This window comes from Castor canadensis, chromosome 8, assembly GCF_047511655.1.
Source record: "Castor canadensis chromosome 8, mCasCan1.hap1v2, whole genome shotgun sequence".
Taxonomy (NCBI): Eukaryota; Metazoa; Chordata; class Mammalia; order Rodentia; family Castoridae; genus Castor; species Castor canadensis.
In genome coordinates, this window is record NC_133393.1 from 108,457,408 (window position 1) to 108,529,496 (window position 72,089).

The window sequence follows — 72,089 nt, forward strand, 5'->3', positions numbered from 1 at the left end:
CCTCTTGTCTGATCTAAGAGTGTAAGCTCTATTTAAAATTATTATTTGTGGCTGCTTCTTTATGATCAGTTAATATTGTTAAAGAAAATCTGTAGGAAGACATGTAGAGATTGAATCATTTACCCATACAATGTAGTGAGTTTGTTCTAAAGACAATTGTCTTTGTGATTTGAGGTGCCTTGCAGAGGCCAAGGAAAAGGTGATTTCCGGAGCCCTAAAGCAACCAGTACCTTTGGATCCAGAAGGGAACGTGCCCTGGGCTAGAAAAACAGAAGGGCAAAGACAGGGCACATGTTCTTTAAATCAGGTTGGCCTACCAGTGGGCAAACTATGTGAGATTTGTGATATTTTTATCTTTAATGCACGGAAAGGAACTGTGGTACATGACACCATGGGAGTGTGTTGGTGTTACTCATTAACACACATGCAAATGAATATGTATGCATTCATGCACGCATAAACCATGTATTCATATACTGCTGTGGCTTACATGGACTTTTTGTTATTAGCAAGTAGGAAAGAGAGTTTAACAAGGGAACCTGACATAGGAAAAATGAAGAGCTGATGGCCATGCTGTCCCTCAGAGGGAAGCAGGAACTGGAAATTGCTTGTCATTGAAAATCCATGACGCATCAGTGAAAAACTTTCTCCTTATATGGAATCAGCAAAAACTGAAAGCTGGGTGTCTAATAAATTATTTTATAACTCACAATTATGACTTATCTAAGTGGATTACAACCAAAAGTGATACTGAGATTACTATATTAGACATATCAGAAAATATGCTTTTCATGAAGTTTGAATGAATGAATGAATGAATGAAAATAACCATGAAACCAGGAAAAGGACCACCAGTCTTTCTAGAAATTTTTCCAATCAAAAATATTCACAGTTGCTAAGTTTTGCTACATTATTATTACTGAAGGTTATTAAAGAACTGTACATGTTGATATATGACTTTCTACTATTTTACATTTCTCCAAATTATAAAACCAAATGTGAACAAATACTTTTTCCTGGTTCCACATTTTGGTTGTGACTGATAAACTCTATGTCCTTAAAACATTGGTCCCTGTTTTTAAAGTCTTAGCAGCCACAATTCAGAGAAATTAATTTAAACAATCATGTTAAGATGTTTGTTAATACCAGCCAGGTGTATGTTCTCTAATTCCTAGAGCTCTTCGGATGTTTCATCTTAGAAAATTACAAGGTAAGCTTCATAACACAATGGGCTCTTTATAGAACCAGGGTGTAAGTATTGTCACACAACCTATTTTCAATTTTGTTTTGGTTTCCCCGGCACCGTAACTGTTTTGACCTGAATACTTTTTTAACGGGAACAGAAAATGCTAGGGTACTCACTGTGGGGAAATTTTTTCTGAATATGATGTCCAAACTCTGACTCTAACTGAAGTTATGACTACAAAGCATCTACATGTTCCCATAACGTGTGGCATTTAGGCTAGCTTTTATTTTCTTCTTGAAATTATGAAACTGAGTTTTTTTTAGCTTAACTTAAAGAAATAACTTGCAGCAAACATGGGAAACCTTTAATATTGAGCCTATATTCATTCAGGGACCAACCTTGCCTATCTTTCCTTTCATCAGTAATTCTCGTGGCTCCACATTTCCTCACTCATACCTGATAACATCTCCAATTCATGGTTACGCTAATATGGTTTGCATGTATCAGATAATTGATTCCACCTTCTACAATCGCTGAGTCACAACACTGTAGTCAGAATGTTTTTTTTTTCCTTTACCACATAACGGAAATAGACAAATCATTTCAGCACCCCTACCCAAAACTGTCTCTGTGTGAGCTGAATGTAGGTCACAAAAGACAGATCTATGATGAGAGATGCCAGAATTTCAGGCTTGTCTCCTGCTGGCTCTCTGAACTTGTTCCTATTGTTTTAATAAAAATTTGTTAGCATAATAAAACCAATGTTTTAGACTGAACATTTGAATAGCATATATAAAATACCTTTTTAGACTTTATGCTATTTAATCTTAAAACCAAATGGGCGAGCTAACTACTATCTTTATGCAAGATGAGGGACTCAAACTTAATTTGAACAAGCTTGTTTGAGGTAGAGTTGGGATTGGACCACAGATTATCATAACCCCAAAGCCAATGGTTCCCAAACTATCAGATTTATCTGGAAGACTATATAGATTCCAGGTCCATCTCTGGACATTCTCATGGGTCTATCATGGGTTGTCTCCCTCTATAAGTCCATTATGTGTGGCTTATTTATATTTTCTAGGTGGGTATCAGCCACAAAAGGAAACTAAGCCAAACTATGTTTTTAAACCAAGAAAGACATGAATGGTCTAACAAATCTTTAGCCACTTATCCTGAGCTGCCTCTTACCACCTTTCTAAAGTACATTATCTTTTCCATCAGGCAAATGATACAGAAAGATTAGGAGAGTGATGAAGTCCTGCAGTAGTAAATTTGTAAACTGCCTCTGGGGTGTAGGGGAGGAAAGCCCTAATTTATAATGCTTTCTGATTTCACTGGGACAAATACTCCTGCTGTGGCCAGTTTCAAACGATTGATGCTTTAACAACCTTACAAAATTTCTGGATGTTTAATGATAGGCCCCTGAGCGAGATCCAGCATACTACTAGGCATAGAATATAGAGGGAAGGGAAATGAACAATTTATCAGTATAATCTAAATCATTGTGTGATCTGAATTTGTGTGAACTCTTCAAACATGACTCTTCCCATTGGCCTCAGGCTTTGACTTTCAAAGACAATTCAGTGTTCCCCAAATCCAAATTTCTCAGTTTCCCAGGAAATGCTCTGATAGGGATCTGAGGCATGATGGAAGCTTTGGATGTGACTAGTGGCTGAGCCCTTGGTGAGACAAATGGATGCCAACTTTAGGATGACTGCTCTTTCATACTAACCTGCTGCGTGGCAGGGCTAGTAGGATGGGGGAGCTGTCCCTGCCTGAAAGCACCAAGGTGGGAATGAAACAGGACATGGGGCTTAAGGAAGCTTTGATCTGAGTCTGAGAGCAAACAGCTGGGTCTTTTTCTGTGCCTTCACTCACCACAGGAAAAAAAGACATGCTTAGATTAGTGGTCAGTCAGCCCTACCATGAAAGTCCATTGGCACAGAACCAGAGACCAGTGGCCTGCTTTCAATCCACAAGGTAAGCAGGAAAGACAAGCCGTGACCGGGCAAAGGGCGGCACAATTCTAGCTGTCCAATGGCAGAGACTGCTCCTTGGTCTGGAGTAGCCTTTACAGCATAATGGCTGTGGGAAACAATGATTATGGCAGTTTAACAAATACTGAGCTCCAAGTACCAAAAGCATAGTCCAATACCAAACATAAATGGTTCTAAGATCACCTACCATTTTAGATTGTTTTTATTTCTTTGGTAAACTTCTAGAAGTCAAGATAAACATTTTTGGCTGTTTATTATATGCACATTCAACTACAACAAAGGTACATAATCTATCCTTTAGTTTCTTGGGTGGCCAACTTCAATACTGCTCTATAAAAGGACAAATTTGCTTTGCACATCAACTCACTTTCATTCTGGTGGAATCCATTTGTGCAATGATTCAGGGCCCACATTCTCTGTTTTCCTGACTAGAAAGGAAAGGTAGATATTTATCTTCCAAGAAGGCAAAAAAGATTACCTCCCAAATGAATCAACCAAAGAGTCAAAGAGAACTGAATCACAGTAATCTTAAATTTTAGCATAAATACTTCAAAGGAGGTAGTGTGGGTAGAGTATGAAGACCTAGATTTTTTTCACTAGTTGAGATCTTGGGGAAGTCATCTGTTTTCTTATCTATAAAATAAAAGTAATTATGATTAATTTCTTGTACCAAACTTCATGTTCTCAAAATCATCCTTCAAGCGTTAAGTTGGAAATCAAACTTCTATAAAGATCCAGAGATGAAACCAAAAATTAACTTGCAAAACATCTCATGTACGTATATATATTTGTGCATTTCTATTTGAGTTTTCAACCACGGAAACAGAACATCAGTATCTCGAGTGAAGATGGAGGTGAAGAGGGGAGTAGTATGTTCATTTTAGAAAAATCTTCCACTGTGATTATGAGGTTCATTCCCGAGCCTGGTTTGCAAGATACTAACTTAGACAAAAATATCAAGCCACCAGTTTATAATATTGATTTGGGTGCACTCTAACTGTATACATACACTCAAAGTAGAAGTTAAATTAAAGGTGAATAAAGATCAAATTCACTATACTGTTATCTAAGAAGAAATGAAAGCCTATGTCTACACCAAGGACTTACACACAAATACAAATAGATTTATTCATTCTAGTCCCAAATAGCAAACAACCCAAAAGTCTACCAAGGGGTAGAACATGTACACCAAAACATGAATCTCAAAAATATTATGCTAAGAGAAAGCCAGACATAAAAGATGAGTTTTATATAAAAATTTTCCAAACTAAAATTACTGACAGAAAGCAGCTTAGTGGCTGCCTTTGGGACCAGGGGTAGAAGGACAGACTGACTGCAAAGGGAAAATGAGGAAACTTGTAGGGTGATGTGGTACTGGCTTCAGAGGTGTATAAGATGTATACATCTGTCCAAACTCATTGAGCTATACTTTATTTCAACTTACTGTACATAAAAGATGCATTAATAAAATTGATCAAAATTGAACTAGCAATCCCAGCTCCTAAATACTAACAAATGGCATGGGACAATTCTCATGCAATTAAGAAAAACCTTACCCATAAACTCAAATTCATTTCCTTCCAGTTGCTCTTCTAGTGCAAAAGATGGAACAGTAAGGATTCATCAACACTATTGATCTTGCCCCTCAGCCACTGAGTGGTTTTTAAGAAAGAGGTGGTTGGTATAATATTTCAGAGCTAAATTGTCAAAGAGCAGGGTCATGACATTGGCCTATGAGATCCATACCCTAATCTAACTGACACCTGGTAAATCAAGTTCATGCGGCCTGATTCACCATATTGGGTATTCCCAAACATTACAGTCTGTACTGTACCAGAGATCAGTAGTCAGCCATTGAAAATGGTCCTAACAGTTTAGTTGGTTAACCAACTTCTGAAGAGAAAGAAAACAATTCATACTTCTAAGCTTATGGTCAAAGGACAGCAAGTTCTAAACTTGTTTTGTAATTAATATGTCTCACACATTTGTATAGAAGTCAATTTGTGTTCTAAAACCAAGTTATTCCTTAATTCCAAACTTTTATTTCCATGTGTACTGCGTAGTAAGATTTTTTATGACCAAGTTACTTTAAAAGGTAAGAGGACAATGTGGGTAAATAGTTGTACACCTACATTCTTTACAACCTCAAAACAAACTATTTAACAAACTATTTTATTGTGAACCAATGCTTTGAAAGGCACTTTTGACAAAATTAGGCACTTTGGAATGGGTCACTCACTTGTTTTCTAACCATAGGTATCAATATTCTGTATATTTTATCTTAAGTACTACAGTTAGCTTTTCATGACTGTGACAAAATACCTGAGAAAACCAACTTGAAAATTTTATTTTGGCTTATAATTTTAGAAGTTGGTTGGCTAGCTCCATTGCTTTGGGCCCATGATAAGGCAGAACAGTATGGCAGGGAGCTCATGCTGAGCTAAGCTGCTCATACCATGGTGGCCAGGAAAACAGATAGAGTGAATGACTGCCAGGAGCCCTGAACAAAATCTACCCTTCAAAAGCACACCCCCAGTGACCTACTTCCTCCAATTAGGCCCCGCCTCCTACAGTTTCCACTGTAGGAGTGCCATCAGCTGGGATCCAAGCTTTCAAAACATGAGCTTTGGTGGACATTTAAGATCCAGATCATAATAAGTACTTTCTATCTGTCATCACAAAGATTTTATGTAATGTTTTATAAAATCTGTAATTTTTAGAAATTTAAATTTATCATGATTAGTAAGATGAACTGTAAGACAACAGAACATTTCCTATGAGTAAAGAAATACAATCAACAAGTTTGTGTTGAATTCTAAAAACTTAGTCTGCTTTGAAAATTCTGTATTTGTGCCAAAATGTTATAGACTAAGCTTCATTGCATTTTGATAGCTGCAAAAGAAGTATAATTTTTGATTAGGCAGTTATCAGTGGAATGATCCTAAAAGATATTTATTCCGTGTAATAACTTTCTGGAGAAGCCAAACACACTTGATCAATTTTTATTTCAAAATGTCTACAAAGTTTTAATTCTCCATTATATAAATTCTTTTTCAAAATCCAGACATTATTCAAATGTAAGCCAAAGTTATACAAATAGAAGACACACAAAGACCAAAAATATACATATTCTCTCAGCAAATTTTGTTACATAAATAAGAAAAATATATACAACTGGTATCTTCAAAGTACAATTATCTTAAATAACACTGCAACCACGTATAGAAGGTACTAAAATAAACACTAAAGCAAAAGGTAAAAGTAACAACAAATTCATGACATCTACAATTACAAAGATACATAGGACCAGTATTGGGGGAATATATACTCCACACTTAGATCTTAATTTTCACCTCACTTTATCTTTTTTAGAATAGTCTCTGGATGAAGGAAATTCACAACTGTACCAGCTATTCCTGATACCTAATACAAAAGATAGAACATGTGAGGAACTATTTCATCTATTCCTTTGTATTTTGGGATAAATGTAAAAGCATTCTTTAAAAGTTAAATTTGTATAACCCTGTGTTAACATTTTCCAGGTAAAATGAACTATTGAAAAACCAAATAATTTAAGTTGGAAATGTCAGAAGAAAAATTCAAACACTCAAAATAGCTTAACATGGTGAGCAATAAAGAAAACTTATGCCAATGCTTCCTTGGATAAAAACAATTCAACTAGGTTTATGTTTTGCCCCAGAAACTCTCATTCCTTTTCTGAGCTCGTGCCAGAGTTTGAAAAGCCCGGAGACTAGAAGCCGCAGAGCGAGCAGAAATCTCAGACAATCTGTCCTCATCTGCAACAAAAGAATACCAACACTGGATTCAGTGCAAAAAATATCTACTAAATAAGCATTATTTTTAGTATAACATTAACAGACAGTCAAAGTCATCAAGTCTTGTAATATCAATGATGGGCTGCCAGAAAATGTAATCTATTAGATGTAAGGTTTTCATGATAGATCATGGTAATTTTCCAAGTTTATCATATATAGATATCAAACGCTTTAATGTTAAATGAGCACTTTTTTCCCTTCCTGAAATCCCATAATGTCATTAACTAAACACAGCTTATGATTTCAGTATTTCTTGGAAACAATTCATCATGATACTGTCTTGTCCTAGTTTCAAAAGCACAGTTATTTGGGGCACAAAGCTTTCTAAACTTTTTAAAAACAAAATGCTGCACCGTAACATGGTACTTACATCACAATTATAAAATAATCTCATTAAATGTAGAAATAAGGTTGACTATAACATTCTACCCCTTCATTATTACTGAAATTTCCCATTCTGAGGATGCAAATCTATTATAAGGTTATTTACAAATATTGTTCTTCCATTAAAAAGAAATCAGGACTGGATTCACAATTGCCAAATTATTTTGCATTTCAAAATGTAACAAATTAATTTCTAGCTCACCAAATATTAAGAAAAAGTTCCAAACTTGCTAAAGAGGAAGAAAATCTAATGTATGTAAATTTATATAAAATATTAAGTTCAAATTTATTTTCCAATGCAAAATTAATAAATTCAGTAATTGCATACTCCTTAGGATGAATCAATAGGGTAATTTTGATTGTTCACATCAAGAATTCTAAATTCCTCCTGCCACTATTAGAAGCAAATGAATTTGCTAAGAAGAAAATGCACAGGAGAAAAAAGTCCATTTTCCCTAATTACATATTTTTTCAAAACTGAAAACTGGTAAGAATTATAGAGACATTTGAAAAAAATATGAATGTAATTTTAGGCTAAATTCCTGAGCCTGAGGAAGACAAATGGAAACCCAGACTGTAATGGCCTCTGCTGTGAGGCAAGACACAGTCTCTTCTTTGTCTGTTTGCCCTAAAAATGATTCTTCCCCACATGGGTCCCAGGTTATTCATTTGTAAAATGGGAATAATTTTACACCATCAGAAAGTTTCAAGAATCTAATAAAAAAAATCTGTAGGAGTATTTTAGAAAGTGCTAATCAAATGTAAAATTAAACTTAACAAACTATCATGTAATAGAACCTCATATTTTCATCATGTTCTCTAACTATCGAAATACCTTCATCATTAAAGGCTTCACGCTGAGGCAACTGGAAATTATTCATCTTTGCCTTTCCCACTGAGAAAAAAAAAAAAAGAAGAAGAAATTATCCTTTAGAGACACCAAGAGCACATATTAATGGTGAAACTGAACTGCCGTTAAGATGGCATTGGGAGGTAGGACTTTTGAGAGGTCATGAGGGTTCTGTCCTCAAGAAATGACTAATGCCATTAGCCCAGGAATGAATTTGCTCCTTGTCCTCCTTCGCCTTCTCTTTGCCCTTCTGCAGCCAAGAGGGCCTTCACCAAATGCAAGCCCCTCTATCTTGCATTTCCCAGCCTCCAGAAACATGAGTCAATAAATTTCTGTTCATTATAAATTACCCCATCCTCAAGTCTTCTGGCATAGCAGCACAAAACATACACTTATTGTAAACTCTTAATGACAGTGCACAATCATAAATTTAATTAACTAATTTTATATATTGGTATAAATTGCTATCAAAGGGCCACGTGTTAGTTTGTAAGGTACTGAGCAAGTACATAAACTACAAATAACCTCCTAAAATTCATTTCAATGAAATTGATTTAAATTTACAGAAAAATAGTAGGTTTCTGTTGAGAGGTGACTTATTAAAAACACATTTAAAAAATGACATAAGCCTTAAGGACAAAGAAAATGGAAGACAAGAAAACAGCAACCAAACCTTAGAAAGTGGAAGAAAAATGGAAGAGGAGTAATTCTACCCAAGCAAGCTGAATTCTCAAGTCAGCAGAGGAGAGAAATTAAAAAGCGACCGATTTGGTCCCATAATGGCATGAGATGTGGAATGCTTTGTTCCACTGAAAGTTATAGTGAAGATAAGATGAACCAGGTGACTGCTTGGAAATCATTTTAGAAAACAGACACCAGATTCTTCTTAAAATTCACACAGCTGGGTAAGTGCCTCTCTCTCTCCCAAAAGAACTACTGTGACTGAAAGACACCAGGTTCACCTGAGAGCAAGAGGACCATATTCAAAACAGGGGGATTTTATCTACTCATATGTATACCTATAGATATATGTGTGTAATGTGTATAGATATATACATATATAATTTATGTCTTCAAAGAGACAAAACACCTACATGAAATAAGAATTGGATGCTATATGAAGTGTATATACAGCATTCTAAAAAAGTATAGAAATTTTTTAAAACCAAGAGGTAAAAGATAAAAATTAGCAACACTCAAATTAAAATACAAAGACAGAGATGGAAAATAGAAAAAAAGAAAATCCCAATAGGGACATCTGAATAATAGAAGTGCCAGAAAGAGAAGAAGAAATGAAGACCATTTTTTTTTTCTGTGTGTGGTACTGGGGTTTGAACTCAGGGCCTGCATTCTTAGCCACCCAACCAGCCCTTCTTTTGTGATGGGTTTTTTCGAGATAGGGTCTCACGAACTATTTGCCTGAGCTGGCTTCAAACTATGATCCTCCTGATCTCTGCCTCCTGAGTAGCTAGGATGAGCTACTCAGGAATGAGCCACTGGCTCTTGGCAAGAAGAAATTATTATTTAAGAAAATTTCCCAGAAATAAGAATTTTCCAGCCTGAAAAGTCTACAGAGTATCATTAAAATGGGGAGACACCTGCTTCCAGATACCTCATCATAAAGTTATCAGCGCACTGGGTGTGAATAAAAGATCGCAAAAGCTATCAGAAAGAAACACCACATACAAAAGATGAATAAAAACTGTATGACGCTTCTCAAAAGTAATAGTGGAAGTCAGAAAATATCAGAGCAATGCCTAATAAAATCAAAGGAAAATCATTTCAGGTCTTAAATTTTAAACCTAGAAATGCTGGGCATTATCCAAAGACATTTTTGATTGTCATGCCTGGAAAAGAGACAATGCTACAGCATCTAGTGGGTTCCCTACATGTCCATAAGAACCTGAGAGACACCTCACACTTTATAAAAGGAAACTTGGTTGCTGCAGCACCTGATCCAGTGTCCCAAAGAGAACTCTGTCCTGCTTAAAGAAATCCATAACATTAACTTAAAAAAAATAATAATAATAATAATTTATTAACATGGAGTACATCTTTATAGCATTTTACCTAGCAGTGTAACATGTTCGTTTTAAAAGACAAAAAATTAAACCAAAATAATTACCATTATGCTGAAATTCTGGATGCATCAGAGATCCCTGAATTCGACGAGAAGGATGCCAGTAGGACTGGGCATCTGGTGGAGAAGGTGACTGTGCAGGGGTATGTGTTGGCTGTTCTGGAATTTTCGAAACTGGAAGAGTTTCCTCAGCAAACTTGGGGTTATTGACTTCAGAATCTTCCCGCAAAGGTAGAGGATCAATTGTTTTTATACCAGCAGTGGGAGAAGTCAGTATAGCACGACTTCCTTTCTAAATGACAAAAAAAAGAATACCTATGTATGTAGATAAATAACAAAACCAAACATCCAACTACAAAACAGCCAGGAAAGTAATAAGGGAAAATTTATGTAACCTCCATGGGGGGAAATTTTATGCACATAACCAATACAGTTAAACAGATTCAGCTATATATAAACAAATGCATATTATTTTTAATGATAAACTTAGGGAAAACAGACAATTATATATGACTGACAATGAATTATTGTCATGCTACATATTTCTTTAAAAATAGTAAGAAAAAGATAAACCTAATTAAAAAGCAGAAAAGATATGAATAAGAAAATATGATAACACATGCGACCCCACTAGTATTCAAAACTTACAGAGTAAAAGCATCGAGGTACTAAGTTTTAACTTAACAAATTGTAAAAACTGATTATAAAATAATACCCAGTGCTGGCGCTCTCCTTAGACTTACTGGGAGTGTAATCTTTCTAGGAGACTGGCAAAACATAGCAAAAACCTTAAAATGTGTCCTTTCACCTTGCAATAATACTTAGGGAGTAGTTACACAATTTTTTTCAAAATAGAAAAATTAAGAAATAACAATACAAATCTGAAAAAAAATAGGTTTCAATAAGAATTGTTAAAAATTACAGTAAACTATAGATTGCATATAAAGTTTTATTAAAAAGACAAGTGATACTTGATATAGAAATATGTTCACAATGTAGGACAAAATAAGAAAAAATAGATTATGAAACCTTACATATAGTACAATACATGTTAGGAAAAACGCCACTCGCAAAGAAAGCTCACAGGAAAAGTCTCACGTCCAAGAGCAAGGTTTAATGACAGGCTCAAGCTGTCAGGCTGGCCGGGGAAAGATGGCTCAGCGCTGACTCTGGGGCTAGGCATGGCTTTTACAGAAGAGGGAGCTTGAGGAAGTTAGGGCATGTGCGGGAGTCTCCGTTAGGGGTGGAGCTGCCTGGGGGTGGCTCCAGTTCTCAAAAAGTGAGTCCTGAGGATAAAATGGCCGCTGATTCACAAAATGGTGACATTATTATTCTATCAATACACATTAACATATATCTACATGTAAATACCTCAAAAATTTAACAGTGGATATCCTTAGACAGTAGGTATGAGACCATTAGTTTTCTATGGTTAATATTTTCTGTTTTCCACAGTGACAATGTATCATTATCCTAAAAGTTTCTGACTATTTTACTTATCAAAAGAATGTAAACTAAATAAAGTCAAATACCACTCAAAACTTTTCTGATCATTCATTGTAATTGATGCCTTCAAATATTATCTGAGTCTATCTATGCATCATTCAAACGTTGCTTTCTAGCCTGAAGTATCATTTTCTGCAATTAAAAAGATGATTGCTTCAAAGTGGAAATGGCTTAGGGTCTCAACAAAAAAAAATACATATTTTAAATCAAGATCTAGGTAAAAACCACAGGATCTCCCACTTGCTTCCCCTGCCTCCCCCAACTTTTTTTTTTTTTTTTTTTTTTTTTGCAGTACTATAGTTTGAATTCAGGGCCTAAACATTGAGCCACTCCCCCAGCCCTTTTTTGTGGTAGGTTTTTTCGAAATAGGGCCTCACAAATTATTTGCCCAGGCTGGCTTTAAGCTGTGACCCTCCTGATCTCTGCCTCTTGAGTAGCTAGGATTACAGGTGTGAGCTACTGACATCCATCTTCCCTTTTTAAGCACCATTATAATACTAATAACTAATAGGAAATTGTTGGGGGTTTTCTTCTTCTTTTTCTACATATATGAGCAGAGTTTGACATGTCTGTCAACTTGGTTTTACTGTTGTAAAAGAAAAAAAGACTTGAATTAAACCTGCAAAATATTTTTACCTCATGGAGTTGGTTCCCAGGTTCAACATAACTGCTTATATGGTGTTTTCCAGCCCTGCACCTCCTTATTTGTCCTTATTGCTTCCATTCAGCCCTGCATACAGCAGCATGAACACATTCATCTGGTAAGTTGGATCCTATTTCCTTTGCTGCTTCAGATCTCCAAGGGCCACCCAATGCCATTAGAATAACATCCAAACTCCTCACCCCACCTCCCTTTCCAACCTCATTTCCTCCTCTATCCTCTTCTCCCTATAGGCTCCAGCCACAAGCCTTTTCACTTTCTAAAACTTGGCCCCTGGCAAGAACACTTGAACTTGCAGTTCTTTCTACTTGGAAAACAGATTTCTACTGGCCCACTTCCCTATTAGTCAGTTCTGAGCTTAAGTGTTACTACCTCCCTCAGGGGTGCCTATCCTGATGGCCCAAACTACAATAGCCTCACCCATTCCTCGGAGGTTATTTGAAGCTTTATAATTCACAGCACTTCCTACTACCTGAAATTACCCTGTTTTGTTTTGTTTTTGTGTTCTCTCTATGCAGCCCAGGCTGGCCTGGGCCAGAATAATCTTTAAAAAATTATTTGTCTATATCTTCCAATGAAAATAGAAACTCCATGAAGAGACTAATTTTGTCTTGATTACCAATGAATCCCCAGATCCTAGAACAGTGTCTAGCATTAGTTATGGAATAGAATGACTGAAAATGAAACTCCTGGTACTCCCTTCCAAAGAGGGGTTTTGTCCAGAGGTTTTTAGTGTAATGGCATCTCCTTCAACCCTGTTGGAAATCCAGAAACTTAGAAGTCATCCATGATCTTTCATTCTCCCATTGTCCAACCCAGCACTAAGGCTAGACACTGTTCCTCTTAAACAATTCTTCAGTTAACATCCACTTTCTATGTATGACCACCTTCCTTAGTCCAAGTTACCAACACCTCCCTTCCTTTTAAGGAAGTTTATTTTTACTTCCCATGATATTACACAGAACTTGCAAAATATAAGTCAATCACAATGTTCCCATATTTAAAATATTTCAGTGGTTTCCCACTGCTCTGAATAATATAATATTAAGAATATTATATATATAATAAAAATTCTCAATGTTGCTATCCTTTCTAGCCTCATGTTGCACCATGCTCCCTGCCACAACCTGCTCTGGGGTCTTTGTTTCTCAAAACTCCATGTTCTTTTTCTCTACAGGATCTTGGTACATGCCATGTTCCTACTCTCTACCCTTTTTACCTGCTCAAAACTTCCATTTCCACTTTATCTCAGGTGAATTATGACTTCTTCTAAAACATCCTTGACTTTCAAGAAGCTTCCTGACCTTCATGATTAGACCAATTCCTGCCAGAATAGCAAGTACTTCAACTTTGAAACCTTCATTAAATTCTTTTTGTATGATTAATTTGTGTCTCCCCACAAGACTGTCTTTTTATTCAGCATCTAGCCTGTGCATAAGTGGACAAGAAGCACCTGCTAGAAGAAGTCAGCTAATCCACACGTGGGTTTTTATTATCATTTATAATATCTGAAAATGATGACCAAACCAATACAAAAAGAACTCTAAAGTTTTGTGAACAATGGTAATTAGGGATTAACATTGTGGGACAGAGCAACTGGAGTCAAATTCTACTTCACAATGTAGCAGTCATGTGACATAATTTTCATCATCAAAATGAGCACACTACTACTATACTTACCTCCTAGTCATTCTAAAAATCAAACAAATCAATACTTATATGGTAGAAGTTATCCAATTTGCTGCTGCCCCACAATACTTCTAGAATTCAAGGTATATGATTAAAAGTTAATAGTGAAAAAATTCCTGGGTATCATGATGATATATTCTAATTCCTACAGTAAAAAGATTAAAGAATGCTACTAATCAAGGGTAATTAAATAATGAGAATAATTTATTGGAAACTAAAAGACTTATGGGTTTAATTTTATATATCACAATAGCTCTTACAAAAGAATAAAGGAGAAAAAACTGATTGTGAAAATCAAGTTTAATGACTCCTCTGTCTACTCGAGGGGTAAACAATTAGAAATAATCAAATATCGTTTCTGGAACAGCCTCTGGTAATGCTGGTGGTAGAAAAATTTCCATGGAGGGATTTCTACTCACATTGTTAATAAGAAAACTGCTTATTTCAGAAAAGTTTAAAATTAAAAGTTACAATTGTATCATGCTTCCCATGAGGTGGAGACTGGCATTCAAATGTTAAAGGACAACATTAGGCTATTTATGTTATTCGAGAAATTAATTCCACAATAAATGAATGCAAATATGGATAAGGGGCACACACTGTGGCTGAGTCAGGCTTGTGTCCAGCGACTTAAAGTCTACGCCTAGCCAGGCGCCAGTGGCTCACACCTGCAATCCTAGCTACTTTGGAGGCAGAAATCAGAACAACTGGAGTTTGAAGCCAGCCCCAGCAAATAGTTCGTGAGACCCTATCTCAAAAAAACCCTTCACAGAAATAGGGCTGGTGGAGTGGCTCGAGGTGAAGACCCTAAGTTCAAGCCCCAGTACTGCAAAGAAAAGGTTCATGTCTTCCAGGTGGCACCCTGGACTCATACAGAGAGGGCAGAACTGCCTATAAGGGGCAACTGATTCCTAACATTCTATTCTGATCAATATTCTGACCATATTTATGCTGTCATATTTCCTTAGCAAACCAATGCATACATAAGCAACAGGAAATAGCTTAGATATTCTGTCACTCAAATAACATCTGTTCAACATATATTTAATGAACATCTGCTATGACCTGTGCTCTGCTCTAAGCAGGGGAGTCACATCTCTCAACCTCTGAAAACTCTATCACTATGGAATTGATGAACAGTCATTAGCAAAATCCTGTAGATTTTCAACCTCTTCTCTGAATGTTCTCTATTATACTTAGCCACACACTTCCATGGCATTACTGGTAACTGCAACCTCTACATAATCTTAATTCTTGGCCAGCATCTGCTAACTATATTCATTTAGTAATTTATTTATTTAGTGCACTACTAGGAGTCAAAGTCAGGACCTCATATATGCTAGGCAAGTGCTCCACCACTGAGCTACACCCCCAGTCCTATACCTTCTAATTTCAAAACTAATCCCCACAGGTTCCCCAATTCTAACAAATCTTTACGTCTATGAGGAACTTTCACACACGGAACCTGTTCAATTACACTGTACACTGTATCTTACCACCTCAATTCCTATTGTCCCTCCCTAATCAACTCAACTTCCACACCCAATCACTCTATCACTTCTCTGCATATACCTTAACTTCCTTCCTTGCCTTCTTTCTCACTTTGTCTTACTATCTTGAAAACATTACAAATCCGTCTCTTGGGCTGGCAGAGTGGCTCAAGCAGTAAGAGCACCTGCCTAGCAAGCATCAGTCCCTGAGTTCAAATCTCAGTGCTGCCAAAAAAAAATATCAAACTCTCTACTTCTGCTGCACCTCTTCAATCAAATATGCCAGGATAAAGACATACAACACATTCCATTTGTTTTTGATCAAATTTGTGACCACTAATCTAAGTGGCCCCTTAACATTGCTCTACAATATTCCTCATTTCCCTAGCTTACTATCTCTCACTCTCTGTGCTGTCTCCTCTTTCCTCAAACTTCTAACATTTTCTTCCACAGCCTCATTCTCAGCATGGATATTTTTCATACATCATCAAGATGCGGTCAAAAGAAGCTTTCCAAAAGCTCCTCCTTTTATACCTTCCCATCTTCATCATGAGTGTCTATGAGCTCTATATTCCCTTTTGTCAGAATGAAGGGAATGTCAGAGTACCTGAGACCAACCCTTCCAGTCTCTACTGGATCTGAAGTCCTTCCTCCTATTCAATATCTTTTCGATAATTTTCCCCTCACTCCTACATTATCAATTCTCTTCTCTCTTCAAGATTATTCTTATAAAAATATAAACATGCTGTTATCTTTCATCTTGATTTCACTTCCTACCACTACCACCTTATTACTCTTCTTCCCTTCTTGGAAAAAGTTCTGGAAAGAACCACCTGTGATGGCTATGTCCTATCCCTCACCTTTCTCTTTTATCACTTGCATTTAGGATTTTGCATGGTTATCATTGACCTCCAAGTTGCTAAATCCAACAGTCAAGTCTCATACTTTACTGACTTATCAGTAGCATTAACACTTCCCCTTGACATCTCTTGGATGCCACAGTCTACTGTTTGTCACCACCTCACTGGCTATTCCTTTTCTATCCTTTTCTGATTAATCTTCAACTTCCTAATATCAAAAACTCAGAGCTCAGCTATGTCTACACCTACTCTTCTGTCTATATCTACTTCCTTGATGATTTCCTCTAAGACTTGAAATACATGTTCCACTTCAAAAAAAAAAAAAACACACACTGCAGCCCAACTCCAAGTTTATATAATCACTCTAAGCACAACTCTCCATTAAACAGGTCTACTTAGAGAACTCGTAAATTTCTCAAATTCAGCATATTCCAAACAGAACTCTTGATCTTTCCTGACAAATCTTTTCCTCACACTGGCTTCCCTAGCTCTGTTAAATGGCAACTCCATTCTTATTGCTCAGGCTAAAAATCTTGAATCATCCTTGATTCTTCTCTTTCTCCCACTCTACATCTTATTCATAAGTAAGTCTTGTCAGGTAGTCCTTCAATTATATCTAGAACTGGACTTCATCAAATGACCTTCACCATCTACCACTGTGAACCAAACTACCATCACCTCTTGCCTGGACACGGTAGTTGACACAACTGGTTTCAACACTGAGTTTGTTCCCCAACTGTCTACTCTCAATGCAGTAGTTAAAATGACTAGAAAAACCTATGTCAAATTATTTCATTCCTCTATCCTTCCAATGAGAATAATATTCAAAGTCTTTGCTATGACTTAAAAAGCCCTACACAGAGGATTCCAAGATGGCGGCTAGAGGAGGAAGCAGAAAGTGAGCCTCCTACAGTGAAATCTTGGAGAGACGCTGGAGACACACTTTGCAGGCAAAACCACTGAGAAGAGGCAAAACTTTGACCCCTCCACACCTCCAGCCGGTGCAGAGAATCTCCACTTCACATTAAGCAGAGAAACAAGGAGGGCCCCCCGGGGCCACCAGTCGCCCCCACCCAGACGACTTGGGAACACGCAGACAAGGTGAGCTTTGCGGTACCGTGGTACTCCCACGACAAGCCTGGGCCAGAGCAGCATAGCCCCTGGACAGACCGACCCCCACCCGGGGAAAAAAGAGAAACTGGGTAATAAGCAATAAGAACAATAAAGACACGTGGGAAAGAGGGTGGGGCGCACAGAGCAAAGATTGGGGGAAGGGAATCCTTCCCAGAACTGTAAATAAACAAGCCGGGTGGGCAGGAGAGGCCCCGGCAGGAGCGGGGACACACGCCCAGCAACCAGGAGCGGGAAAGCTTGTGAGAGTGGCGGAGAGAGGAAAACTCTACAGGAGAGGAGGGAAGACCCACTTCCCACGTGAGCTATAAACAAACATGGCGGCTGGCAGGATCAGCAGCACCACACAGTAATCAGGAGCAGGAAAGCCTGTAAAAGTGGTGGTGGGAAGAAAACTGCACATGACGGGGGGAAGACCCACTTCCCACATGAACTGTAAATAAACATGCAGGCCTGAGAATGCAGGTGCAGTGTCACCTTTCCCAGTGCTTGGAAAGGAGAAAGCTTGTAGCAGAGGCTCACAGGAAAACTCTGAGTAAACAACGCCTGCAGGGCCAGGTGAGTGCTAAGCTCACCCCAGAGATCTGCATAAAAAACACCTCCAGCAACAGCAGGCTGACAGCAGCAGGCAGGCAAGCCACAGCTGCAGATACCATTCTCAGAACTGTCTCCAGACTCTTTTTTTTGTTTTTTTTTCCTGTTGTTCTTTTTCTCCCTACCTTTGATGAGAGAACAACCGAATTACACCTGAATGCTGAAAAACTTACTGAAACTGTATTGCATTTGAACTTGGGACACTTGGTGGGGTTTTTGTGTGTGTGTGTGTGTGTGTGTGTGTGTGTAGTTTTGTTCTACTTTATGCGTCCCCTTTAATGAGACAACTACAGAACAACATCTGAGGCACCATCTCCAGGATTGGAGACTGAGACAGACACCCAAATTATTAAGACTGAAACTTCACTGCATTTGAACTTGGAGGTTTTTTGGTTTTTTGGTTTTTTTTTTTTTAATTTTTCTATTTTTCATTTTATTTTATTTTATTTTTAAATACAGATATTTCTTTCATTTACCTATTTTTTATTTTTATTCTTATCTTTTTTTTCCTCTCTCTGTCTCTCTAAGGCCTGTTCAGCTCACTGTCAATTAGTACACTAACGCTCCCTGTTTATACCTTTGAAACTTTCTTGTCTGATTCCTTGTTCTGTTTTCTCCTTCTTGTCTGTTTATTTGCTTTTCCCTTTCCTTTAACTTCTTGCTTTCCATCTCCGCTCACCCTTCCATTCTAAATATTACCATTGTTATTATTACAAGCTAGAAAATACTTAATTGCACACAGAACAGGGACAGTAACAACACCAAAGACAATGACGGGAAGACAGAAAAAACAGGGAAACCAGTTTCCCCACAGCAAAAAATTAGTACAGGAACCAGAGGGGAATGAAGAAAACAGATACTCAGATCGAGACTCCAACAAAATGAAGATAAATTATGCCAAAGGACCCAATGAAGCCCACAAGAATAATTTAAAAGACATACTACAGGTATTCAATGAGAATTTTATAGAAATGATACTGGATAGGGTCAACCAAAATGTACAGGAGACACTCAAGAAATTCCAAGACAACAAAAATAGAATTTGAAAAAGCAAAAGAAGAAATAAAGGAAACCATAGAAGCACTGTATAAACACCAAAGTGAAAGAGAGAACACGATGAATAAACGGATAAATGAACTCAGGACAAAAATAGACAACATTAAAGAGGAAAACACTCAGGATATGGAAAACCTCAGAAAAAAGAAAAAGAAAAAAGAAAACCTCAGAAAACAGAACTGCAAAACAAAACGGAAGGCCAATCCAGCAGAATAGAACAAACAGAAGACAGAATCTCAGAACTTGAAGATGAAATGGTAATTAAAGGAAAAACCAAAGAAATATTAATTAAACAACTCAAGACCTGTGAAAAGAAAATACAAGAACTCACCGACTCCATCAAAAGAACAAACTTGAGAATCATGGGCATTGAAGAAGGAGAAGAGGTGCAAGCAAAGGGAATGCGTAATATACTCAAAAAAATAATAACGGAAAATTTCCCAAATCTAGAGAAAGAGATTCCCATACAGAAGCAAGAGGCCTCCAGGACACCAAACAGACCAGATCAAAATAGAACTACCCCATGACATATCATCATTAAAACAACAAGTTCAGAAACTAGGGAAAGAATATTGAAGGCTGTAAGAGAGAAAAAACAAGTAACATACAAAGGCAAACCCATCAAACTCACAGCAGACTTCTCAACAGAAACATTAAAAGCAAGAAGAGCGTGGGGTGAGATCTTCCGGGCACTGAATGAAAATAACTTCAACCCCAGGATACTCTACCCAGCAAAACTATCATTCAAAATAGATGGAGCAATAAAAGTCTTCCATGATAAGCAGAAACTAAAACAATATGTGACCACAAAGTCCCCACTCCAAAAGATTCTTCAAGGGATTCTGCACACAGAAAGTGAAACCCAACTTAACCATGAAAAGACAGGCAACACCAAACTACAGGAAAAGAAAAAGCAAGACAGTAGAGAGTAACCTCAACTTAGGAACACACAATCAAACCTTCAAACAACTAAGACAACTAAATGACAGGAATCACCACATACCTATCAGTACTAACACTTAATGTTAACGGACTTAATTCACCCATCAAAAGGCACCGCTTGACGAAATGGATTAAAAGGGAAGATCCAACAATTTGTTGCTTATAGGAGACCCATCTCAACCACAGAAATAAGCATAGGCTTAGGATGAAAGGGTGGAAGAAGATTTACCAAGCCAATGGCCCCCGAAAACAGGCAGGAATAGCAATACTTATCTCTGACAAAGTAGACTTCAAACCTACATTGATCAAACGAGATAAAGAAGGCCATTCCATACTAATAAAAGGGGAAATAGACCAAAAGGAAATAATAATCATCAACGTGTATGCACCCAATGTCAACGCACCCAATTTCATCAAACATACCCTGAAAGACCTAAAAGCATATATTAACGCCAACACAGTGGTTGTGGGAGACTTTAACACCCCATTATCATCAATAGATAGGTCATCCAAAAAAAAATCAATAAAGAAATCCAAGATCTAAAATATACAATAGATCAAATGGACCTAGTTGATGTCTACAGAACATTTCATCCAACTTCTACACAATATACATTCTTCTCAGCAGCCCATGGAACCTTCTCCAAAATAGATCATATCCTAGGGCACAAAGCAAGTCTCAGCAAATATAAGAAAATAGAAATTATACCGTGCATACTATCTGATCACAATGCAGTAAAAGTAGAACTCAACAACAAAAGTAAGGACAAAAAACATGCAAACAGCTGGAAACTAAATAACTCATTACTTAATGAAGAATGGATCATCAATGAAATAAAAGAGGAAATTAAAAAGTTCCTGGAACTCAATGAAAATGAAAACACAACCTATTGGAACCTATGGGACACAGCTAAGGCAGTCCTGCGAGGAAAGTTTATAGCCATGAGTGCATATATTAAAAAGACGGAAAGATCCCAAATCAATGACCTGATGATACATCTCAAACTCTTAGAAAAACAAGAACAAGCAAATACCAAAACAAATAGAAGGAGAGAAATAATAAAAATAAGAGCTGAAATCAACGAAATAGAAACCAAAAAAAACATACAAAGAATTAATGAAACAAAAAGTTGGTTCTTTGATAAAATAAACAAGATCGATAGACCCCTGGCAAACCTGACTAAAATGAGGAGAGAAAACACCCAAATTAATAGAATCAGGAATGCAAAAGGGGAGGTAACAAAAAACACCATGGAAGTCCAGGAAATCATAAGAGACTACTTCGAGAACCTATATTCAAATAAATTTGAAAATCTTAAAGAAATGGACAGATTTCTAGATACATATGATCATCCAAAACTGAACCAAGAAGAAATTAATCACCCGAATAGACCTATAACACAAAATGAAACTGAAGCAGCAATCAAGAGTCTCCCCAAAAAGAAAAGTCCAGGACCTGATGGATTCTCTGCTGAATTCTATCAGACCTTTAAAGAAGAACTGATACCAACCCTCCTTAAACTGTTCCACGAAATAGAAAGGGAAGGAAAACTGCCAAACACATTTCATGAAGCCAGTATTACACTTATCCCAAAACCAGGCAAAGACACATCCAAAAAGGAGAACTACAGGCCAATCTCCTTAATGAACACTGACGCAAAAATCCTCAACAAAATAATGGCAAACCGAATTCAACAACACATCAAAAAGACTATTCACCACGACCAAGTAGGCTTCATCCCAGGGATGCAGGGGTGGTTCAACATACAAAAATCAATAAACGAAATAAACCACATTAACAGAAGCAAAGACAAAAACCACTTGATCATCTCAATAGATGCAGAAAAAGCCTTCGATAAGATCCAACACCATTTCATGAGAAAAGCTCTAAGAAAACTAGGAATAGAAGGAAAGTACCTCAACATTATAAAAGCTATATACGACAAACCTACAGCCAGCATTATACTTAATGGAGAAAAACTGAAACTATTCCCTCTAAAATCAGGAACCAGACAAAGATGCCCACTATCTCCACTCCTATTCAACATGGTACTGGAATTCCTAGTCAGAGCAATTAGGCAAGAAAAAGGAATAAAAGGAATATAAATAAGTAAAGAAACTGTCAAAATATCCCTATTTGTAGATGACATGATCCTATACCTTAAAGACCCAAAAAACTCTACTCAGAAGCTTCTGGACATCATCAATAGCTACAGCAAGGTAGCAGGATATAAAATCAACATAGAAAAATCATTAGCATTTCTATACACTAACAATGAGCAAACTGAAAAAGAATGTATAAAAACAATTCCATTTACAATAGCCTCAAAAAAAAATCAAATACCTAGGTGTAAACCTAACAAAAGATGTGAATGACCTCTACAAGGAAAACTATAAACTTCTGAAGACAGAGATTGAGGAAGACTATAGAAAGTGGAGAGATCTCCCATGCTCATGGATTGGTAGAATCAACATAGTAAAAATGTCGATACTCCCAAAAGTAATCTACATGTTTAATGCAATTCCCATCAAAATTCCAATGACATTCATTAAAGAGATGAAAAATCTACCATGAAATTTATATGGAAACACAAGAGGCCACTAATAGCCAAGGCAATATTCAGTCAAAAGAACAATGCTGGTGGTATCACGATACCTGACTTCAAACTATATTACAAAGCAATAAAATTAAAACAGCATGGTACTGGCACAAAAACAGACATGAAGACCAGTGGAACAGAATAGAAGACCCAGATATGAAGCCACACAACTATAACCAACTTGTCTTTGACAAAGGAGCTAAAAATATACGATGGAGAAATAGCAGCCTCTTCAACAAAAACTGCTGGGAAAACTGGTTAGCAGTCTGCAAAAAACTGAAACTAGATCCAGGTATATCACCCTATACCAAGATTAACTCAAAATGGATCAAGGATCTAAATATCAGACCACAAACTCTTAAGTTGATACAGGAAAGAGTAAGAACTACTCTGGAGTTAGTAGGTATAGGCAAGAACTTTCTCAATGGAACACCAGCAGCACAGCAACTAAGAGATAGCAGAGATAAATGGGACCTCATAAAACTAAAAAGCTTCTGTTCATCAAAAGAAATGGTCTCTAAACTGAAGAGAACACCCACAGAGTGGGAGAAAATATTTGCCAGACATCAGACAAAGGACTGATAACCAGAATATATAGGGAACTTAAAAAACTAAATTCTCCCAAAACTAATGAACCAATAAAGAAATGGGCAAGTGAACTAAACAGAACTTTCTCAAAAGAACAAATTCAAATGGCCAAAAAACACATGAAAAAATGCTCACCATCTCTAGCAATAAAGGAAATGCAAATTAAAACCACACTAAGATTCCACCTCACCCCTGTTAGAATATCCATCATTAGCATCATTAGCCATCATTAACAACAGGTGTTAGTGAGGATTGGGGGGGAAGGAACCCTCATACACTGTTGGTGGGAATGTAAACTAGTACAACCACTCTGGAAAAAAATTTGGAGGCTACTCAAAAAGCTAAACATTGATCTACCATTTGATCCAGCAATACCACTCTTGGGGATATACCCAAAAGACTGTGACACAGGTTACTCCAGAGGCACCTGCACACCCATGTTTATTGCGGCACTATTCACAATAGCCAAGTTATGGAAACAGCCAAGATGCCCCACCACTGACAAATGGATTAAGAAAATGTGGTATCTATACACAATGGAATTTTATGCAGCCATGAAGAAGAACAAAATGTTATCATTCGCTGGTAAATGGATGGAATTGGAGAACATTATTCTGAGCGAGGTTAGCCTGGCCCAAAAGACCAAAAATCGTATGTTCTCCCTCATATGTAGACATTAGATCAAGGGCAAACACAACAATGGGATTGGACTTTGAGCACATGATAAAAGCGAGAGCACACAAGGGAGGGGTGAGGATAGGTAAGACACCTAAAAAAGTTAGCTAGCATTTGTTGCCCTTAACACAGAGAAACTAAAGCAGATACCTTAAAAGCAACTGAGGCCAATAGGAAAAGGGGACCAGGAACTAGAGAAAAGGGTAGATCAAAAAGAATTAACCTAGAAGGTAACACACATGCAGAGGAAATTAATGTGAGTCAACTCCCTGTATAGCTATCCTTATCTCAAGTAGCAAAAACCCTTGTTCCTTTCTATTATTGCTTATACTCTCTCTACACAAAATTAGAAATAAGGGCAAAATAGTTTCTGCCGGGTATTGAGGGGGTGTTGGGGGAGGGACGGGGCAGATTGCGTGGTAAGGGAGGGGGTGGGGGCAGGGGGGAGAAATCACCCAAGCCTTGTATGCACATATGAATAATAAAAAAAATGCCCTACACAATTTAGGACACCATTATGTCTCTGAACTCATCACTCACTCTATTCCAGTCACATGACCCTCTGGCAGGTCCTCCTAGATTCAAGTAGCCTCTCACCTCAGAGATTTTACACTTGCTGTTCTCTTTGTCCAGAATACCTTCCCAGACATGCACAGGTCAGTCCTTCACTTTTTCTAGATACTTACATGCCCTGGTCTCAGTGAGGACCTCTCTGGCCACTTCCTATTCACTTCCCCCACTTTATTTTTCTCATTAGTACTTATCACTATGTATTTTTATTTAGCTCTCTTGATTATTGTCTCCACTAGAATGTACATTCAATGAGGACCAGAACTTTTGTCTGTTTTGTTCACTGTTAAATCTCCAGTACTAACACAGTGCTTGGAAAGTAGTTGGAATACAACTGCCACACAACAAATAGTATTGTTTTTCTTCTCTGTCTTCCTGTTGAGTCACTACTAAGAATATTTTAAAGAATATCAGCAACAATGCAATGTCACTACAAAAAAAATTTCAAATTTTCTGAAACATGAACCTATCACTCATTTACTGCATGAGCTAAAATAACAGTTCTAAAGATGTCTTTCTCCAAAATGTAAGTGTTTACCTTTGTAAAATCATTCTTTAAAGTTTCTAAGCCATCCTGACAAGACATTCTTTTCCTCTGCTCTGGGGCTTGAGGCTTCACTTTAGAAGGGGACACTAAAACAGCTCCACCTGGAAAAATGCAGGAGAAGCCAGGTTTCAATTAAACTAAAACACATGCAGACAAAGCAGGTTAAATAGGAACCACACAGTGCGTGCCTATTACCAACAGCTGGAGTAGTAAGATCATGATGAGTCCTTTGGATTCCACCAAGTTCTCTCAGCTTCGGAGTGGGAAGCCTGCCTCCTTTTCCTGACAGTACAGAAGAAGCATCCGACCTACAAATTCAAACAATCTATTAAGAAGCACTCCTCCAGAAAACATGATTGAAAATGCTTTGTATCATTGCATAATAATGCAAAATTTATACTAAAAGGTCATTTTGTTTCTGAAAAATAACAATCAAATTCTTATGCAGTTAAGAGGAACTGAATACTGGATGGCAAATCAGCAACAACACGGTGAGATTCTTCCATTCATCAGGGCCCAAGTTCTACATCAGCTACAACATCCATGAATAAATAAAGACAACAGACAAAACATACCACTACCAATGGTAAAGAACCAGACTCAAAGCAATTTGTACATAAAATGATAGGAATTAGCTATTTTCAGAAATTGCTTTTAAAAAAATTGTCCTTTAAAAACACTGTCCTTTTTTTTTTTTTTTTGGTAGAACCATCTTATACTTACGAACATCAGCTTTTCTCCTAAAACATAAAGAAAGCTATTCTTCCAGACACATTTGTAAATCTGGCAAGTCATAACTACAGAACATATATAAAAATAATCCTGCTTCCTCCCAACTAGCCCAGTGTTTAAGTGTCCAAATACCAATTAGTAGTGACTCAAATATCTGAGTGAATCAAATTATAGGCATGCACCATATAGCAATGCCTAAAGTAACATCTTCTCTTTATTAGTCATAAGACAAAAAATGTATACCATTATACTTAGTGACAAAATAAAACACGTATTAGTCATGTACCATAACACACCAACAACTGAGGAACTTAAAACTCTCACCCTTCTTTCATCGAGTCTGCCTTAGGTTTCTCATGTTCATCCAAGTTCTCTGGCTCTCCTACATACACCTGCTTATCCCTTCCGGGTTTCTCCTCCTCCTCTTCCTCGCTGGGCTGTTTCTGTATGTCTTCACTAGTGCTCTCGGCATCCCAAGCCAGCCTCCTTCTAGCAGGTGTGGTGGGAACATTGGACCCATCCAGTTTCTCTGTGGTATTTCTCTGTGGCTGTTCTTCCAAGATACCTCTTTTTTCTTCCAGTTTTGAAGGAGGATGTTTCTGCAAAGTCTTATGGCTCATAGGATCTCTGCATGACAAATGAAGTTTTATTTTAAATTGAGTAGTTTGAGGTTTCTAGTGTATATTAATTTTAGTGACTCCATCATTTCCTTCAACTGTTCACAATTATGTTTCTCACAGATACTGATTTCCTCACCCAAGTATTGAGGAAAGAGTCTATTTAAAAGTTCATTCTGTAGCATAATAAATGAAGATTACCATCTGAGTGTCTATTAAAATTCCAAAATATATTTATTTGCCCTTACTCCTACTTTCACACATTCATGCCTGCATCTCTGGCAACAAAAATCATTCTTAGTCCCAAAACTGGGATTGACATGTACAAACTGGGACCCCACACGTGGTAAAACCTTGTTCAGTTACTACGTTGACATTGTGCATACTTATAACCAAATATGCCAACACTCAAATTTTATACTTTAGGTTCATCTTTCCAAGATCTTATGATAAGCTTTTAAACCAGATGTTGCATAATTAGGATTTATAAATCAATCTGGTATTTATGACTATATGAATACCCTGTAACAACTAACACTATTTTCTACAAATCAATGTGCAATTTCTCTTAAAAATGGTTAATTTATGTTCACTTTAAAACCCCAAGCAGCAGAGAATTCTCCTAAAGTCAGGGACCAAGTTCCACACAAAACCCACTAAAGCCACAAAAATCCACTAATGAATGATAATGGATATTATGGATATGTACTAACAGTTTATATTCTCTGAGTTTTATTGTTACCTCTCTTTTTTTTAACTTTTAATTTTAAAGTCCTTTTACATCTACCATATAATCACTTTTCTTTCTTTCTTTCTTTGGAGTTAGTAAGGTTTGAACTCAGGGCCTCAAGCTTGCTAGGCAGACACCCAACCACTTGAGCCATGCCTCCAGACATTTTTTGCTTAAGTTATTTTTCAGATGGGGGTCTTGCAGTTTTTGCCCAGATTGGTCTGGACCATTATACTCCTACTTACATTCTCCTACACAGCTGGGACTACAGGTGCAGACCAACACACCCAGCTTATTTGTTGAGATGAGTTCTTGCTAACTTTTTACCCCAGCTGACCTCAAACCTTGTTCCTCCTTATTTCTACCTCTTACGTAGTTGAGATTACAGGCATGTACCACCACACCCAGTCTTACCATATAATCATTCTTGCTCTTAATTATTACAATAATAATTACAATTCTTTTTAACAATTGAAAAGAGTATTACAGGGGGAACCTAACCAAAGTATACTGTAAGCATATATAGAAATTTCACAATGAAACCCCCCTATACAACTCATATATGCTAATAAAGATGTTTTTAAAACTAAAAAATTATAGATCTCATCATTCCTGAATTGTATTGTGTATTATTTACACACAAATACATAACATGAATACATACAGCTTTATCGCAGAAAAGAAATTGAAAATAATGAAATAAATGGCTGCCATGTTTCCATTTGACTAGAAGACAAATCCTGAGTAGTTATGTCATTTTCCTACATTGCTCTATGATCCATATAAACTACAACATACTTTTCTCACCACCCACAAAGGACATCTCACCCAGCAAGATCTAATGCTCTGATGTTGCTACTGATGGTTCCTTCTGAGCTTGTGGTTGAGGAGACATCCCAACAGCAGTTTTTATCAGACAGAATCTGATTCAGATGATCCCGAGAAAAATGTGTTCCCTGAACTCGTTTCCTATAAAATTCAGCCTTTTCTCGGAGTTCTTTAACCTATGCAGGAGAGTTCAGACGTCATATATTATTGTAAATGCTTCTTTATAAATGTCACCAAGTAGCATATCAAAGACATTGTACAAATACAGCCAGAAATCAAGGAGAAAGGAAGGCAAAACGGCCACATACAGTCATCAGACTATGTGCATTTGAGCAGAAATTAAAACAATCAAGCTAAGCACAATGCAGTTATTTTATCTGAGACCAGCAAGCAGTAAGAAATCTGTAGCAACTAAGACAAATATTGTCACCTACTTTTTACTCCAACTGAAATTACACAAGTATTCTATGCATTGTTACAATTTTTAAAAATTCAAAAGCTACCAACCTCTGCATACCACATGGCATTTAGAGAACCCTAAGGGAGGAATACAGAAACACACTTAATGACAGGTTAATGCCATAACTGAATACTAATGGGAATCAATCACATACTGTACCTTATTAGTCCTCCTTTTAAGTATATGCCAAACTTGTCAGACAGTATTTCTTGTGCTTTTGGTAATATATAATTTAGTAGTCAAGATATCTTAATATTACCTTGAGAACTAGCCACATTCTTGCATGACTGGGGTGCCGTCAATGACAGGTAACCTAATTGCTATTTGTATTTCCCCACCTCTGGAAGAGTACTTACATGCCCAAAACTCCCAACCTGGCTTCATGACCTGGCTTCATGTCCCATCTTCATATACAGCTGCCACTACTAGAGAAGCCCCCACTGAGAGAGTGGTGACGTTCCTTCTCCAAATCCCTCAAATTCCCTTGGAATCAGCAAAACCTCCAATTTTAGAAAATGTTCTAAATGCATAATTTAAAAGAAACTTATACAAATAATTGTAATAAATTCAATAAGTGACAGGATATTTTTTAAATGTTCTGATGGATTACAGGATAACTGAATTCCCTAATGCATAAATAATGTATTTTCACATGAAAAGGAGCCATCCTTTTATTTCATACATCACACTGCCACCTACTGGCTTCTCTAAATACAATTCCACTATATTAAAAAAAAAGAAAAATTAGGTTGAAGCTTCACCCTTAAAATTCTGATTAAATTTTTTTACTTTAGAAAAAAACATATAGTATTTTCTATCATAAAGACAATTTACTATCATTTAAAGCATATCAGGATACTGTGTGCTAGAACTGTTTGTTTCACTTACAGACAAAAAAAAGAGCAAATCATGAAACGTGGCAATGCAAGATCAACTAGAGAAACATGTCCTCAGCTGCTTAACAAGACACTATTCAGAGTGCAAATGGATTGAAATTGTTACATTTCTAGGGAACCAGCCAAAGCAAAAGACAGCACCCATTGTAGCATAAGAAATCATATAATTTCATCAGTTCTACTGCTCTTATGAGCCAAACCTGAAAAAATACTGGAATACTGGTGGTTTTTTCACTACCAAACAAATTGCACTATGCTCACTTATCATTTCTATCAACTCCTGAACTTTAAAGAAAATTACCAGTTGTGACTTGCATTTAACAGGTAGATCTGAGACACAAGGGTTAAATCTGTTAAACTTCTAACCAGGGTATTCTGAATGCCCAGAAACCTCATTATAAAGTACTTTATATTCTCTATGTTTTATTTCTAGTAAGTGCCCACATGTATCAATTGTTTCATGGTCACTCCATCTCCTACATAAAATCTATATGCCTTGACAACTTTTCCTTCTCTGTCTTCTCAAAGTCTTCCTCTATTAAAATATGAACTCCTTGAGGTGAGGGAAAATGCAGTAGTTAAGCACTGAGGCCATTGCCTGTCCTGATTTTAACTAAGGAGTAGACCTGAGCTAGACAGCTGTCAGCCAACAGATGAATAAGAAACTCCCTTGTACTCAATGCGCTTACAGTCAATAGAGAACAACCTGCACCAAAATTATTATCCAACTACTGATAATAGTCCACTGCGTAATAAACAAATGAGATACAAAGTGAGGGAGAGACTCAAAAAGGGTCAGTCAGTACTAACCCATGTGCTGGACAGAGTAGGAAGGGGCAATAGGGGAGGCTGCAGTCCATTCGTGGGGGCACCATATTGCTTGACCAGTAGGAGAGTGAAGAACCCCTCCATGTACACAGTGACCCCATCTTGACACCAATTATATTTAGAACAGAGGGAGAGGAGATACTTCATAGAAATTCTGTAAAACTTTAATTTATTCAATAGTTCTATTTGTTCTGAGACTTGAAACTCAACGCTTTAAATTCCCTTTATCATTAGTCTTTACTCATTATGTTTTTACAAGTGAAGGCTTTTTAAGTTTCTACAGTTCCAAACTAAGAGGGGAAAAAAAAAAAAAAAAAAAACCTTAGGAAGCTAGCCAGGCACAGTGGTTCACTCATGCAATCCCAGCTATCAGAAGGCAGAAATAGAGAAGACAGCAGTTCAAAGCCAGCCCAGGCAAAAAGTTGGCAGGAATCCATCTCAATGAATAAAAAGATGGGTGTGGTGGCACACACCTGTTATCCCAGCCACGTGGGAGATATAAATAGGAGGATTGCAGTCAGGACAAGCTGGCCATAAATTCAAGATCCCATCCCCAAAAATAACAACAAAAGCAAAAAGAGCTGATGGACTGGCTCAAGTGGTAGAAGGCCCACTTGAGGCCTGAAGTTCAAACCCTAACACCGAAGGAAAAAAAAATAAGGAGACAGACATCTCCCAAAGTAAAGTGCTCTATTTACAAAGAAAAAACTTAATAGTGTGGACTCAAGAACAACTTCTACAACCAACCACCAGAGCCACTAAAAAAGCCAGGAATAAACCTTACCACTCTAAACAACACACACATACCTTTCTGGGTCAAGTCAGTCATCATATCATATAGTATATAAGTACTATAAGTAGGATGTTTTCATACTGAATTACTTTTCCCAAATTAAGAATTCAACTAAGTCATTTAGAATTTATAGGAAGAAAAATCACACTTAGAAAAGTGGGAGGGAAATTCCTTTTTCTCAAAAATAATGCCCCCAAAATAAGTAGTCACCTTCTACCAAGTCCATACATCTGTCAAATTATAGGTTGCCTTTCAAATGTGGAACTTTATCTTGAAACAAACTCCTGCTTGACTTATTTTAATGGATGAAGACACATTAGAATAAAGTTACTCAATCAATGGTTTGGATAAATAAAAGATTACCTAACAATCAGCTGGGCACCAGTGGCTCACATCTGTAATCCTAGCTACTTAGGAGGCTAAGGTCAGGAAGATCTTTGAGGCCAGCCTGGGCAAATAGTTGGTAAAGCCCACCTCTATCTCCAAAATAACCAAGCAAAATGGACTGCAGGTGTGGCTGAAGCAGCAGAGGGCCTACCTTGCTGGGTTCAAAACCCCAATCCCACCAAGCAAAAAAGAAATTTAACACAGATCCAGTAATTATTCTGAGGATGGGGATCTAACAAATTACAATTGCTGTTATTAAAAAAAAAAATCTTAACAGGGCTGTCAGAGTAGCTCAAGTAGTAGAACTTCTGCCTAGCAAGTGTGAGGTCCTGAGTTCAAACCCCACTAGTCCCAAAACAAACAAACAAAAAACTCTCAAAAAAATAATCTTGGTAAGCAGTGTATAAAACAAGTGGTTAAATTATACAACCATATGGCCAACCACCCAAATGTTAAATAAATAAGTACCTGGGACTTAGAATAACACACCCAGTGACTTGGTTATAAACACATTTGGGCAGTACTGGAGTTTGAACTCAGGGCCTCATGCTTGCTAGGTAGGTGCTCTATCACTTGAGCCACTATGCCAGCCCTTTTTTGGTGTGTGTATTGGGTATTTTCAAAATAGGGTCTCATGAACTATTTACCCAGGCTGGCTTTGAACTGTGATCCCCTTGATCTCTACCTACTGAGTAGCTAGGATTACAGGCATAAGCCACTGGCAACTGACTAGAAACAGATTTTAAAAGTATAATATTTCAATAATATAAAAGGAAATGAAGATGCTATCTAAACTAGGAAACTAATATGACTCAAAAAGTGAGTTAGTACATACTCTCATGATAAAGTCACTGATGTCAAAGTACTTTTGAAGAATACACACTTCATTCAGTTTTTATAGTACCTTATATTTAGGTGCCTCATTATTAGGTCAAAATAGGAATTTCACCTTATCATGACTTCATCAACTCTTTCGATCCATAAGTTTAAATTTGAGGTCTAAATACCAACTCCTCTTAAAGATGTTTCAGGGACTAAGAGAATCTTTCCAAAAAATACTTTCTTATGACCTCAACCTAGTCAAGCACCAAGCAGTGGCCCACACCTATTTATGGGCCACCCTGGCCCGTAGAGACCAGAAACTGTGTTCTGCCTGTGTCCTGGGATTTTCTCCTGGCCCTATCAGACTCCCCAGACACAAAGCTCCTTGCCAAGGTCTAGGATGCTCATAAACTGCTCAAGAGTTCAGCTGACTCAATTCTTTTTCCATCATGAGCTTTTGATGCACACATTTTTAATTTGATTTCACCAGGGTGAACAGATGAATGTGGGTCCCAGATAAAATCTGGGACAGCCAGAGCCTTGTCTCTTGTTCCGCCTGTGCTGCCTCTGAGTCCTGCTCAGTATAAAGCACCAAGAGCAGTCGCAGAGGAAAGAATGGAGTAATCTCCTGAAATAACATGTGGAACACAGGAGCAGCCGGGACACGTCTGGGAGCTGACAGCTCAGAGAACCAGCAGCCCAAACTGCCAGTGCCTTCTCCCAGAGGCTGATGACATGCAATTGTTGGCCATGGTTTTAAGCAGTGAGCTAAGTAAGAAATTCATTCTCCATGCAAATTATCCTTCTCCTTACAATGATGGGTGGAAGAGAATTCTTACTAAATAATCTAAATCAAAAATGTTTTAATTTAGCTTGTGCACACAGAAAAAGAAAACTGTCAAAACATGGCTCTAAAGATGATAATTATATAATAACCAAAATGCTTCATTGTTTACCCTTTCACTATAAGAAGCTCCGCGCTAAAGTAACACTTATCTAGAAAACAACTATCCTTTCTTCAAGCTTTTCTTTAGGTCCCCAGCTTCTCCTGTGTATAATATGAACCTCTAAGAGCTCAGGATACACCTTTCCTTTGTCTACAGACTGTAGTGGTACACATTGACAGAAGGCACCACTACCACATATTATTTTATCTTCAATTGGGAGACAGGAGGTCTGGATGTCATAAGAGAATCAGATCTATAATGCTTACAGTTCTGCAAATCAAGCTTATTAAAATAATCAAACATTTGGTTATAAAAATGTTTTAGCTGTATAAAGACTTTAATAAAAGGTATTAAACTCTAGTAAGCCCAGTGGTATGAACACAGTAAGCACATTGGTAAATTATACCCTAATGCATACAACTTTAAGTTCCTGATACTCAGTACTATTACTATGTCATATTATCTTTAAATTATGAATGAAACTCATTGTGAAATTAGATTGCTACACAGGCTGAAAGGAATGTGAAAGTCCAGACTCACCTGACTTGGCATGTTTTCCTTCACACGTGTCCAAGCTCCAGCTTTGTATAAGTACTGAGCGGGGCTCAGAAATTTTGCTCTATATTCAGAATTCACCTTCCTAACAGAGATGAAATCAAAGTAAATATTTTAGTATGTTAACCATCTAAATACTATGACATGTTTCTTATAAAATACATACCCAAGCCTTTGATGTCTCCAAGGAGTAAGCTTCTTTTTAGGTTGGGTTGAGTCTTTTGATGCCATCTCTACTTCTAATTTTAAAGGATCATCTGTTTTATCACACTAAAATGGAAATAATTTAAGCCTTTATGCTTAAAATATGTTAAACATTAAAGTAAAAATGTAGATGTTATAAAAGTAGGGTTGAATATTATATTGCATTTCTATTTTCAGAAGTAAACTTCTGAAATAACAGAAATCACAACAAATCAACAAGCAAGTTTTGAAACCAGCATTTCTGTTTAGCGTTTCTGAAGTACAGTTCAGTATACAGCTTCATTTTCTAACAATAAAGATTTTAGATACTTAACTAGGGAAGAAAATTTAAAGATTAACAAGTATATACATAAACAAGCAAGCATAATACATATTGATCTTAGACATGCCCTTGATATTCTAAATTTTAGTGTGCTACAGCAGTAAATGTAAGGTTCTGATAATTAAGTCATTATAATGCTTTACTAAATAACCAAACAATTATTTCCCACCCCCAAGAATGTCATAGGTCCAAAAATCCAAGTATACGTGTATTTGCATGATTTTACTTTTAGTCATATACTTGTATTTTTAGGAACCATAAAGTATCAGGTATAAACATTATGGAAATTCAAAAGTAGTATTTATACTTCATTTTCTTATAATTTGCAATGATTTTAGCCTGATGCTCCAACTTAAAATGGTTATAATTTTACACAGAATTTGTTTGCACTGAGGTGAACAATGTGAATTATAATGGCTATAGTTACCTGCTAAAGCTTTGATTTAAAACACATGTGATGAGATGGGTGCATGCATGTGTGTGTCTTTAATTTCTACTAAATTTAACATACATGCTTCTATTACTCCTGTTACTCCTGGAGCTTACATTACTGTAAGGCCAATCAATCATTTGCCTTTAGACCTAGAAGGCTCACCTACTGTTTCACCAAGTATTCATCCCACTGTGTTAGTTTCATGTATGTCTCCCCACCAGTCTAAGAGCTGCCGGGCCTTAGGGTGTTTATCATCCTGTACTCTCTCCACCTACCCAGTGTCTGACTCCAAGTAAATATTCAGTGGACATCCGACATTTAGTGAACAAATAAATGAATTAAACTAGCAAAAGAGATCTCAGGTGGTAGTGAAAGAAAATGTGTAGATCTAGTGTCATGGAGATGTGCTTAAAGTTTAGGAGTTGATAGATACCTTCTTTTCAGGTGATACTGTCTCAAAATTTCCGTTTTCTTTCAAGTTGTTTCTTAGTTTTGGTTCTTTTGCTGGAGAAAAACCCTTGAAATTTCTTTTGTATTCCGTTTCATGGATGATTGAGTTACCTTTGAATTGTGGAACAAATTTGCTTTTATTGTGGAAAACCTTAAAACAAAAATTAGTTTAGTTTAGTTTTTTTCTAGTTAGATTATTAGAACTTAGGTTTCAACTGCTTTTAGTAATTCATACATAGAGTTGAATTATAGAACACAAAAAGCAGAATTATACATGATTGTAATTTCATTTCACATGTCTAATGAATGTCCAAAGGTCAAATTTTTATACTCATTACTACACTTTGAATTCATAGTAAAACCAAACTAAATAATAAACCATGGTTGTGTTTGGTCTTTTTTCCCCCAGAGTTTCCCAGCCTTCCTCCTGCCCATCAGTTTGGTATTGGAATAGACATTAGCTTTATTAAGCAAAGTTGTCATCTCTATGGGTTTTGTTTTTTGTTTTTTTTTTTTTGGCATAAACTTTCTTTCTTCCTGAAATAAGAAATTCTTAGTATTTTGAATACTTGTTATGTTCAATCTGGGATTTTTTTTTCTTTGCTTATTTTTAGCTTTTTCATTAGGGTAAGGAAAAGTTTGGGTAATTACTCTATTTATCTTTTTAAATGTTTCCTCTTTATTCCAGTATTTCACAAAACGGTTTCCATCTTATGGTCTATTACTACTGATTACAAGGAAAGAAGTGGAGAGAGAGAGCTCGAGTCAGGAACGCCATGCTGCTGCTGCATAGTGCTGAGTGCTGAGTGGCACATCTTCACACAGATCCATCTAAACAGTACACCTTTTTATACATTGCCTTGAGGACTCTCAGGTCAAAACTGCTCTGACTTCTTTACGTATTAATAGAAGACATTCTTTCAGCAAACAGGTGTCTGATAAAATAGAACTGAACGGCTCCATTATACACAGAGCTCTTCCATCTGCAGACCCCAAAAATGATAGCTTTGAACTTACAAAGCACATTTGCTTCCAAAAGGAGCTCTTTGAAACCCTCACTAATGAAAGCAATAAAATTACTAGTGAAGGTATGGCTGGTGATTTATGCTATAAAGTACTTCAGATCCTATAAAAATAACATCTCTATATGATGATTTCACTGGCATGTAAAATTTATCAAGAGGGCTTTGATCTGAACAAGCTCTAGTTGATAGGTCAAACACTCTATAAAAACTGAACAAGCATGATTTTTAGATTATAAGTAATTTTTTGGCACACTTACTATTCAAGAACATCTGTAAGTAGGCAAAAGAAGGAGCAATCCTGTGTACTAGGTTAATAAAGAGTACATATCACTTTATGTTTCTAAACTGTTATATGATTTCAATAACAAGTAAACAAAGCTGCCACAATTTACATGATGAGTGCTGCTATTATCTTAGTGTAAAGATGGCTGACATTATTGTGTTACTGAATCTAACTATCTTCTCAGTTTTTAGAGGCATATAAGTACACAAGCAGATTAAGTACAACAGAAAATGAATGCAAAGGTGCATGGACTGTGTATGTGTGTGTGTGTTTATAAAGAAAAACACAAAAACCAAGAAAAACAAAAGACTAAGCTGCCACGGGCCTCTGGGAATATTAAAAATGGAGGTATTTCCTCCTTAGACCAGGAAGTATGGTTAAGAACACAAAGAAGTATTTATTAGCAATGGTAGCTCAATACTAAAATTGTGCAAGAACACAATGAAATCTAGTATCGCACTTAGGTATCATTATAGCTTTTGATTTGACAAATACAGTTAAACTGTAAATTCTATTATCCATGTGATGTAAGGACAAAATTAAATATCCACTGTTAACTTTCAACATATTTTCTATTTATTCAAGTAAATATCCAAAGCAGTAATGCCTTTCTTAAAAAAGCAAAAAACATGCAAATATATTAGTCAACTAAACATAGCATTTTTTTAAAAAACCAATTTAATGATTTTAAAATGAAAAAAATCTTTGGCATACAAAAACTTACCAGTTCCCCCTGTTTTCCTCAGCCTAGTGTATGTGAAGGATCCGGCAACAGTGATCATCAATAGCTTAGAACAGTGTAATACTACTACTGAAAATTCTAAGAGGACAGTTTTAGCAACACCCTCACTCTCAGTTTTCTAGAACCTACCTCCAGGCCCATGTAAGTACCAGATTTTGCTCAGCTTTCATGCTATATAAATCTGCATTACTGCATCAGACACCCACCCTCAGAAATACATTACACCTGTTAAACTACCTGATTGGCTGCGAACACTGGAGTGGATTCTTTAGAGGTCTTCCAAACAAACTGCCTTTGATATTCAGAATTTCTCAAGGCATTATGAGAAGGACCCACAGTCAATCCAGCTTTCTTACGTAGAAGTCTATCCAACTGTTAGGGGAAAAAAACACACTCAAAGCCATTAAAAACTACTACTCAAACTTTTGCTTTAATTGTGCTAAAAAACACAACACAAATCTACCGTCTTAATCTTACAGTATTACTAACTATATGCACACTGTTGTACAACAAACTTTTCTCAACTTCTAAATGATCCCTTTTTTGAACAGTCAAACAATTTAAAATTCCTTTCTCAATACTGTCAAGGGACTATTATGCAGTCCAGAAAAGGGTAACCTCTCAGTCCCTTCCAACCAATCATTCATAATTAATCTATTACCAAAAAAACTCTTGGCCTTATACATCCATTGCTTGTGTGGACGACCCTTCCCGTCCACCAGACTCACACATCACCTTTTTGGATTCCCCTGCGCTCTCTGGCTTTCTCCACAAGCCCCAGAAGCTCCTCCACTAGCACTCCCAAATGCCTCTCCAGGATTCCAGTCAGTAGTGAAGTGAAAGAGGGAAAGAGTAATGGACTGGAGAAAGACATGTGGAAGGCAGTGAGGTCCCCACACTGCCCCTGCAGCCTCTGCTTATGTGCCTGCAGACACCTGCTGCAGGCCAGCTGTGACATAAGAGAACAGAACTGTAAGCCCTTTGAGAGCCAGCCAGAACCCTCCTTCCTTTTGCATTTTGTCAATTGAAATTCTGTTTGCTTTCTTTCTGGTGCACAATAAGAAACTGAAATGGAGATAGGTAGAAGTCAGCTCTGCACCCCTGCCAGAAGCAATGGCCTACTCCTCTTCTCTGTCGCAACCAGATCATTCCCTTAGGACTCAGGTGCTGGTCTATGATGAATAAAGCCAGAGGCAGACTGTCCACCCAATGAAGGCATCTTAGTGTAACCAGTGCAAAATACTGAGCATTAACAACAGAACCATTCACAATAACTAAACAGCCTATCAACTATACAATAGACATGAGACAAGAAAATAACAATGGAAAAATTTTAGATACAAAATGTATTATTACTGAACTAATCAAACCAACAAGAACTGTATGCTTTTGAAAAGAAATATAGTTGATAAGCCTACCCCATTATCTACATTTTCTGAAGGAAGCTTTGTAGAATGTTCCAGTTCCACATTTTCATTAACTGGTATATGGCTTGTTATTTCATCTTCATTCTTTTCCTCAGCATCTTTAGCCCCTTCAGCTCTGGAGTCTGCAGAATGAGATCGGGTTCTCTTGGGAACCCTGGAGGCCTCTAGTGACAGAACTCTTTCTTGGTTCACATCTTTTTGTTCTGCCTTTTGTGATTTTGGTGTTTCTGGAGCTTCAGGTTTTGGTAAATCAACCACATCGTTCTCTGAGATCGCTCCATTCCACTCGAGAGACTTTGAAATCTGTGGGTCATAGTAGGGGACTCTTCGTTTTGAAATAAAACCTGGCTCTTTTGTGATCCCTACAAAACATAGTATACAAAAATAGTAGCTACCAAAGCACAAAGTTAGAAAGATGACTTTTAATAACACCTGTGAAAGGAAAAATGGAATTTTTTTTCAATTTCACCTACTTTACTACTTTTTACCATCCACCACAAATTTATACAATTTCAGTAGGTTTCATTATGCTATTTTTCACATACATACAATGTATTTTGATAATATTCACCATCTCCATTACCCTCTCCTTTCTTCCTCCTCCTATCCCACTGGTTCATCCTCCTAACAGTACCTAACAGAAATTGTGTGTAAAAGGAGTACTGAAAAATGGAATTTAAAATTCAGTTGAGACATAAACACACACACACACACACAGAGTTTCCTTCAGATTACAACACTAATTTTGTTTTTAAGAAGTGTTAAAAGTTTGACTGTAACAAAAAATTAAAAATTGGGGTCACAATGTTCAAGTTATCCTTCCACAGTCACTAGAATTGCAACATGAGGGATCTGGCAAGCCCGGCAGGACATGCTGCCTCCGTTTCTAATTACTTTCCTGTGCTACTTAACAGAACAATGGGCCCTGGTCTGTCAAAATTTGGAACTTTTCACAAAGCTTCTCTTATGCAGAGCAGACCAAGATGAGAAGGAATGAGATGTCATTATGCTGGATCCTGGTTCTACTTTTGCCTTGATTTCCTGAGAAATAAAATGAATGAAACCTTTTAACAAGAGCTAAGATACAATTTCTCTATATTTCTGTCTGGCAAGCAAATATCCAAAAACTTAACCTTCTACTGAGGTAAGAGGAGCCCTACAAATGACAGCCACTGAGCTAATGTCCTAGTTTGGAGCCATTCTTTAAATAGAAAGAAGTCTATGCACGGTGAGGAAGGAAGATTAAGACCAGAATGGCAGGAAAAGGAAGGTGGACAGAAAATCAGGCATGAGGTAAAACTCAAAGCTCCCTAGCCTAGCTCAGGGACGTTTTGGCCATGGAACTCAAAGTTCCCATCCTTACAGCCTTCCCTAGATCAGTCGGCTTCTAATGGGTGCATAGAAGACAAAAGCACACAAAGACACCCTGGGGGAAGGAGGGATGGCAAACAGAAATAAGTATTTTCCAGATCCTAAACTTGACACTGGTCAATCATCTTGAGAGCTGCATCTGCCATCTGCAATTCCATCTCCCACCACCCCTTTCATAACCACCCTACTCCCACTTTACAAAGGACAGACCTGCCTCTCAACCAGCTTGAAACTTACTATGATGCACCACCCCCAATGTATTACAAAAATCTCAGAAGGGCAAGTGAAGAAAGCATAATTCCTGAGGGAGAATATTTGACAAGAGAACAAAGGCAGAGACTAGAAAGAACAAAGGAGGGGCACCTTCATACAGTTTCATACCTTTTCTATCCACCTATCTTAGAATTACAATTCAGGTAGGAGAGGGCTGTCATGTGAAATGCACAGATGCACATTAACTTTGAGTCCAAAGATAACATTAGTTTTTCTGACAGAAGACAATAACTCTAATTTGGCTGATCAGTTTGCCAATGAGGACTGACTCTGCCAATTACACAATGAACATTTTCCATAAATTGAATAGCTAAGTTGGCAGCTCCAAAGTTTTAATAAAATATTCAAAACATATATACAATGTACAAGATCCCAGAAAGTACATCCTTTGAAACTATTTGGAAAACTTAGAATAAGAAAAGTAAGTATCAACTTTAAAATGTATGGGGGTCGGGTACCAAGATTTTCTAAATCTGCCCCCGTTCCGCACTGAACCCAGGGCCCTGCACATGCTAGGCAAGCACTCAACAAACCACAGCCCTCTAAATTCTTTTATGAAGTATGAAAGCAAAAACGTTTGAAGACTACTGCCTTAGGCTTCTCTTTTATCACAGGCTCAGGATATGGGGAGATGAGCAAAATGAAAAGGTGAAAATTGGCAGGTAGTCTGCCTTTTGTCTCCCCACCAGCAAATCCCCAGAGGGAAAATGCTCCATAAGTTAAGAGTATATACAGCCAGTCTCAGGTAAAAATCTGCTGTTCCTTGCTTATGTTCGTCCTTCATTTCTGAACATCCTGGAGTTCTCACTCCATCCCTTGTCCTTCCCTACAATTCCTGCAGACATTCCTCCCCAGAGGAGTAGATCTACTACTCTAGCTGAGTATCCAGATGCTTCAGAGGAACCCTAGAAGAGCCACAGACCTCTAGCCACTCTTACCTTTGTCTTCCACACCTAATCCTGGAAGTACTCTCCTTATTTTACTAGCTTCCCAGGCTTGGCACCCCACCCATAAGTCTTTTCTTTTCCTGGCTCCAAACATGTAAAGCTTGAGGAACTTACACACCATGTATCATTCTCATTCATGTCACTTATAGGGTACCAAACACTGATCTGTGTATACACACCAGTCCCTTATCAAGCAACATCTCATTTAAGCCATGCCATGGGCTTTCTAAGCCCCACTTGGAAAAACAGGTTCACAATTTGCCCAAGGTCAAACAGCTAGTGTGGAGTCAAACTCAGATTTATTCATTCATTCAAAAATTAGTTTTAATAAGGAGTATTCCAAAGCCCAGAGTTAGGTATTGACAAGAAACAGAGTCCAGCCCTCAGAGATCTTATATTCCAGTGTGGGAGAAATTAAACAAACTAGTACAATAAAGTCAGTGTGTCTCTTTTCTCTTCAATTGTGCTCTAGGAAATCTCAGCCCAGGGCTCTGAAATCCCTGGATATGGAAAGGAAGCATCTATAATGACAAGAACGTGACCTCTGAACCATGGGCTCTAAACAAAACCGATGTGATTTCAAATCATGCCTGTCACTGTGAACCTGAGCCAAGCTACTTTATCTAAGCTTCCCCTTCCTCAAGATTTTGGGAGTCCTTTTCCCCAAGCTTTTCCCCTTTCTGCTTTCAGGTACTACCTCAAAAGTAGAAAGAGTCTGTCTTGACCACAAAATCTAAAGTGTGTTTGCTTTAACCTACCTCTCCCCCATGTTATCTACCACTCTTCCCTACAATCTTATATACAACCTGAAATCCCCTTGTTTATTGAGTTACTTGGTTACTGACTCCACAATTAAGGGACTTGTCTGGTTCAGGGCTCTATCTCTAGCAGCTGGGAATACTCTGGGACCACTAGTAATACCTCAACAAATATTTATTAAATGAATGAACGAGACAACCAGGCCAACTGGATTTTGAATAAATCATTTTGTAAACTTAGTCCAAAGTTTACTCAAGTTATAATGGTTATGAGTTTGCTCAACTTACCTGTTTGATCTGATCGAAGTCCAGCCCATGGGTACTTTCGCCTCACTGAGGGATCACAGGACTCTGACAAATATGACTTTTTCCATAGAAAGTTTCTCTGATATTCACTCAGCCCCTGCAAACCAAAGTACCATTTAAATATAGCGCAATTAATGAACACTGCTTTTAAAACAACCGTCAGTAAAAATAACTTCTGAATCCCTGAAGAGAGGTGAGAGGCCTAAGAATGATAATTAAATACAGACAAGCGCCTTGATAATAGCTAATGTTTACCCAGCCCTGGACTGAACAGTTCAGGTGTTAGATCCTTTAATCCTAAACCACTTGAGGCAGATGCTGGCAGGAATCTCAGGCTCAGACAAACTACCCTTTCCTGGTTCTTGGGATTCCAAAGGAAGTTATCATCTGGTAACTGGGAACTACTGAAGTCCTCATAAATACAGATTTACCTTAAATTCCCACAAGTAAACTATATGTGTTATGCCCACTCCCTTCTGATATTTCAGTGAAGTCAACAAAGACAACTCCCCCTGCCATTCTATATAAAATCCCTCGAGAACTGAAGTAGGGATTTTGTGGAACTCTGTGGCCACCTGTTATGCGACAGTTCCTGACAGCTACCTGGAACTCTGAACAAATCCTAAAAACAAATGTGCAACCATTTCATTAAAAAATGTATATACTACTAGTGCTCTCTCTTTACCAATGGCCCATTTCTCAAGCCTTTAAAAGACATATTGACACCTACAGGGAAGGGGGAATTAAAAGCTAAACTGCGAGGCGGGTCACAGGTGTCCCAATCTGAAGTCGCCTTCCTTTCCCATTACAAAGTGCTCTCCTCCCATCCCCGCTCCTGGGTCCCCCAAAATCAATCTGTGTCGACAGCATCTGACTCTCCGGAAGTGCGGGTGTGCGGAGGAGCGGGTTGAGGGGAGACGTGCACTCCCGGGGCCCAGGCTCGGGGGATGGCAGCCTTGCCCGGCCGACGTGCGCAACGCACCCAGCGCGGCCACCGCGCCCCGCACCCGCCACGCCGCGGCTTCCCCTGGCCTCCCGCGGGCTCGGAGACCCGGCCTCACCTTGAAGCGCACCGGCATGTCGCTCGGCGCTGCAGCCCCCAGCCACTCCGACAGTTAACGGGACAAAAAGCCCCGAGGGGGCGGGGCGACAACAGCCTGTTCCCTAGGAAAAGCCTCTGCCAGGCGTCCCCGACTACGCGCCGGCGCACTCCGCGCCTCTTGCCTTCAGCCCTGTCGCTCTACCTTTCCCCGCCCATTTTGAAGCTTAAAGACCAATAGAGACGCTCAAAGTTCCTCGCCGGCATTATGACTCGACCAATCAGCGCCCGACAGGGGACCTCCCACCTCTAGAGGCTAATACAGATGGCGGGCGGAAGGCTGACCAATGAGGTTCCGGGAACCGGGGTGGGCGGGGCCCCGCGGGAGCTTCGTCCTAGGACGGAAGCCATGAGTCCTGAATCGTGGCTCTGCACCACAATGGCTCAGCATTAGGTGTTGTTTGGGAGTAGACCGCCTTGCTGGGCCCAGATCCTTGACATCATAGAACATGAAAGTGTTTTCTTCATTCCACAATGTACGACAGAACCAGTGTTCTTCTGAAAGGAGACTGTTCGGGTCTATTCGTCTGAAAATCGGTTCCTACAACATTACACTATTGTCACATCAAAAGGAGAGGTCAGAAAATAAATATAGCTTAGACAGGCTCAAATAAAATTTATTGAAACTCCAAAGAAAACCGCTTTCTTCCTCCAGTGATGTTCTTCCTTTCTCAATCTCTGACCCCCGTTCAGAAAAAATGTACATGCCACGCTTGATTAGAAAACATGTATTAATCAGACTCGTGAGTCTCAACTTCCAAACCTTCAGCCTTGTTTCCTCGCCCTTTTTAAAAAATAAAATTCCGTCTGATTTTTATAGGTTATTGCCATCATCATAATCATCAATAAATATTTCTTGACAGAACGCTGTGCTGACTCTGAGGACTGGGAAAGAAAGAAATTGCCCAGGCGATCCTCTGATAGACTTGGGAAAGATGTGCGTATATGTATTCAATAATAGTATAATGTATCGTGTGCTCAATTCCCAAATACTAGGTGTAAATGAAAAGGGCCACAGGCATTTGGAGCAGGAAGTCATCCCTGAGGGTAGAAATGATTAGAAAAGGCTCAGGAGGAAAAATTCAGTCTTGGCCTTGACAGGAGGATTGCAATAAAAGGCAAGTGGAATGATCAAAGTGCAGATGTCCAGATGGAATGCTGCCAGGCTTCTTCCAAGAACAATGAATATGCCTTTTACTTTTGTCATTTGCTGACTGAAAAAAGCATTACTCTTCTAAGCGTTCAAATATTAACACCAATCCTTAATGCTCTCCTTCAAGCATTTTCTGCAAAAGCTTACCTTCCTGATTTCTAATTGATGTCTGTGTTATCAACACTGAGACACTTAAAAATTCATTTGAAAGAGCCACCTGATATCTGAAACAAAGAGAATATTAAATTAGCCCCTATGTAGCCAGGTATCCAGGGGGCTCTTGATTAATGTTAACTAGTGATGACAGCATCTCTGTTGTGTGATGGCAGAAAGAAGACACGGTAGAACATAAAAACAAAAGTCCTCTGCAGGAAGGCAGCCCAGGGCTTACAGAGTAGGAAAGACTTGTTGTACACACAATTTTGTTTCTACACAATGCTAAAGTGAACTCAGCAAAAGCCAAAATATAGAACATAGTCTGTCTGCTAAACAAGAGCCATGATCACTGCAGTAGAACTCTGCTGTGTAGGCAATAAATGACAGGAAAACCAAATGACAGATGGTAAAAATAACTTAGTCACATCCTAGGTTTGCTAGAGATGTACTACAAGGACTCAAGGAAGATTTTACTTTGTGATTATTGAAAAAAAAACCAAAAAACCTGCAATCACCCAATTTATGAGGCAAAGCTGTAGACAACCTCCCTCCATAAATGAGTTGTATAGCCTTTGTTTAACCAGCTCTTACCTTCTCTGCTACCACAGGAAATACACCCTACAAAGTTCCATCCAAGTGCTTTGGGAGACCCTAGATGTCTCGCATGTGCTTACAGCTACACTGTGCTCAACAACACTGCCACTTGTCTCAATCATCATACATCTACAGGTGTCACTCTTACTGCTGGTCATTACAGTCACATTTAGCATGATAGTGAGTCTCCACTAGACTACTAGTGGAGACTAGTAGCCTACTTCTCAAATTGTCAAATCTGGTAAGATGACAAAGTGCCTCTCTCCCCTTTTTGTGTCACTCTTAAGTGAGCACTAAAGCATTTTAGAGATCTTTCTTTTCTTTTTCTTTCCTTCCTTCCTTCCTTCCTTCCTTCTTTCTTTCTTTCTTTCTTTCTTTTCATTTCTATTTTGGCCTTCCTTATCTCCAAAGGGCTCAAAGTGATGTCCATAGAGCATAAGCCACAAAGTGACTGCTCTGGTGATCAATCTCGTGTTGTGCTTCTCTCTTCCACTAGGAGGTGCTCTGACTGGACAAGGGTATCATACCTGGCTCCCTCTTCCCTTTGTGGATTTCTCTGTTTGTCATGCAAATAGATTTCTATCTATTGCCTATGAGTACAACCTCAATGAAGGACAATGGCAATTCTGTTGACCCAGCATTAAACTCATTTAAGATTACCTAATGTATTGTTCTAATAACAAAAGGTGGAGAACAACCTGTCTAGCGGGAACTAGTTAAATATACTATGGTTCATCTGAGACCCAGAGAGGAACAGGTCTGCAGCAGGTCCTGAGGGCAGAGAAGTCTGCTCTGTCACTTAGGGCCTTCTGACCCAGCAATCCAGGTGGGCTGGGCCCCCTGCAGGTATAAAGTATTGTGTTCACTAGGATCCAGCCAGGAAAACAGAAACTACCTAGCCATTTCTACAAAAAAGAACTTCATATAAGCTATTAGTCAAGTAGTCATTGGAGAACTTCAAAAAGCTAAAAGAAGAAAGAGGATAGATAGTAACTCCAGGAAGCAGCTCACACCCTGAGGCTGACAGCCCAAAGGAAAAATGTCAGGGTTCCAAGAATGCACAGGTTTGCAGAATAGGCCTATGAGAGTGGGTCACTGCCCAGCCTCTGAAGGAACAAAATGAGGCTGCCTATAGGAATGCCAATCAGGAAGAAAGGAAAAAGAAACCCAGTGCCAGTGAGACACAAGGTCACTGTATGTAGGTCCTATGGAGAGGAACAGTAAGCAAAAAAAGAGTCTTTCCATCTCTCTCTAGGATCCTCAGAGCAAGCCTAACAGGGAGCTGGCCTTGTGGTTTACAGAGTCTGAAGGGTGAGACAGACTGACAGGCAACAGCTTATTAACTTGCACTCACCCATATATACCTGTAAAGAGAAAGAGGCATCTCTGAGCTAATGTGCAAGACTGAAAGGGAAAAGTAAGGTTATAACAGTCTACCAATCACTTGAAACAAAGGGAGAAAGATGAAGAAAAGAAAGAAAAACTGCCACATGATATCATATAATAGCATCACTTGCGGGGACTTTTTCCCTTACTCCTGAATCTAACTCCACAAGCAAGCAGTTATAAAGCATTTTATTCATGTTACATATAAGGACTTGGAAATGTTAAGATATTGGTAGCTACCATTGGGCATGTTCTCCTTTCACAAAATAAGCACTTCCATTGGTCCCCCTCAGAGTCATCTTGATTGACATACATTACAATAAAGCTGCTGCTTCTTTTAAAAACAAAAATCCTTTAAACCAACTTTGTTTGCACTTGAAATATAAATGTAGGATTCAATTACTTTACAAATCTAACAAAATCATCATTTTCTCAGTAGCAGTTGAAAAATTAGAGAATTTATATTTGCCTTTAGCTTTATTTTTATTTAAAAAAGAATTAAATAGGAGCAAAGTACCATGAGACAAGGGTGGAAGAAAAGGGCTGCAAAGATGATAAGATTCAGCCTCTGCCTTCAAAAATGACTATTATCTGATTGGGGGAAGAACACAACCACAAAGAACCCAGGAAAGAGAAGAAAGGAAGAAGCCAGGCAAGGGCTACGTGTGAGCACCTGGATATTCTAAAGATGCTTTTAAAACTTATGCCAGAAAATTCGATCCAAGATGAGACAAAAGAGAAGACAGGATAAAAGAGATGCTTTTAAATTCCATACTGGGAAACACCTGATCTAGGGCCTTTCACTTTCTCTTTGTTCTGCCCATGCTTACTGAATGCGGGCCAGACTTCCCTCAGGAAGATTTAACTAACATTTGCTCCAGATCAGTTTCCCAAAAGGAAAATCATGTAAATCATGTGCTGCATGTACTGTCTATTCTCTTTCTCTCCCTCCCTCTCTCTCTCTCTCCTTTTCTCCCTCCCTCTCTTCCTCCCCTTACTGTCAGAAATCAGAGAAAAACTGTTTTTTCTATGTAATTTTCTCTTAAATACCTAACCAGGTGAATGAAATTCCAGTTGCCAGGCATCTTTAACGCTATACCTTTCTGACACTTAATTGGGCTTTCATTGGTAAATCTTGAGCTCAGACTTTGCCAAAAAGCAATCAGTCTGACAACCACTTTCTTGCCTTTTTCATAGGTATTAACTGATTTTTTTCCTCATATGAATGAATTTCTGATTGCACAGTGAAAATAAATGACAATTAAATAAATGTATTTTGTCTCAGAAGCAAAGTTGTTGATATTTCACATTAATGTCAATAAGAACTGAATAAACAGGGTCTGTGATTAAGATTTTCTAATGAGCCAAATACAATTTGCCCTCCAGATTTCTAGCTGTAAGATGCCTTTGTTGGCAAGGGAGTGTCTCTGGCTTTTGAATCAGTGGGGCACCTTTAGGAGGGCTTTGGAGGGACTCCAGATTCTCTTGACAACAAGGGTTCTTTTTCTTTCTTTCTTTTTTTTTTTTTTCTTTTGGTGAGCCTGAGGGACTCCTCACCATACAAGGCCATGGCTGAGTAAAGTAATTCTTAGTGAGGCATAAACCACTGCAAGCCTCGCATACCATAATAATAATATTGTGCCTCAGCTGACTCAGACAGAGGGAACAAAATTTGGGGGCACGAAATTCCTTTCATTTTAACGCCTTCACTGTTTCTGTGATTCTGCTATCTAAGAATTGCCTTCCCTTTTCCTCACCGATTATTCATTGTCTTAAATCACCATCCCTTTACAAAGCACCCACAGGGACACAGATTTTTCTAGAATTGCTCACTGCAGCTTTGGAAGCATTTGTTCTCTGACCACGTTAAACCGATGTTCTATGTTAAGGCCAAATCAGAGGGCACTATGCAATGACGTTCCTAACAACCTTGTAAATCACCATCCTTCCACCAAAATAAATTTGGAAATATTTCTTTGTCACATAGTTAGTCTATGCACGTAATAACTGCAGGTCAAGACCAGATTTTTATCATTCCTTCTGAAGACACTGTCCTATTAGTAATGATCTCTACCAAATACCAATAAGAAATCAAGAATTTTTCACAACATAAAGTCAGTTTCTTCTCCATTATGCTTTTAATCACTGATTATTCCAAAACATTTTTTTGTGGGGGTAAACTTGACTCACGTTTGAACTCAGGGATTCGCACTTGCAAAGCAGGCATTGTACTGCCTGAGCCACACCTCCAGTCCATTTTTGCTCTGATCTTTTTGGAGATGAGGTTTCACAAACTATTTGCTTGGGCTAGCTTCAGAACTGCAATCCTCCTGATCTGAGTAGCTAGGATTGCAGACGTGAGTCACCGGTGCCTGTCCCAAAAGATTGCTGGACCAATGAGTTCATAAAATCTTGGTGCTATGTTGTTCATTCTTTGGTCTCTCACTTGTATGAACTGAATTAATGATGTTTGACAGTATAGAGAGTGATATGCCCAATTACAAAATACTGCACTTATAATTTTTTTTTTTTTTTGGTACTGGGGTTTGAACTCAGGGCTTCATGCTTGCTGGGCAGGCGCTCTACCGCTTGAGCCATTTCTCCAGTCCTGCACTTATAAATTGAAAGAAATTATTTCAGTATCAGAAAGCATTGATTATGGACTGTTTTAGGACACAATCATCTTATTCGTAGCTGGGATAAACATTGAGACTGACTCAACAAATCCATTCCAACTTCCTTTTCTTCCAGCAGAATCTGAGAAGCTAAATACCCCTTTGACCTTTTGACTTAAGACCCCTGTGCAGCAGAAGTGCAGGATAACTTATATTCTGCTGATCAGAAGTACCCTCATACACTGAGTCATGGAGAAAACACAGCACAGTTATCTTTTGTGATGGTGTCGCTCATGGTGGGAGCCAGAGCAGCATGGTTCTAGAGTTGGCAGCTCTCTCATCATCCTCCTTATCATGACACAAGTGGAGTCTGCGTTTTCTATCAATGGCTTCTCAATTAGCAGGCAACTTCCTGGTTCTACACCTTTCTGACTATAGACTCCTTTGCTGAGTCTGTTCTATAATATGGCCTAGAGTCTACTTTTTCAGCCTTACCAAAGATTCTTTAAGTTACTTGTATCAATCATCTATTGACATAATAATATGTATAACACCCGCAAATTCAGTAGCTTAAAATAATAACCATTTATTACTGCTCACTCATCTATGGGTCAGCTAGCTAGTTCTGATGGCCTAGGTTGAGCTTGGCTCATCTCACTAATCTTGCTCATGTATTCGTGATACATTGACGGGTTAGCTAAGAGACTGGTTGGTCTGATGGCCTCAGCAAGGTCAAATCACCATCATTCCACAGGGGCTCTCCTCTTCCAGCAGCTAACGAACTATGTAATCTCTTGAGGATTTGGCTTAGAGATGACGTCTCATCATTTCTATCACATTCTATTGGCCAAAGGCAACCAAAAGGCCAGTCCAGATTCAAGGGTTAGGGAAATAGACTCAATCCCTTGATAGGAGGAGTTGCAAAGTCACATTTTATTTACTTTTTATTTTTATTATTGTTGTACTGGGGGTACATTGTGACATTTGCAAAAATTCTTGCAATATATCATAGTTGAATTCACCCCCTCCACCATTCTCCTTTATCTCTCCTCCATTCATTATCTCCCCTTCATTCCTGGAATAGTTTCAACAGGTCTCATTTTTCCATTTGCATACATGTGTACACAATATTTCTACCATATTCACCATCTGACACCCTTTCCTTATTTCCTCCCCCCTCCCCACCCCAAAACATGACCTGTTTTGCCTTCTTGTTCTGTTTTTGAAAATAAAAAATGACATTTTTGTTTGTTTAAGATAGCCATACAGGTGTTTCGTTGTGATATTTCCACATATACAAATATTATAACCTGGGTTGATTCCTTGCCTCTATTTTTCTCCTCTCTACCTTCGTCCCCTTCTTATGGTGATTTCAACAGGTTTAAAAATTCTATGTTCATTCTTGTATACAAAGTCACATTTTAAAAGAGAAATGAAGAAGTGGTAGGCAATTAATGTGATTATTACTTTACCACTGAATACCCTGAAAATTATCCTTTCTGTTTTTAATAGCTAGAATAAACTGTTTTCTCCGCATTTTAACTCTGACCAATACAATGCTGGGTAAGATGCATAAATTTGTCTCTATTTCTCTAAAAATTCCATTAAGTGACAATAAGTTAATAAACCAGGTATAAACTGGAGATGGCAGAGAAGACAGCTGCAAAAGAGAGATATGGACAGATATTGGAGATAGGAGAGCAGAGTCTGTTGTAGACTGGGTTCTCTGAGATGAAGTGTAATGTGCTGAATGCATTTAGTGAAGGCCCTGGGGATCAACACTGTGGAGGGAAGGCCCAGGCACAGAATGGGATAAAAGGAGATATCACACTACAAGGCAGGCCTGTGGACAGCCTCATCTGGCCCCATGAACAGTCTCGAACTAAAACAACCTGTCAGGGCCATCCTCTCTGGGACCAAAATGGGCCTCCTCAGGAAAGCCCTGGCCTTGGGCAAGGTGGCTGTCTATAGAGGAAGTCATCCCTACAGGGGCTGACAGAATGGAGCGCTCTCGATTACAGTGCAACACATCCTTCCTAGAAGGGAGGTGTGGACAGTGCATCATAGAAACCTGTCCCAACTAAGCAATCACTCTTCTCAGCGTGTGCCACAGACAGAAATAAAAACCTCTGCTCCTGTTGGGAACTGGTCTCAATGCAGGTTGAGTCCCCAAACCTTGAGGAGTGAAGGAGGGTACATGTTAACACTGGTTCCTTTTGCCACAGTACAGACACTTGGATCAAACATTGCCTCACCCTCTCCAGTTTTTGCCTGAGCAAAGAACTGACTCCTAGCACCATGAGTATCCTTTTACTAACCTCTTCCAACCCTTAGTTCTGGTTCAAAGTTCCAAGAGACGAAGCACTAGATCTGAATCTTGCCCTTTCCTTCCTCTAGGCTTAACTTGTGACGAGGCAGTTATATCCTGCTCCTGAATCTCCAGCAGGTGGTCCACAGCCTAGTGCTTCCAGAGATTCTAATGGTTCTGGTACCATTCAAAGAACTAAGAAAACCAGTTCCATGGACCAGCAGGACATTCTGCTGTGACTTCCATGGGCAAAGGAAGGATGGGAACTGGGGATAAAGAGTGGCAGAGAACCCCAACTCTGGAGGGGAGCAAGGAAAAAGAGAACTTGACCTGAAGAGCTGACCCAAAACTTATCTTTTTTACCTATAGGGATAAAAAACAGAATATGAAGCAAAATTGTCAAAATTGGTAAACCAAGAGGAAAAATAATATGGGCTCCCTAAAATTAATGTCAGTGACATTAGAAACCAGCTATTACCACTATGGTTAATTACCATGTCGCACAGTAACCACTGTAGACATCATAAAATACATGTACGTATCATCAGACAGAAAATTAATTCTGCAGCTGTATGGATAGCCAAGGTGAAAATGTGAATTGAAGAGTCATATAAAAATGTGAGCTCTTACTGTTGGCCTAAGAATAGACCCCTGTTTTTTCACCTTCATCTTTGCTGTTCCTAAACAATAGAACTCACATAGTTTAACATCTATTGGTCTATTAGCCTCATATTTATTCTGAACAATATCTTTTCTGATTATTGTTATTATTATTATTATTGGTTAATGTTTCTGGAGTACTTGCTACATGTCTTAATACTGTGTATGCTGGATCAAAATGACTCAGTCAGGAAAAAGGACAGAGAACAGGGGCTTCATGTAGAAACAGGAGTTTACATGGAAGTCAGAGATGAGGGTGGTGGGTGGGGAGTTAAAATCTACAAGGTAATTATAACAGAACGCTAGAGAAAAAAGCATGGGGAACTTCAGCCTAAAACCTGGCACATGAGTGGAGAAACTCCAGCTCATGGGTAGAGTTTGAGAATCCTGCTAACCACACAACAGGCTGGTGGAGCTGTGAGCTCCTGCAACTGGTGAAGCCCTGTCTGATGAGCCTCAGCAACCACTGGCCAAAGAACAATCATCTCTTTTCACTGCTGCCTTTCACAGCTGGCACAATTACAGTCTTAATTACAAACTCTAACCCAGAACCCAATGAAAAGGGGATCCTGGGAAAGGTCATTGCCAGCCTTAAAAGTGATGCTGGTGGTGTTGAATAATTAACAAACTACCCAGTACACAGACACCTCTAATATCTAGCACGTGAGTGCTCCTGCAGATTAAATTCTGATATATTAGCTTGCCTGAGGCCACACGCTAGTAGTTGGCAGAGCTAAAACCCAAGCCTACCTGTACACAGGGTCACAGTTCTAACACCTCTTCTCTATGTGCCCTTCACAATCTGTATAGTCACTGATTGCTTGTCATATTTCTTTTCATAGTTTGTCCCTGTCTCTGTGAGCACCAGAGGCATATGTTTTGACTCTTCTAGAACATGGTAAGAGATACAGATCTCCAGACTAAAGTGATGTGTCAGGGATGCATGACTCCTTTGGAGCCAACCTAGTGTGGAGAGCAGATGGTGAGAAGCCTTTGAAAACTGGACATAAGCAAGGCAAGATGTAGCTCAGCTGCTTTTCCTAAGATGTTTATCTATAGGCCGAGATTGGCACAGCCCCGGTTACAGAAGAGGAAAATGCAGAACAGCTGCTTCTCCTAAGTTGTTCAGAGAAGCAGGAACACAGGTTTCTCCTGTTACAATGACACTCCCCTCCCTGAGAACCACTGCTCCATCCTTTTTACCACTGGCTATAAAAGACTCACTGAAAGAGGACACCCGGCTTTTGCTTTGGGGCTTTTGGCTTTTTGATGTGGGGGACTTTGGAAGGGAAAAGAAATGTTGAAGGAGAATTGCTGAAGGAGAGTTGATAAAGAAGAATTGCTAGCAAATCTGAGGGCGGAGACTTTAAGAAAGCTAAAGAGAGAACATGAGATAGTGCAAGTCTGCACCAAGAACTTCATACATAGGCTTTAGAAAAGCTAAAGAGAACATGGGAAAGTGCAAGCCTGGGGGCAAAGACTATAAGAGAGATTATGCTAAAGAAAAGCTCAGAGAAAACATGGGATAGTGTGAGTCTAAGGATAGATACTTTAAAGAACAGAAAAGACTTTAAAACCAAGGTTTTAAGGAAAGACTTTAGAAGCAAAGTTTTAAAGAACTGCAAAGGAGGTAAGGCCTTAAAGAATAAAAATAGAGGAAAGATGCAGAGTAAATGAAGAGAATAAGAGAGGAAAGAAGCAATAAGGGTTGTGTATCTCCACCCAAGCGCCCAACACATCTGGCCCCAATTTTCTGTGTGTCTATCCTGTGTCTTTTCTGCATCTCCTGTCACCACACAGTTAGGCCCAGTTAGGTTTGGTAATAACCAGGAGCAAGAAGCAACTCGCTCCAACACAGGAGCAAGAGAAAAAGCTTGCTCCAACCTAGGACATTTCTGTTGTCCTGAGTAGCAAGTTTATAGCGCTGCATTATCATAAAGTGCCTTTTCTTTCTCTAATTAGAAAAAAATTAGTATCTGTAGTCCTCAGCTCACTGGTCTTTTCTAAGTACTGTGCCCTACGTAATGCTTCCTTGAAGCTCCTTTTGGAGAAAGGGAGTTTGTTTTTCATTGCCTCAAGTTGAGTGTGAAGTACTTCAAGGGAGCCATTTAGCAAGCTTGACCCGTGCTCCCTGGACTTCGTGAAACAGAGCAGCTGTTATCTAATTCTGCTTGGGGAAGGTCAATGGGGAAAGATTGAAGATGAAGTTGCTGGTTTAACAGCAGAATAGAGGAAGGTGGTGCATTAAAAACCACTTCTGCCCACAATAGGGTGAGAACGGTTGCCTTGTGGGCCAAGTTGCACAGTGGGAGGTAGCCAACCTGGAGTCTTATGTGATCTTACCTAAAAGTGTTGCCTTATGGGCAAATGTGACCTACAGTGGATTGCCAGATGTCTAGGGCTGAGAGTGAGGCAGGGTGGCCCCTGAGGTGCAGCCCCGCCCACACCATGGGGACTGAAGTCAAAGGTCCTCAGTGGGCAGATTTCCAAGACATCCCTCCAGGGAAAGAGCCAGCAATTGTACACCTGCCACCTCAGAGGAAGTCATCACATTGCAAGCTACATGAGCCACAAAAGGCTTGCGCATTTTAACCCCTCTCCTTCTGAACCTGACTCTGGCAATGTAAGAAGCCACATCCAGAAAGCAGGGAGAAGAACAAGGGGAAGCAAGGAAATGGAAAAATCTGTCAGGTATGCACCTCTCCTGGCTTCAGGAATCCAAGCCCTAAGCAGACATGAGTTTGAGGAGGTGAGGGGCAAAGGAAGGGAAAAGAGAACTGGGTCACTGTTACATGCTACTTGGAAACTTTAAAAACCACTAAATTGTCACTGCAAGTGACATAGGGATTTTTTTTCCTTCTATTTAAGAGTAACTGAAAAAAATCTGGGACCCACCTGAGGTTGTATCCAGGAATGGGATTTAACAGAGAGAATGGGAAAGATTAAAGTGGATGTCTGTTTTATCCTATTCGGCCTAACATGCAAGTAAGATAATGATACCAACATAAGAGGAACAGTAAAACATAAAAGGACCCATAAACTGAAAAATAATTAGTGAGATTTTAAAATGCCATGTGAGTGTTAGAAAACAGCCAGGGGTGGTGGCACAGGCTTGCATTCCCTGCTACTTGGGAGGCTGAGGCAAGAGAATTGCTTGAACCCAGAAGTTCAAGACCAGCCTGGGCAACATAGTGAAACCTTGTCTCACAAAAAGAAATTACTAAAAGACAATAAAATTCAGTATTTATTTGAGAAAATCCAAAATGTGACATCATGATAGATGTTTGAAAAAAAGAATGCAAGAAATCTTCCTAGAATTGAAGGCATGAGTTTCCAAATTAGAAGTGCTCACCCAGCACATACATGTATTAGTCATTCTGAGAATATGTAAAAACACCTTCTATGTGCAGAGTTGTATTCTGAAACTACAGCAGAAACTAAAACACGCAAACTCCTTACTATGTAGCTTTATTCTACTGGAGAAGACAGGTAACAAACAAGGAAAAAAATTACAGGAAGTGTCAGATGGTGATAGCTGTTATTACATAAAGCAACCCAGGGTAAAGAAATTCAATTTATAAACAACCAACTCCCAATTTGCTTCTCTCCACCCTTTAGTCAGTTCTCTTCCCATTTCTCCAGTGTCTCTAATTCTCAGATCCACACAACTGAATATTTGTAGTAATCTTTGGCTTGTCCTCTACTTCAGTTTCTTTCTCCAACCAGTTGGCAGAGAGAGCTGGCTAATTTTCCTACTATTTTTTTCCTTTAAAATGCCACGTTAGCCCTTGTTCTTTCTTCTTCATCCTTTGCTCTGCACCAATGCAGGCCCCATCTTCTCCATCTCCTTGTAGTAGGATAGCCAGAGGAACAACCTGTCAGTCAGTCAGTCAGTCAGTCTTCATGGATTCAGATTTCCTCCCAACACTGGAAGTCATTAGTTGTTCTTTCTTCTACTCAGAAACCTTCAGTAATCCCTGTTTCATTGCCATTAAGTAAAGAATTCTCCAAATAAAGAGACTTTCTAGAACCTCCATCACCTGGCTCCACTCTGCAATCTTTTTTGCTTCCAGTTGTCAGCCCTGTGACCCCACTGCCCCAAGGCCATGCCATGCTCTCTGATGTCTTTGTTTCCTTGCATGCTGTCCTCATCTGAGTCACCCTCCTCACTTTTCTCCACCTATCTCAATCTACTTGTTCTTCAGCTCAGCTCAATCTCAGCTTTCTTTCTGAGCCACACAAACCTACTTGACCTCATTCTTTCTGTTACTACAGCACCTAAAACCAACATTTGATCCTGATTACATATGGGCCAATATCATTCCAAATGATTTCAATATGTAAGTCATTCTTATATGCATTAGATTACAAGATCCTAGAAGTATGTAATGTTTCCTAAAATTCAGAGCTCTGCTCCATTCTTCCCTGCATTGCACCTGGACAAACCCCTTAAGAAATAATATTCACTATAATAATATACATGATACCCCATTATGAGTACCCTTCAAAAGAATTTAACATATTCTAATTTGTTTAATTCTCACAATATGAAGTAGAAATATTATTGTCCATATTTTACAACTAGGAAAACTGAGGGAAAAAAAAAAGCTTAAATAACTTGTCCATGAAGGATCACTGCCAATGTAACCTTCACATATGGAGACTCATGGAGGAATGGCAAATATAATCCAATATAGACTATTTAAAAAGAATACATTGAAGACCCAAGGAAAAGAAATCTATAGAGTCACCCTCATATCAGTGATACAAGAGAGCTGGATTTCTGGATTATAAGGGGAAAGGAACAAGGAGGATCACATTTTTTTAAGGTACAACTTGTCATTTCTTATTCTCAGAAACAAGTCTTGTATCCCGCCCCCCACCCCCACACACACCCCCATCGCCGTCCCCAACCCCTCATTTTACAGATGCAGTCACTAGGATGTCTTCCAGAGCTTGCCCAGCCACAATCATCAGACTGTTATGAAATAAGCAAATTTGATTCTGTCAACTACCTGCCCTGGAGGGAGACAATGGCAACATGACATGCTCTAAAAGTCACGTGCTTCTCTTCATTGCCTGGTCACAAGGAGCAGTCTTGGATATGACAAATAACGAAGCACTATATTGATTTGTGTGTGCTTTAAAATCAGTCAAATGTTCTCCTAAAATAGCAGCTTTCCCACACCTACCTGAGCTCCAGGTCCCCACTGTTCAGAAGGAATATGAAGACCTGGACACAGGTCAAGCCACCCACCCTCTACCACCCAAAGCAACCACCCCAAATCTGGGCTCTGTCACCACACCCATCACCTCCTGTGTGAAGGAGAGACTACAGCCAGCCTCTACCAAAAGGCTGAGGAGGTGAGTCACAAAATTAAACAAATCTTTCACTTTCCTGTGACCTAAATAGGAATTTGTATTTCTTGACTTTTTGTTAGAGAAGGAGGGAAAAACAGTGGCCTGATACCTCAGAAAACTCTGCCCAGTGAAAGCCCAGCACTCCAAGATGTCTGCCCAGTTGCCTCATGGAAGTTTTGCAAATCCAGTTCAACAATTCCTGAAATGGTCATCTTTGATTACAGTAGTGATTAAAAATGAAAAGAAATGAAATGGGAATTAAGCAACATTATAATGTTTTCTACCTCACTTATTGGAATATATTTTTCCTAAGCTCAAATCATCTCCACATGGGTGGAAAATTTGAGATTTGATTTTATTAAGAACAATTAATGTGACTTTAAAACAGTAGTTATCTATATGCTGTTCTACCTCCAGCAAAATATTTGTGGGAGAGATTGTTGCAGGTGTCACCGGGTTCTTGACTGACATTTGAGTATCAGCTGTCCTGCTCCTGGCATCTCTTCTGCCTTAATAGTGTCTATCCTCTAGCTGCCAAAAGAGATTAGAGGCACTGCAGACTCCAAAGGCAGCCTGCCAGAATAGGCAGAGAAGCTGCAGGAAGCAGCATCCAATGGGAGTGAAGTCAGTCAGCTCCCTTGAGACAGAGGTGTGCTAAAGTAGCTATGGTTTTTAATCTCTTCAGATACTCTATACCTATACAGGGCTTATGCAGTATGTTTAAAAGAAACAGAAGAGCTAACAGCTGGACTCTTTCTAGCACTTTCTTATCAAGTACCTTCTAGTTTGCAGCTTACCAGAACAAAGAATGTCTCTGATGCTTAAGCCCAGAAGGTTGATTTATAAACTTAGTGTAATGAACCCTGTCAAAATTTTATTACCAATTCATTTATACCATAATATATGTGCTCAATGACTATTGTTTATTTTAACACACTGGAACTTTCCATGTATTACCTTTCTCTTAGCCCTGGCTTTTGTTTTTATTTCAATAGCTGCCATTTAGCCAGCTGCCATAAGGAGGATAGGCATCACCATCTGATTTCTTTGGGGTTGCAATTCACATAGTAAAGTAGAAGCCATATCTTTTATTTATCTTGGGTGAAAACAGAAAAACCCTGTCTACCACTGGCCTAACACCTGTGTATTCTCTCCCATAAAAGCCAATCCCCAAGTTAAATCCTGGAGTACGTATAATCATTACAGTCCTTCTGGAATCTATGAATGTCAAGTATTTGCTCCACAAGACAGACAGGAACCAAGGTGTAATCAAGACTCTCACTGGTCCCCCTGGACTGGACTGAGGCATCTTCCTTTCTTACCCAACTGGCACAGATAAATAGCAATTGAATAGCATTTTGTCTCCTGAAGAGTATAATTTCATTAAATTACCATGAGGTACTACTTGTATTCATTGCAGATTTTATAGGGTCAGGCATATCTCAGGAAGGCCAAACAAATCTGGGAAAATAACTGGCAGTGGAGAAACCCTGTTGCGAAGTTCAAAACCTCTTAAGGAAATGGAGTAGGCAGAATCAGCCTCATGGGTCACCTGCCTGGGAAACCTGAACCGAGGGGATCTAAACAGCCCTGTGGCTCCAAGCAATGACACCATCTTTTGTTTCAGGTTCTTTTTCCTGCCTAAATCCTTCTGTCACCTGCATCTTCCCCAGGGGCTGAGCTAATAGAAGATTGTTACCTCTCTCAGCAAGTCCATCTGGTTCACTGAAATTTATCTCACAAATAGCAGCAGGTAGAATGATGGGACAAACAGCATGTGGTCCAATTTCTATAGGTCCCCCTAACAGAATGAAAGAAAGAATAGCTTCCTTTTTACTTCCATAGCAACCCACAGGTAACAGAGCATTCAGATATGGCCTAAATAGGTCTGATATTTACCTTGCTTTTTTCTGGTATTTTATTCAGGTTAAACGAATAAGACTTCAGTCTTCCACTGAAAATGAGTTATTTTCTTAATCTTCAGAACCTGTAGTGAGTGCGAATCTCAGGCATACATAAATGTAATAAAGCATTCACAACATAAACAAAGAGTGGGAAAATCTTTGATTTTCCCTGGAATATTTCGAGAAGCAGTGGGGGTCACGGCACTCATTCATTTTCTTAATCATAAGTCAGATTTGCAGTACAGTACTGTCTTTCTGATCTGTGGCTAGAACAGTATTTCCCAAACTATGTGCCCAGCAGTGAAGAACCATCCAGAGCCATCTGCCGGGGTTGGAATCCTGGTTATGCTATGTTAGCTGTGTGAGCTTAGGAAAGTCACTCAATCTCATGTGCCTCAGTTTCCTCATTTGCAACCTGGGAATAAAAACAATGCCTACTTCATGGGATGCTTGTGAAAATTCATTTAGCTAATATAGGTGACGTCGTGGCTGGCTAACTGTAAGTTCTACACATTATCATGGTTATATTCTACAGAATGCTGGTTTTAAGAGATGGTCCTAGGGAAACAAGAGTATGGTCAAGTAAGATTGAAAATGCTTCATGCTGATATATTGCATCAAATCTCCAAAGCTATCAATTATATGCCACCAAGAAAGAAAAAAACAATTAAAGTAGCACAAAATATTTTCCTGACTTTAGCTACTTCAACAACAAAATATAGCCTCAACTACTGTGTATCTTCTAAAGTTCAATCAAGCACTTGCCTGTCGCTTTGCAAGAAAATATGAAATTGTAGAAACCAGGTACAGTGGCTACCACTTATAATCCCAGCTACTCAGGAGGCAGAAATAGGAGGATCACAGTTTAAGGCCAGCTCAGCACTACCCCCCCCAAATTTTTTTAAGTTAACAAGACCCTATTTCAAAGAACAAACAGGGTGTGGTGGTACATGCTTGTAATCCCAGCTACATGGGAGGCATGGATAGGAGAATCATAGTCTGAGGCCAGCACAGGCAAAAAGCATGAGATATTATCTGAAAAAATAATTAAAGAAAAAAGGGCTGGAGGTGTACTGGTAAAGTACTTGCCTAGCAAGCGCACACCCTGAGTTCAAACCCTAGTACCAAAAAAAAAAAAAAAATTGTAGATCCATGGTTTGAGTGTTTGTGTCTCCCTCAAATTCATGTTAAAATCTTAAACCTCAGGGCAATGGTATTAAGCAGTGGGGCTTTTGGGAGATGATTAGATCCATGAGTAGGAATAGAAGTTTTTAAAAAAAAGAGAGCTGAGACCCCCATCACCCTTTTTCACCATGTGAGACAATGACAAGACACCATCTATTAACCAAAAACCATGTGCCCTCACCAGTCTTCCCAAACTCCCAAACTATGAGAAATAAATTTTTGTTCATAAGATGTCCAGTTTATGGTATTTTGTTACAGCAGGCTGGACTAACACATGTAGCTCGACCTACAATGATAAACTTCTGTTGCTCTAACATCAAACATACATCCCGCTGGTGGCTCTATTTCTTATACCTTTTGGCACATACGGTAACTTTTTAACTTAATATGATTATTATGAGACATTTTCAAGAGCAATTAAACATTACCATATGTTGCACTAAGAACACACCTAACTCAATATGATGGCAACAGAAACACCATGACCAAGTTTACATGTGTCCAGGCAATGACTACCACAGCACAACCACTGCCTCACCCACAGCCAGCCCAAGACACCAATGGCTGTGAGAAGCACTGTGGCTTCAAGGAAGATTAACTATGAGGGAAAAGTGTTGCTTAGAATTGATGAACTATTTATGCCCCTTTGGGAATTTCCAGTGCACATTAGCATTTTAAGGCACAAGGATGTCCTACGGTAACAAACCATCATCCCCAATTTAAGCCAGTGTATGGGGCTTGACTGCCTCTCTACAAGGTACCAACATGATGGATGGGGTTTGCTGAAACAGAACCTAAAATGTCTGAACAGAACAGAGAAATCAGAAGGGATTTGTCCAGTCACTTTACAATACAATAATACATATATACACGGAAATGTCACAATGATGCTCCCTATACAGCTATCTTAAGCAAACAAAAATGTCTTTTTTTCAAAAATTAAGAACAAGAAGGTAAAACACGTCCTATCTGGAGGTTGGTACCGTTTGGAGGGGAAAGGATATAAGAAAAGGATGCAGGAGGGTGAATGTGGTGGAAATATTTTGTACTTGTGTATGAAAATGGAAAAATGAGACCTGTTGAAACTATTCTGGGAATGGGAGGAGGAAGGGATGAAGAAGAGTGATGGAGGGGGTGAATTCAACTATGATATATTGTAAGAACTTTTGTAAATGTCACAATGTACCCTCAACAATAATTTGATAATATAAAAGAGAGAAAAAAAGTAGCCTCCATAAAAATCCTAGGGACTAGTCAGGAGTCAGTATTTCCATATTCTTTAAAAAACACTTGCCTGATCCCAGCCCAGAGTTTCAACCAAGATGAGGGTAACTCCTTAGAATGGGCAAATTCCAGTTTAATAAATGTTATTGAGCAATTTGATATGTGTGTGTGAGTGTGTATATGTGTGTCAAACCCTGAGCTGAGCACCAGAGGTACAAAATAGTTACAGAGCTATGTTCAATCTTCCACAAAAATACAATGATGATAAAATAATTGTAATAGTATTAACATTTGCATGCAATTAAGTAATTGAGTAGAGTGCACAGCTTAGAGGGTTCCAAGGTCCATCCAATGAGGGAGGCAGATGGGAAATAATGGAACTGTTGGAGGAGCCTGGACCACAGAGCCTGGGGGCCACAGCCACTCCCCTGTCCCTTATCCTGAAAGGGAAGATCACCACTGCAGTCACAAGCAAATGGTTTACTGTCCTCTGATTTAGTTTTAACTTCAGATTCAATTCATTCTAGGGGGGTGTGTGTGTGTGTGTGTGTGTGTGTGTCTACAAATCCACAAGAACTAAATGAGGCTTCAGCCAGCCTGTACTGTCATCTGCTGCCTGCAAACACTGTGGTGTGATATCACACTGACGTGTGATACCAGCTGAGCACTAGGGCAAGAACCAAAGGTAAGAGGGAGGTCACTTGGCAGGGGGAGAGGAACATTGCATGCAGACAGGAGGAGCTTACAATGTCAACTTAAGTTTCTTGACTTGGAGCTCCAGAGCAGCCAGTCAGGTGAAGGATGGCACCCCTAAAGCTGCCTGACAGCCCCCACTGACCCTCAAGCAGGGGGCCATCTAGATCTCCAGGAGGTAGCCAGACTCACTCACACTGGGGTTTGAACTTCAACTAGAACCACGCCACGTACAGAGATTCTAACGACAGGGAATCCCCAAGGGTGCCCACTGCACAGCCAAGCTTCCAGTTTTTTCTCCCTGTTAAGAGGCTTCTCTGCAGCTCCTACAGTCTACACTCGCATTTACTCTGTGACAAGAAGATGGCAGATGCTTAAATGCTTAGCCTCCTACTAAGAAAAACTAAAATGAGAAAACATTTTAAAAGGAATTATTTGGAGAATGGGGAAAACCATTGTCAACATACTTTTCCCCAGTTTTTCATGTTAAGTGACCCAAAAGGAGAGGAAAAAAAGGAGGCAGTCCAGTACTGAAAAAAACAACCACAAACAGCTAGAAAAGTTGGACTTGTGTTCTCTTCAAGGCTCTAGGGTCCAGTCTCACAGTATTAGTTAATAATGAAACACTACTTGATGACATGGAAAGACTTATCTCAAATACTCATTAGGGAATTAATATGCTTCATGGCTCAGATTGTGTTAAAATAAGGACACCTTGTCTTTCATGACAAATCTCAAGAGAAGAAGAAATGTCAGATTTTTAAAAAATCTAATTGAATTCATTCACTAAATGTTTATTAATAGAAACAACCTGGTATAATATCCACCTAATAATCCAGAGATGGGAAACTAGTGTCATTGATTTGATGTCACTTATCTTCAGGAATTAGAGTTGGAACAATCTACTTACGGCATTGGAACCTCACTAATCAGCAGCAGTGAAGTTGATAACATTAAGTTGGCCTGGTTTCTCCAGGCAGAGATTAACAAAGGGAAGGAACAACTTGCCAAAGCAACAAAGATCATTCCCACATGCAAGAAGAGAGAAAGAACAAGGGAGGAGAGAACAAAGGGATAGAAAGCTACTATGCTGTCTGAACCACAGCTCTGGGGCTGAGTGGAGAGTAACACAGTGCGGGAAGATGGAGAGGGAGGTTTGGTAGTGAAGGCATCTGCAAACCAGTGAAGGAACCTAAAAATGGTGAGAAGAGAGAGCTGATCACTTTGGTGGCAGCCTCTGAAGCTGCCTGAGGATGGAGACAGGCCCAGAGAGAAGTGGCATCTATCATTGGTTTCCATGGTGATGAGTAGAATGTCACCATCAGAGCATGATGACTTCAGAATAGGAATGAGGATATGATGGTAATATACATCTCCCTTTTAAATCCTTTCCCAAGTTCTTGGTATTTATTCATTTTTATCATCCCTGTGAAATATGGAGTTATTATCCATTTTACTTTAGAGACTAAAAAACCAAAATTGGAACAATCTGTACAGACAAAATGCCTGAAAAGGTATATTTCATCCTACAGTATAAACTTGTGGAATGATTGACAGAAAGCCCATTTTGTTGATGCTCATGATAATATGAGTATTTTGAGCAGATCATTTTGGGAAAATGTGTTATCATTGTAGATTGGAACACTGGAGAAAAAAAAAACCTTCCTAATAAGTGTCTTATGTTTCTCCTTTGCTTACAAAACATGAAAAAACAAAACTTTCAACCTTTACAATGTTCAGCACTGCTTTCCAAACTTTTTGCATCAAAGACTGTGGATCTATCTTTCCGAGGTCTCTGCTTTCATTGCAACTAGCATGCTTTCAGGTTTTCTCCCTTGGGATTTGTTTCATGATAGTCTTTTTTTTTTTACCACCCCTTGTATTCATCTGCTCCATAATCCTCCTTCCAATACTCCTGCAAAACTAAAGGTGGGACCCATGACTACATCACTATGAAATTCTTACTAAACACTAATAACCATGGAAGGACGACTGCAGTGCAGCTGAACAGGCTTTAGAATCAGACAAACTGCTGGGCTTTAATCCTGCCTCTGCCACCTTCCAGCAGGGTGTCCTGGGCCAAACTACTTGTCTAATTTTAATTTTCTCCACCTGTAAGATTATGTTAATATATGCTGTCCAGAGTTGCTATAAGGGTAACATTGGATAATGTACACAAAAGCATTTAGCAAGAATTATTCCTGGAGCTGTGAAAACCCAGGAGTACCTCCCTAAGCAGCTCTCTTTCCACGTTCTTATGCCCTCTTTCACAGCCCCCACCTTGGCTGTCTTTTGACACTAGCCTCTTTTAGGGGTTGTTCTCCGTTCCTAACTAGAGGACAAAGAGGAAGAATGCTCAGAAAAATTATGTTCATGTCCATTGTCTAAAGGACCCAGGAAGTAGCAAAGGGTGTACAGATCCAGAGACCAAAGTTTTCATTTGGCAGTTCCCCACTACCAACTCTGTGATCTTAAGCCACTCTATAGTGCAACCATCAATTTTCTTTTCTGCAAAATGGCATCACAAGTACTTATTTATCAGAATCTTGTAAATAGGAAAGTTGATTTTCAATGTGAACATTGCCTTGCACAGGAGCACAGTGCAAATAGATGCTCAATAAAGTGTCAGTGGAATGTGAGTATGAATTACACATATTCCTTTACCATTCTCACTTTCCTAGAATTGAATAGTAATTAAATTACAGGTGTACCCTATGATGCAGTTTATTAATATCACAGCAAAGAAGAACATTTATTGACATGAGAAAATGCTCAAGACCTATTATTAACTGAAAAGCACATCACTTTTAAAAACCTATACACATACACCAATAGGAAAAAAGTCTGAGGATTTTTGCCAAAATGTTTTTTTGTTTTTTGTTTTCTTTTTTTATTATATTCATATGTGCATACAATGTTTGGGTCAATTCTCCCCCCTTCCCCCCACCCCCTGCCAAAATGTAATCATGAATATCTCAAGGCTTTGGTCCTGTGAGGGGTATGTCGTGTGTGTGTGTGTGTGTGTGTGTGTGTGTGTGTGTGTGTTTCTGTGTTCTGTATGAAGCATGAATCCTTTTCTATTTAGGGACAAAAAGTAAATATAAAATTTAAAAAGGCAACTACGGTAATTAAAAAAAAGTATTATCTGGCAATCGCTAGGGTACATAAAACCTGACAATAGAAGCAGAGCACTAAACACAGCAGGAAATTTGGACAGAGTAGACATGAGCCAAGGGGGGTGACGGGAAAGGGAGGAAGAAGGGGTCAGAGAGAGGACAAGCATTAGCCAGGGGTGGGACTCAGAAGGAGCCTTGTCTTCTTCCAAGAGTTTGTTGCTGGGCTTGCACACAGGGCCATGCTTCCACTGGGCAGGCCACCGACATTCAAAGTTCACTGGGAGCCAGTGGGCCTCTGAGCCCAGCAGGCTTTGAACCGTCCTGTCTTCTCTGTCTCAGACCCACAAAAAGTGTGATTTACTAGCCTGCTTAATATAAAAGCTAAAGGATGACGGAGGTGGCCTCTCACATGACGATCAAGGAGACTTTGATTTACGTGGGTTTGATTTACTTTCTTGCAGTCAGCAATAAACCAAAAACTATCACCACTAGGTGGCATGCCCCAAATACTATTTAACTTTGAGACTGGCAGAAAAGTTGGTGTTTCAAGGAACCCCAGACACTCTGTAAGTCAAAAGCATTGTTAGAGGCAACAAATGAAGACCATTCAAGGTTTTCTGTTTCTATTAAAGATAAACAAAACCCATCAAGAAAAACCACCACCACCATAGCAAACACACCCTTCAGAATAATAAATACAGTGTCTTCTCATGGACATATCCAGCGGTCTTCCTTGGATCAGTGCTTCTCCCTAACCCCACTGTCAATACCTATATCAGCAACTTCTCTGTCAACTAAAATAAACAAGAGTCTTCTATAATACTCCAAAAGCAGAAGTGGATCGGTGGTGTCATTTGTACCTTAGCATAAATTAGTTATCTCCACTGTCTCTTCTTTTAAAGTATACTTTTGGTTATCTTATTAAAAATAGGACTTTGCTCACATGGCAAAAGAAAGGGATACTTCTGGAGCACATGAAAGAAATACCCAAAAAAAAAGGTCAGAGACAGGCCTTGGACTTGAGGGCTTTGCCTATGGCCACCAAGACTCATCAAATTCTTGACATTTTTAAATGAGGAGAGGCTAGGGTAGATGATGGAGAAATAATTAAAAGGAAGTGCTGAAAGAAAGGGATGTGGCAAGACACATTTTGCATAATTTATACATTTGCCTTGCTTCTTTGGATTATAAAGCCCTAGTGATGAAATATGAAGAAATATAGGAAGTTTGGTATTTCTGACTATTTAACTCTAACAGCAAATTCCCAGATCCCACTTTCTTTAAGTACGTGAAATGAACGCAATATGACAATAAATACGAGGGCAGATTTTTTAAGCAAATACACTGCATTTGCACACACAAGGGCATTACTCCTTTCAACGCAGGCACCCTAGCAAGCTGACCACTCATTTTGATAATGCGAACCATTCTGAGAACACCTTTTTTTAAAATTGATTTTAGCATCTGACAGATGTCATTTGAAAAGCCCCTGTGCTAACAAACACCATTCTTTTTGCAAATGGATATCATTCATTCATAGAACCCAAAGTCATTCAGAGCTAAATTTGGCAAATAGGTAGGAAAGATGAGCAGTAGGGAATGTTCCATTTCTGGAAAAAAAAAATGGGGCAGAATTTGAAGTACTGATTGGGAGGATATTCTCAGGTGTCACGCCTTCCCTCAATTCCCAATGTACCATTTAATTAGCTTTGTGAACCTATCAAGTTGCAAAAGCGTTTGGTGCCTCAGTTTCCTTATCTATAAGATGTCGGTGATAATAGTATCTACCTGAAAATGTAACAAGGCGATTGAATGAGATAGTACGTGTGAAATGTCACTGATCTGTACTATGGCTAAATAAATAGTGATAGCGATATAGTGGCAATCTCAATAATAGTAGAAGTCATAGCAGCAACAATAATATGTGGCTTCTAAACTCAGAGGTAATTTAAAAAGTCTATAACCTCCCCAAAGTAGCACCTTTCACTAGTCTGCCCGTGTCTCCTGGTAGATTTTTACATATTCTTTATCATTTGTTAACCAACCTTTATTTAAGCTCAAGTGGCATGTGTTTTCCAAAGAGTTCCTCCAGTCTGTGTGGATATTCAAACAGATAGTTGCTGCATCAGTAGCTTTAAATTATTGTACCAATACATTAAAATTAATTAAGATGTTTGATTCTCTGGACATGTCAAATTGTAAGTCTTTTGATAATTTACAGCAAAGATGTTTCAGGCTCATGCAAAATAGATCTGCTAAAATAGATATAGTCAATTACTGACTAAAATAGATCTACTCAGGCAATCAAATAATTATTGGCCATCAATTTTGGACTGCATGTCTGGGCTAGCCACCAGAGATACAGAGATGAACCAAATAGACATAGCAGATGGACAGAAGGTTCTTAGATTCTTAAAACTACTTTCAGCTTAGGGATGCATGCAGGCACACATACACACAGAGAGGTACACAGAACAGCTCTAGAAGCACATCCAACAGACTGGCAACAGTGGTTGCTTCTGAGGAGCAACCTTCATTTTTTTACCACATTGAACAGTTCGAGTGCATGCATTATCTCTTCAAAATGTAAACAGAGCTAAAAATTAAAAATTTTAGGTAAACCAAGAAATTGAGAAGTTTGTTTATATCTATGACATTGATTCATATATTTTAACTAGGTGAGTTCTTTATGCTTACCTCTTCAGTTAGGAAGAAAATTAAATTGTTCACTTCAATATCATACTGTTATTGATCCCCAGCCATTAATTACTCCTAATTTCCCTTGTAAGCACACAATAACAGCTGTGCAATTAGTCAATCCATGTGCCACAGCGATGGCTTGTTGTAAGTCTCTGCTAAATGAATTTGATGGTGGAGGGGTTATCAGGATCTGGGCATCTGACTGGGTAACCATTTGCGTGGCTGGTACACTGGGTCTGCAGTCCACAGAGCAGAGCAGACCAGCATCCTCATCCATCAGCAGCATGTCTCCGAGGGGCACTCAGCAATGACCTTCCTCTGTGAACGCAGAGGCTCATTTTCCTCTCTGAGACTCATCACAGTGTGCTCAACTCCAAAGAGCAATATCCATCAATCAATCTATCAGCAAACACTTCTTAATCATCTCCCACTTTCCATGTACCATGATGAATGCTTTGGGGGATGTGGAGAAATGTGAGAGGTAGTTTCTAGTCTATAAGAGTTTATTGTTTCCAGCTAAGATACATAACAATTCAAAAGGTAGGATACTAAAAGTGACAAATTCAGAAGTGAAGGCAGAAGGGAAATAAAATTTATCAAAAGCCTGTGCACCTTGAAATGCTTCTCATGTGCTCTGCACTTACTCATCTTCCCAGCCCCCACTTTTAAAAAAATTTCATAGACTCAGAGATTAAGAACAGTGCACAGAATCACATCGATAGGTAATGGCAGAGCCTGCATTAAAATGTCTGTCAATCTGACTCTAAGACTCTGTCCTTTTGATATACTCTGGCTCTACCCAGAGTATATCATACTCCCTACTGAAAATAGACACCCTAAGGATCAACTGGAAGAAGTTATCGCTTTGAGTGGTAACATACGACATCGTGAACAGGATGTGATGTACAGATGGAAAAGTCCAGGCCGGTGAGAAAAGTATTTGATGTCGTGCTCAACCCTCTTGCAGCGAGATCCTTGCAGTACAGAAGTGCTTTGGGGACCAGCCAGCTATGAACCAGTGAGCCCTTCTTGGGAGGGAGCTCCTGGGCATTCATTTAGAATGACAGGGGCCTGAGTGTCCCAAAACCTTACAATTTGCCTTAGAGATTGCCTCTTGGTGTTTGTAAGAAATTCATCACACAAACCCAACTATTTTACTTGATCATAAGTAATGAAGATATTTTTAAGACATACATACTTTGGAGTAGATTCAACATTAACATTTTTTTAAAAATACAAGGCAGTTAGCCACAAACTCAGCCCAGACATCTGGAAATCACAGGCCACTTTCCTTTGCCACAGGGGGTTGTTCAGAGTATGGATTGAGAAAAGCCAGCATGGAAGAGACACATATGTTATTATGATATTATGAACGCAAAGAAAACAGGAAAAGGGAGTTCCTAATCGTCTTCCAGACACCCATGTCCCATTGTCCTTCATACTCCCTACTCTTTTGTGTTGTTTCTTATATCAACTAGTTAGTAAACCTCTCATTAAGAACATTCCATGTGTTGCTGCATCTAGACAAGTCACCCTCTACTTTGCATCCCACACCTGACCTATTAGCAGATCCTGCTGTCTCTACCTTGGAAATGTACCCGGAATCTAACAGTGTCACCATCTCCACTGTGTCAGCCTGGCCAGAATCTCATCTCCACTCCCCTACGTTGTTGCTGGTGCCTCCTAACTGGTCCCTGCCCTTTTGCACTTGCTTCCAGGATCTATTCTCAACAGTGGCCAGACTGCTCATGTCAAAAGATGCATCAGATCATGAGTTGCTCTGCTTCCCACCCTTTAGGGACATTCTATCCTGCTCAGCATAAAACCCTAAGGCCTCTAAAAGCCCAGTGATCCTGGCTGGCCATCTCTTCTGGTCCTCCTGCTCTCACCATTCCCCAGCTAAACACACCTCTTTACCTTTTCTGAGCAAGGCATCTTCTTCCTCAGGGCTCTTATATTTTCTATTCCTTCTCTATGGTGTGCCCTTCTTCAGATATCCATGTGGTGCTACTCTTTTCCTTCCAGAGCTTAGCTCAAATGTCACTTTTTCAGTGACTTTCCTAACCACAAAACTAGCTTTGTGAAGCCCCCTGCTCACCCTGCTGTCAACTCTGGCCTACTGTGTGTTACACTTGTTTACTGTCTTCCTAAAATTTCTCTTCCACGTGTTTACCTTCCCTCCCAGCACCTCGAGCAGCTCCTGGTGCAGAGTTAGCATGCAACAAATAATAGTAGAAGGAATTAATCTACCTAGTTGTCTTTGATTCAAAAAAAGTGTCTGTTTTCGTGTGGGTTTGGTTTTTGTTTTGGTTTTGGTTTTGGTTTTTGTCCTCATAAAGCCCAGATAAAGCAAAACCACCTGCCAAGAGAAAAAAAGAAATTGCATTTAAATAAAACTTTAAACCAGATGCAGGATTTGCAGAGCGCATGTCAGTGTTTTTAATTGTATGTTTGGGTATGCATTATTGAACACTACTGATGGGCTAGCAGCTTAATAAACATACTAGAGCTGGGCATTGTGGCACACACCTGCAGTCCCAGTACTTGGGAGGCTGAGGCAGGATGATAACAAGTTTGAGGCCAGCCTGGGTTACATGACAAGACTCTTTTTCAAAAACCAAAAGAAAATTTTTTTAAATTTTAGGTACTGTGTACATATGGAAGTTACTATACTCATATAAATATTTATAATAGAATAAAAAGCTCTAGAAAGTACATACCAAACTATTAGAAAGTAGGAGTGATATTTGAGGGAATGAGAGAAGACTAGATTTATTCTGCATAGCTCTCCCTAAATAAACTAATCTATAATGGAAGTGCATTACTTTATCAGTGCAAAAAGCAAGCTGGTGTAGTGGCCCATGCCTGTAATCCCAGTTCTGAGAGAGGTGGAGGTAGGGAAACTGGACCCAAGGCACAAACTCCTGGGCTTCCACATGGCAGGCTGGACCACTCACCCCTAAATGCCAAATAAGGAGACATGATGAAGACAGAGAAAGGAGGTTTTTACAAGGCCTGGACGTGCTGTGAGAATAGGCAGAGTGAGCACTCAGCTCATTGTCAGTCATCTTCAGGGTACAGACATGAGCTGTAACTTTCAGTAGATAACGAGTTAGGGCAGGGGACAAAAGACATGCAGAAACAGTCTCAGTCACAGATGTGACCTGGTTGGTCATTATCTCTAAGTCTTTGTTTTAATAAGGGTTCCAGATAACTTGCTATCCAGAGTCATCGTTGTCTGGCAAGTGGTCTACTTTGAGGAGGCTCTACTGCTCCTGAGGGCTAGTTTCAGTCTCTTGTCACAAAGATGTTATTAGTTTTGTCCTTCTTGGAACCCAACGTGATTGCAAAGTGACTGCAAAGAGAATGATTTAGAGCAAAGGTAAATATGAAACTGAGGCAAGACGCTTTTACTTAATTCCTGGGCCCAGTGCTATTCAGCAAAAGCAGTTTAAGCACCACTTACAATAGGAAGGTTGCAGTTAGAGGCCATTCTGGGCAGAAAAGTTAGCAAGACCCATCTCAAAGAATAAGCCAGGCATAGTGGTATACAC

At 39.0% G+C, this 72,089-nt stretch overlaps 1 protein-coding gene across 3 annotated transcripts; it reads right to left on the reverse strand.

The window, feature by feature from the left end:
• Positions 1 to 6,172: 6,172 nt before the first annotated feature.
• On the reverse strand, positions 6,173 to 43,610 carry Mdm1 (Mdm1 nuclear protein). 3 transcript variants are annotated; one of them, XM_020152641.2, is made up of 15 exons: positions 43,443 to 43,602; positions 42,364 to 42,478; positions 38,718 to 39,088; positions 37,537 to 37,671; positions 35,233 to 35,400; positions 34,007 to 34,110; positions 33,826 to 33,925; positions 28,660 to 28,689; positions 28,153 to 28,328; positions 26,302 to 26,604; positions 25,441 to 25,553; positions 25,237 to 25,346; positions 10,382 to 10,628; positions 8,242 to 8,301; positions 6,173 to 6,983 (listed from the first exon to the last, which is right to left on the reverse strand). In XM_020152641.2, exons 1-15 carry the CDS (start codon positions 43,458 to 43,460, stop codon positions 6,871 to 6,873), a joined length of 2,163 nt encoding a protein of 720 aa, XP_020008230.2. In that variant the 5' UTR covers positions 43,461 to 43,602; the 3' UTR covers positions 6,173 to 6,870. The 3 variants fall into 3 exon arrangements, with proteins under 3 accessions (XP_020008230.2, XP_073939961.1, XP_020008229.1); XM_074083860.1 differs by lacking the exon at positions 28,660 to 28,689; XM_020152640.2 differs by lacking the exons at positions 6,173 to 6,983; positions 8,242 to 8,301; positions 10,382 to 10,628; ... (8 more) ...; positions 37,537 to 37,671; positions 38,718 to 39,088 and adding an exon at positions 39,095 to 39,767 and having other exon boundaries at positions 43,443 to 43,610.
• Between the last annotated feature and the right edge of the window lie 28,479 nt (positions 43,611 to 72,089).

Excerpts from the sequence above, each read along its gene's own strand:
- Mdm1 (XM_020152641.2), bottom strand. Across the intron at positions 34,111-35,232 it reads CAGTATCACCTGAAAAGAAG|TGTGATAAAACAGATGATCC; the intron begins GTATCTATCAAC and ends TTTCCATTTTAG. Across the intron at positions 6,984-8,241 it reads TGAAGCCTTTAATGATGAAG|ATGAGGACAGATTGTCTGAG; the intron begins GTATTTCGATAG and ends CTTTTGTTGCAG.